The sequence below is a fragment of the Hevea brasiliensis genome, chromosome 18, assembly GCF_030052815.1.
Source record: "Hevea brasiliensis isolate MT/VB/25A 57/8 chromosome 18, ASM3005281v1, whole genome shotgun sequence".
Lineage (NCBI taxonomy): Eukaryota > Viridiplantae > Streptophyta > Magnoliopsida > Malpighiales > Euphorbiaceae > Hevea > Hevea brasiliensis.
Window position 1 is genome coordinate 27,054,883 of NC_079510.1, and position 72,089 is coordinate 27,126,971.

Below are 72,089 nucleotides of genomic sequence, written 5' to 3' on the forward strand. Positions count from 1 at the left end.
CTACATCTGAACCCTTCGCGTCCAAAGCATCTCGCCCTGAATAGGGAAGAGGGAGCCGTGGTGATGGAATTGAAAAATCAAGCGGCTAGGGAGAAGTTTTCTTGTTTGGATGCAGTGACGGCCGAACTGCATCATTGGACGATGCAGCTGATCACTGGTTAAGATTGGGGGCTTCAACTCTCTAACCTCGGCATCAGTATTTTCTTCATCTCAGATCTCAGGACCTTAGCGATCTCACTGACCTCTCTTTTGTGCAGGTATGGCAAGAGACGAAGCCTCCAAGGAGAAACGGAAGCGAAAGAGGGAGATCTCCCAAAAAGTACAGGAGATGAAGCAAGCCGAGGAAATGCAGACACCCAGGCATGAGCCCGTGGAAATACAAGAAGGCCCACCTCAACCTTCGGGACCGCCGATCGTAGAAGCTGTCCGATCTCCTCCTCGCCGAGAAAAGCCGCCTCCCCCACCTCCAGTTGCTCCAAGCACAGAAGGGGTTCCTTCTCAACCTTCTGTGAGGCCCCTTTCTCGTGGCGCTCAAGTGTTGGTCACTTCACTGGAGAAGAGCTGGACGGTTCGAGAAAATCCAGACTTTGCTAAGGCCTTGGGGTCATCCATCTGCCTTTGGGAAGACCGGGATAGGCTGTCTCCGGATACTCTTGATAACATCTTGACCAGATCCATGAGCCTGAACGTGGAGTGCTCGGTGAATCAACACATAGTTCGGGAAAAGGCTTATCGCCTGGGTAAGGAGGTCGAGAAGAAGAGTCAAGAAGTGGCTTCCCCTCGATCCCAACTTTTATCCGCTCAGAACTATATATCCGACATCGAGGGGCAGATGAAACTTTATGAGGATAAGCTAGCCAAGCAGACTCATGTTCTGGCTGAGCGAACTCATATTCTGGAAGAAGTTCAGGCGCTTCGGGCTGATGAAGCTGCTCAACTCGCTCACCTTGCTGAGGAGCTCAAAGCGAAAGAGGAAGAGATGGTGACTGGAGTGGCCGGCGCTTATGTGAATGCCCACAGAGATCTCCTGGCGGAGCTTAAGAAGCGTTACCCTGAGGAAGACTTCTCCTGGATGGCCAACCTGGCTCCCAAGGATGAAGATGAGGAGAGTGAGGAGGAGGCTGAGGGTGAGAGGGGGAACGGACAAAATGTAGATCAGGCTGGGGGTGAGAGGGGAACGGACAAAATGTAGATCAGGCTGGGGGTGATCCTCCAGCTAAATAACTTGTACAAATTTTTGAAATGAAATGAAATGGAATGCCTCTTTTGTTCGATGAATGGTTGTGATCGGAACACTTGATTGTCTGAGTATATTGAAATAACTGAAAGTGATTATTAACCCAAGTGTGAGAGATCGGAAAACACAATGAGCATGAGATCGGTAGAGAACCAACGCTAAACAGGACTTAATTAAAATTGAAAATTTGGCTTGAACATTTAAGATCGGGATCATCATTAAACCGAAACGGAACCTTTGATTGTTCTTAAACTTTTGAAAGGGAGATCGGCAATAAAACTGGTAACAAAGATTTAGTGTCAGTTCAATTTCATTTGTCAAAAGAGATCAGGAACATACTTGACTGGTCAGGAGATTCGACAATGGGTTTGAGAGATCGGTGAGTGATTTAATAGACCCATAAGGCTTCATTGGATACGAGGGCTTAGCATTGACTCAACTCTCTCTGTGAGGAGAGATCGGAAATGTGGTTAAATGGCAAGGTGAGACTTAGTGCTGGAGATTGGTTTCGAAGTTTATTAATTCTGGGAATCGGCCATAATATGGTGTCGACAGCTGCCCCTCTTTACATAATTTCTATTAAAGGGAAAAATTTCCCGTGTAGGAATTATGTAAAGATTCAGACTCATATTTTGGACGATTAGGTATTCGAAGTTAGGGAACTAAAGCACACCTAAGTTAGTGACCTAGAAATTGGCAACAGAAGTTAAATTAAAATCAACTTGGATCAAGGAACTAGAGGTTGATAACAGGAAATGTAAATTAAAATCAACTTAGATCAAGGAACCAGAGGTTGATAACAGGAAATTTAAATTGCAGGAAATTAAAATCAACTTAGATCGAGGAACCAGAGGTTGATAACAGGAAATGTAAATTGCAGGAAATTAAAATCAACTAAGATCAAGGAACCAGAGGTTGATAACAGGAAATGTAAATTGCAGGAAATTAAAATCAACTTAGATCAAGGAACCAGAGGTTGATAACAGGAAATTTAAATTGCAGGAAATTAAAATCAACTTAGATCAAGGAACCAGAGGTTGATAACAGGAAATTTAAATTGCAGGAAATTAAAATCAACTTAGATTGAGGATCCAGAGGTTGATAACAGGAAATTTAAATTGCAGGAAATTAAAATCAACTTAGATCGAGGACCCAGAGGTTGATAACAGAAAATTTAAATTGCAGGAAATTAAAATCAACTTAGATCGAGGACCCAGAGGTTGATAACAGGAAATTTAAATTGCAAGAAATTAAAATCAACTTAGATTAAGGAACCAGAGGTTGATAACAGGAAATGTAAATTGCAGGAAATCAAAATCAACTTAGATCAAGGAACCAGAGGTTGATAACAGGAAATTTAAATTGCAGGAAATTAAAATCAACTTAGATCAAGGAACCAGAGGTTGATAACAGGAAATGTAAATTGCAGGAAATTAAAATCAACTTAGATCGATGAACCAGAGGTTGATAACAGGAAATTTAAATTGCAGGAAATTAAAATCAACTTAGATCGAGGAACCAGAGGTTGATAACAGGAAATTTAAATTGCAGGAAATTAAAATCAACTTAGATCGAGGAACCAGAGGTTGATAATAGGAAATGTAAATTGCACTTACAAAGCAATCCTAATCCGGACACAAGTAGTTCTTCCCCAATGAAGTGTACTTAACAGAATCCCGAAGGCCATTGATTAATGGAGGATGAGTTGCAAGACTTGACTTATGACCCCATTTTTCGAATGCCCCTCTTTTGTTTTTCGACTTTCTCCCGAGATGCGCCCTTACGGGTTTTCACTTCTCCTTTGTCTATATGACTAGAAGCGCCCTTCTGGGTTTTCACCTCCAGTTTTTTTTTTTTTTTTTTTTTTTTGAGGCCCTTTCGGGTTTTCACCCCTTTTCCTGGTTATTCCCTGCAAATCTCATAGTAAAGTACGTGAGGTTATCAATTGTTAAATCCTAATCTTATGGCAAAATTTTAATTGATTAATAGCGCATTAAATAACAAGATTGCAGAAGGATAATGTTAAAGTATGAATATAAATGATAAAGGCATTGGGAATGAAGTATGACTTTATTACGGTTTTAATAAGAGCAAAGATAGAGTTTCAAAGAAATGGGTACAAGGTTAGACCTCACACATTCCTTGTGGTTAGCTTTGAAGTTCCTTTACTGCCATCATTTCAAGTACTCTGAAGTCTCATGCCATGACGGTTTATTTCCCTTCTCGGTTTCATGCTTCTTTCCTTATTTCTCCCTTTTGGTTTCTGGGATGCCCTTTCGGGTTTTCACCCCTATATTTTTTCTTTTTCTTTTTTTTTTCTTTTTTTTTTCTTTTTTTTTTTGCTCTTTCAGGACGCCCTTTCGGGTTTTCATTCCTCACTCATTTTACAGAAAGCGCCCCTTCAGGGTTTTCGCCTTCTTTCACACATTTTGCTAGGAGCGCCCTTTCGGGTTTTCACCCCTACTCCTTTTTTCTTTTTTTTTTTTTTTTTCTTTTTTAGGCATAGTATCTCTTGACATTGTCAGCATTCACCGGTTTTGGAAATTCTTCTCCATCCATGTGGGTCAAGATTAAGGCTCCTCCAGAAAATGCCTTTTTAACCACATAGGGTCCCTCATAGGTTGGTGACCATTTGCCTCGGGGATCGTTTTGATTTGGCAGCACTATCTCTAGGCATACTCCTTGAAACTTTCCCTGTCTTTCTGCACCAGGTTCTGGAGGTCCCTCCTCGTGGGGGCCACATCACAGTTGAATTTGTACTGCTTTAAGAAGGCGTCAGCTAAATCCTTCCAGGAGCGCAGTTTGCTCCTGTCCAACTGAATGCACCACCTCAGGGCTGCCCCGGAGAGGCTCTCATGAAAGAAGTGGACTAGCAGTCTGTCATCATCTGTCAGGGCAGACATCTTGGCGATATAGATAGCCAAGTGAATGCGAGGGTCTGAATTCCCAATGTACTTGTCGAAATCAGGGACCTTGAACTTAAGCGGCACCGCCACATCAGGAACCAATCTAAGCGATGCCACATCGACTGAACCATACATATTCAGTCCTTCGATTGCTCTCAATCTCTCCTCTAGAGCAGATAGTTTCTCGCTTTCTTTCGTCGTATTTTCCCCTCCCACTGCATGGAATACTGCCCCAGTTGGGAGATGAGGGGCGGAGTGTACTGGTGGTATTAGGATTGAAGGGTATGGGTCGGTGTTTGAAACAGCTGGGTAATGAGAGTAAGGTAAGTCATTATTCATGGTAGCCAGATTGACAGTGATTGTCGGGTCCGGAATAGGTGACTGAAAGGTAAAAGAAGTTGAAGCTTGATGGGGATCCATTGTTGTAGGTGGTGGAGGAGGTAGTGGTAGGCTAGGCTCTGAAGTGGGTTTATTCTGGGACATTTCCCTCATTAGTCTCATAAGTTCTGAGACCTGATCCTTCAATTCGGAAACCTGCCCTTGTAGGTTCTGTACTTGTTCCTGATCTTCCATTATCTTCTTTGTTCGAGATCTTGTTAAGTACACTCGCTTGGGTTGAACCGTGTGCTTGGTCGGACTTGCCTTGTTTGAAGCAATGTTGATTTCCTGTAGGGAGTAAAAAAAAGTTTTTAATGAATTTTGAATTTTGCAAAAACTAAAAAGTCCTGGTCCGGACGAAGGATACAGTGGCATTTGGGAGCCAGAATGAAATCTGCGGAAGGATGATTGCATCAACTTTATCATGGCATCGTTCGATAGTCTGACCGTGAATGACTGGATTGAATGCGCATTTATGATACCTGTCCATATAGCGCACTCAATTTTTCACATAACCCTAGCGAGGGAGTTCCTACGGGAGTCATATTATTCATTCACAAATTTACTAAACAAAGGTCCAAAAATCATTTCATTAACTGAGTAATTTGTACACCGTATTCTTTACATCGGTCTAGGCTCTGGGAGATTCTTTATAATGAGATGACATTTTCTGAGATACTCATATAGCCTTTCTTCTGGCTTGGTAGGGTCGAATGCTTTCAGAGCATATTCGGATTCAGGTAATAGTTCTTGTTTTCCCTGTGCTATCGTTCTCTCCAGCTGGTTAACATTCTCTTTCAGTTCTTGATAGAGAGCAGCTTGCTTTTCTTTCTCTTTCCTTTCCTTAGAACACTCTTTCAAGATATCGTTGATGAGTAGTGCCTGTTCTTTCAATTCGAGCTTCTTCTTTTTGTTTTCTTGTTTACACTCCTCAACGAGTATTTCTTGGTATTTTATTTTTTCCTTAAGCTTACTATTCTGTACTTCTACTTCTTTCACCACAGCTTGGAGAGAGTCTTTTTCCTTTTCCCACCGTTCCTCTTGTCCTTCGAACCCCATCTTTTTGGCCCTTGCCTCTTCCCTGAGTCTTCTCACCTTTCTTTTGAGGTTCTGCCGTTGGTCCTCCAACTGTTTTATTTGTTCTTGCAGTTGTGAGTTTTCGGTATTTGCCTTTTGTAGTGAGTCAGCCAGACGATTATCAGCTTCTTTTAATAGGATGTTTCGGCGAGGGTCGCTATCTTTGAATTTTGTAGTTGAGTGTTCTCGGTCCCTGTCAGCCCTCCATTCAAGATAATCGCGTGTGGCACTTGGACCTTTAGGCGACCTTTCCATCAGAGAGATGTTTTACCAGGATCTGCGAGCCACTTTCAACCCTTCCTCTTCCTTGAGCTCATGGTAGAAATGACCTTGGTGGTATTTTTCAATGTTGACTCTGGACTGTGTTGAGCCAAACTGCCTCATTACCAATGCCGGAGTGTAACTTGTGTATCCGATTACTCCGATTAGGGATACCGACTGATTACCTCCCGTGCTGATCAAAACAGATTGGCCTGACGTCCACAGTTTCCTCCAACAGTAATCATGGCTATTGAAACTCAAAATCCGTTCCCGCCATTGCTGTTCATTCTTCGGACTGATTGCTAACCAGGTCATCTTCTCGATGGGAGGCTGGTCAAGGTACCAAGTCAATCCCTTTGTCTCCACAGGGCACATGTGACTGATAATCCAGAGGTATAACAATTGAGAACAACACTTAATGGACCCTTTGCCCTGTTGTCTACAGTAGGTAAGGGTTAATAAGGTCTCCGCAAGAATTGCCAGTATCGGATTGACCTCCTGCCTTTCTACACGCCTGCAATACTTCCACCGTCTTTGCAGGTTATGATTCCCAATGGTCCAGGGAACAAAATCAGGCCATAGATTCCCAAGGCGAGTGCCACTGAAGCTCGATTCCATTATTTCTCTTGGATGTATTGATCCAGCCACTTCTCAAGGTAGGTCCAATATCATCCATGCATGTTCCCTTTGACAGTTTCTTTTGACTTTGCTTCCTCCGAAGGAATACCCAACAAATGTGTTAATCGTTTCCAGGTCTGCCTATGCTCAAGATGTAGGTAGATCCGATTCTGCGTTGAGTAAGGAATCTCTAGTAATGCCTGATATTCTTCCATAGTGGGAACTGTATCAATATCATTGAAAGAGAATACCCCGTACTCAGGACTCCGAACTGACAGCATGGCCTTTAATGCTGGGATTTGGACCTTGACTCACATTAAGGTTGCAATCCTCCCGTACTTCTCTTCAAATCGTGCCTTGACCTGATCGGGAAGCGACCTCCAACCATTAGATGCACTCGAGGTCGTTTCATTCTGACCTCAATTTTATTCAGATCCAACGAAGGTAGCAAGCTAGCATGTGCCTTAGGAACATCATTTTGCAGGGGTACTGGACTATGAGCTGATTTGGACCAAAGTTTAGCATTCTGAACCTCTTCTGCCGACTGACTCGAGGATGCCATGATAAAAATGATGCCTATCCTTTTTACAGACTCTTGGTTTGGTGATGCCTACGGAAAAACTCGTTAGCAAGATAGATTTGGGTAATTTCGAATTATACTGTTGACACGGTGACACATACACATTTATCAAAGTAGGAAAATGTGTAGGTGTTTCAGTAGAATTCAAGATTACCCTCATAAAAATGAACAAAAGGAAATTAAGGCAGAATAGAGTAAGAGTAAGTATGCCCCTTTTGTCCTAGAATAGGTAGACTCCTGATACCGGATGAGTGCTACCTAATTGGATAGTTCTATCTTGTAAGGTAGCTTACTATGGCTTTTGGCTATTGTGATAGTTTAACTCAGGATCTAATTTTATAAAAGCCACAGGTTCCCAAATTGCCCCTACTGTAAACAGTAGAGCCCCATTCTATAACTATGATATTATAGGGAAAATTTCACGGGTATCACGGTGAATAGAACGAGTTTCAATTTGAGCAGAAGCCTTCACGGATACTAACGGGAGAGAACCCATGGGTACCGCTACATGACCCCTTCCTACTTTCCTAAAAGGGTAAGAAAGCCCGGGTATAGGGCCGAAGTGTGTGAGGACATCGTGTGAGTGTTCAGTGTGTGAAGGGACACTTTTACCTCTTCCCAGTATGGGGGAATTTTCTCTTTTTTCCTTTCCCTTTTTTTTTAAAACAAAGAGCGCTGCGAAAAATAAAACAAACAAGACAAATAAAACGGTTAGCAGGAATAACAATAATTAACATATAAAACATTGCCGAGTGAGCCCACCTAACTATGATTTGATCAAAAAAATTAAATCTACTGTTGGACCTCTAGACCGGGGTTAAGTCGAATGTAATTTCCCCAGTGGAGTCGCCAAGCTGTCGCAACGTGTTTTGCGGTCGCCTGGACGATCACTCACCGAAGTGGGAAAGAGTGAGGAGTCGCCACTTTAGTTTTGAGGGAAACTAAAGGAAACCATTTGTGAAGATAAATTGAAATGAGACCACTTCAAGACAGAGATTCTAGGTTCGGGGTCCGTAAACGGGTGGGGAAGGTGTTAGGCACCCCACCTCGTCCCTTAATAAGGGTAAGTAGATTTAACTTCGCATTCTTTATAAATTAGTTAGAAGGGCTTGAATGGAAATGTTAATCCTTTTAACAAAAGGAATATTTGATTTTTCACTAAATTCGGATTACCCAGATACATAAGTAAATGAGACAACCTTAGTGAGTTACTGTTGTATGTTAATTTTGTTTGGAGGGGCTTTTGGTTAAAATTCAATTTGAGAATCGGATGAGAACTTTCCTCCGATCTCCTTTCTAAATATTTATTTTAAATTTTAGATTGAGAACCGGATAAGAACTCTCCTCCGATCTCTTTTTAAATTATTTGTTATAATTTTAGGCGAGGATTTGATAAGAACTCTCTGATTTCTTTTAAATTATTTGTTAAAAATTTTGTTTGAGAAACGGATAAGAACCCTCCTCCGATCTCCTTTCCAAATATTTATTAAAATTTTTCGTTTGAGAACCGGATAAGAACTCTCCTCCGATCTCCTTTGAGTATTTATTTTAAATTTTAGATTGAGAACCGGATAAGAACTCTCCTCCGATCTCCTTTTAAATTATTTGGTGTAATTTTAGGTGGGGATCGGATAAGAACTCTCTTCCGATCTCTTCGAAATTTGACCACAGCTATATATCATAAGAGTCTAAGTTTAAGAGTTCTAGTATTCAAAGATGCCAAGGGTCGTAATAAGACTTCTTTTAACTCATTGGTACTTTGTGACTAAATAAGGGATGCCGGACTGAATTTTACCGACCTCCCATATGGTCGCCTTACCAGTATCCTATCGGTTCCATTTTACTTATCTGAGATTTGATTTTTATTCCGCCTTATGGCATTATGCCGGATCGCCTTCTACGTCAGCCTAGTGATTCAATTTTGCTACTTCCCTGACGTGTTATTTAGACCCTCTTTTCAAAGAGACCATAAAAATACAGTTACCTACATTTTGTTCAGTTACTTCTACGCTATTCGGGACAAGAACTCCTGTGTTAGGAAGTAATAAAGATTAACCAAAGAATGGACTGATTAACAAAGAAGTAAACTAGAGAATGACCATCTTCGTGTTTAAAATACAGTATAAACTTGGTGAAAATTACAAACATAAAAAGAATAAATGAAATACGTAAATAAAGAAGAACATTTGATAAAATAGCGATATAAGCACTCACCTGTAGGGAGTCGAATCTACTAAACTAACTATGGAATCACAGAATGTAATAGGACTGCAGGTTGATAGCTGGAGGACTAAGGTTCGCCTTGAAATGAAGGATTCTTTGCTAAAATGTAATCGGGTCAAAATAACCAAGCTTGAATGGAGTTGAACTTGGACAATATGAATGGAAATAGGAGATAACAAAGACAGAAAGTGAGAGTGCCACAGGATAATGAACGGACTGAAAATGAAGAATTTCAGTATTCAAGAATCCCTTTTCAAGAAAACACTTCAGAAAACTGGTTTCCAAAGTTTTTCTTATGAAAGCTAAAAAAAATAGTAGAGTAACGAACTGAATTAAGTTTCAGAGTTCTTCCACTATAGTCACTGCCTTTTTGTCTATTTTTTCTGTCCCCCTTGAACAGTTTTCATGCAGGTATTTATAGAAACCGGATGCTTTCCATGAAGGGTCAAGATCTATTTTGGGGGAGATGGAGGGTTAGGATTTCAAAGGACATGATCGGATGCTTGAGAATTAAAGCGAATCAAAATGAACGGCCGAGATCATTCTCAGAATACTTGTCCTTTTCTTCTTCTAATTTGACGGTCCAAAACTTCGTTGACCTGGGCGATCCAAGGGCTAGGAATAAAAGGCGCCAGTCTTGTCGTCTTCCTCTTTGATCCAAAGGCTCTGGACTCGTCCTTGCAAATGAGACCAACGGTGGAGATTGGGATGTACAGGACTGTCATGACATACTCTGGCACCTGTCAGCATTGTGGGAGATTCTCAGGCGTGCGGTGGAGATTTTGTCTGCAACACTTTAACTACCTTGGCTCTGATTATGACGACGGTTATTGGGATTTGTCTTATTCTCTTTGCCTTCCGATCTCCCCTCTTCCTGATCTTCTTGACACGCGCCCCTTTCGATCTTTCATACCGGTCTCCCCTCTTCCGATCTCTATCATTCCGATCCTTTCTTTAGTCAGGCCCGGTCCGGTCAAAGCATTAATTTCCCCCGATTCTCGAAGCGCTTTCCCCTCGATTCTCAAAGTGCTTTCCCCTCGATTCTCGAAGTGCTTTCCCCTCGATTCTCGAAGCGCCCGCTTCGTTTTCTGCTTAGCAATAAATGCCTGACTTTCCCCTATATATACCCCTGACAGAAGAAGCTTTCCTCATTCGATTTTCCTCTCTCCCTTCTCCCTTTCCTGTTCTAGCTGCTCCGGCGATAGTTCCGGCTACGACTGTGGCTTTTGATCCCTTTCCGATGGACTTCTTTATTCCCCGACTGAAAATTTACGATCCCGGTGACCGAATGATCGTGATAACCTTATCTGATGATGGTGAGAGAATTGCTAAAGTTCCGCCGACCCTTGGCGGTTGCTCTTCCAAATTTATTCGGCTTTTCATCACATTGAGTGTTCCGACAGCGGCTTTCCTCCACATTGGGTGTTCCGACAGCGGCTCGGTCCGGGTCGGTGACACCCCTTTGGATCAGTCACAATGTTGGCTGTGACATAGACCCCCTTTAGATAGGATGTTCTGCCGATCTTTAGAGGTCGACCTTTTGATGTAATCAGATTTTTAATGTAAACCGATCTTGAGATCGCCCAAATGATGTAATCTGATCTTTTGGAAATAAAAATCTTATTTTGTCAATTATCATTTTATTGATTATTTTCCGATCTTTGATGTGTTCGTCCGATCTGGTTCCTAACTGAACGACCCTTAACTGATCCTTTATTCAAAATATTCATCTTAATATGCCGATCTCCAGTTAACCGATCTCTTTATGTAATTTGGAATGTTCGAGAGATGTGTTAGAACAGCTGGCGAATCCCGCTAACCGATGCATTGCTTGGGATCAGAACACCCTTTATCGTAGCAACTCAGTACATTCTATCGTCTTGGATCGTGTCGGTCCGGACAGCTAGAACGTCTGGAAAAATATTTAAACTAAAGTGAGGAACCATAATTAACTCAAATATTAATAAGAAAAATTTAGTAAAAAAATTTAGAAATAAAATACAACCAAGTTAAATGAGCCGGTGCCCAAGCGAAGGGTAACCAGAGGGAAGTTGCGGTTCTCGCAACGAGGAGCCCTAGACCCGGGGAAAAATTCATAAAATAAATTTTGGGACTCCAGAGAAGGGTCATTGAGGTTCCTATGGCATTAGAATGCCAAGAAAATATTTAGAAAAATTTTTCAATCGGTACAGACAATTTTGAGCCGTTAAGCCAAACGGAGGGCATTTTGGTCATTTTGCCTTCAGAGGTGATTTTTGCCGACTTGTCTAGTTAAGTAAATAATTAATATGACATAAAATATGAATAAATATTACTAAAAATGAAATTGGAAATGAGTAGTGGATAAAAGAAAAGGAAAATGAAATAAAAGCAATTTATGACATCTTGATGATGTCATTTAAGAGCCATAACCAATCACAATTAAGTAACCATTTGACTAATTAATAAAAGAGATAAATAAAGACCAAGGAAGACCAAAAACAAGCAGCCATCTTCTTCTTCAAAACGTGATCCTCTCCTCCATAACCCTCCATGGAAGTTTTCTTTAATTACTTCCATTTTCCCATGAATTTGCACTATAAAACCCTAAGTCCCTTCACTAAAAACTTGTCTCTACCTCTTGGGAAGTGTTTGGCAGCCTAGAAAAGGAAGGAAAGTGAAGTTTTAGCTTAGAGAAATCTGCCCTACAAGAGGTTAAAGTGAGGTTAGTGCCTATTATGCATACATCTTTCTCTTTCCATGATTAGAGACCTAAAATAAGCAAGAATTTGTGAATTAAATGAATGGAATTTATGTGTATGTATACAATGAATTTTGGCAGCCCTAGGGAGGAACAAGATTAAGTGTTTTTGATGGACTTAGAGTGGACTAAAGATGATGTTTAAGGTATATATATATATGTATGATGAATTGGTGTGCTAACTAAGGTAATTGGTGTAATCCTTGAAAATGAGCTAGGGTTTGGGAGTGAAACTTGGATTTAGCTTGGGAAATTATTAGAGAACATTTTAATGGTCAATTAGTGACCATTTTAGGTAAGTTGGCCATAAATTGGACTGAAATGTAGCATGGCAAAGTGAAGGAGCATGCTGCCTTGTGAGTGCAGCAGGGTGACTGAAATTTCAGTCCACTTGGACTGCCATAGCTTGGGCTGTGTTGGTCCAATTGGTGTTTGGCCAATTGGAAATGCAACTAGGCTTATAATGGCACATTTTTGCTGAAGAAACCATGCCCAAAAGACCAAAGCAAGAGGACCAAAAGTTGGCCCCAATCCGGATACCCTGTAAACAGCCCCTGCAGAATGACCAAATGAATAGTAACTGTTCATTTGGCCATAATTCACTGTAGAAATGGTCAATTGATCTGAAATTTTTACATCAACAAGTTAAGACATAGAAAAACAACTTTCATGAAGAAACCTACCCCAAATTATGACCATAACCTAATCAAATCATTGAGCAAAGTGAAGTTTACTGTACTGAGATTTCTAGAATTTTCATTTGAGCAGTAATGTTTGGATGGCTATAACTCTCTCTAGAAAACTCGGATTTAGGCGATTCTTGAACCGATGAAAACCTAAGGCATAGTAGAACATTTCATATGAAGAAAGTTAGGCCAAATTATGAACTTAACTTGATCAAATTACTGACCAAAGTTGGACCAAAATTTGCCAAAACCCAAAAGTGCAGCATGAACAGTGCATGTGAACAGTAAACTTATTTTGGCCATAACTTGAGCTACAAAACTCCAAATGGAGTGATTCAAAAAAGGAAATTCAACTAGACAGAATAAGGAACAACTTTCATGTTTACCATTTCTTCAAATTCCCACTGTAAAAATAACAAATGGAACAGTAAAGATGAAGCACCAAATCTGAAAATTTTGTTCAATTAGCATTAAGCTTAGAAATGGTATTGGCAACCAATACCAACAAGTTTTAAATACAAAATGTGGTATGTTTGGGGTGTTAAAACCAATACACCTATTTTCTATCCAAAAGTCAACATTTTTGTTGACCATTGAGGTGAATAGTGACACCAAAACCAAAAATTGGCAATTTTACCAAAATGACCTAAGCTTTGAGAAAGTGATTAAAACCAACAAGTTTTGAATGCAAAATGTGGTATGTTGGGAGTGTCAAAACCAATGTACCTATTGTTTATGCAAAAGTCAACATTTTAGTTGGCTAATGAAATGAATAGTGACATGAAAACTTGAAATTCAAAAATTGTGAAACTTAAAAGTGCAAAATGCCCTAGTAGGCCTAATGTGATTGGTTTGGATAGATTGGCATGCCAATAGGGTATTGTTTTAGCAGTACTGCGAAAGGCTTTATGCCCGTATTTAAGGCTTTATGCCTGTATTCATGGCTTTATGCCCGTATTCATGGCTTTATGCCAACATTCATGGCTTTTATGCCCGATTATGTGTTATCATGGCTTTTTAGCCATACTGACTGCATATGTGGTTGACGTTCTGCGTCCCATGGTATGACGGCCCGAGGCACCGCGTTGTCCAGTGCCAACGACCCGTTATCCAGTTTAGTCAGCCTGTCGTAGGTTACTTGGGCAGTGTAATTTATTGAGATAAGTTAAGAATATTAACAATTTAAAATATTAGAAATTAAATAAAATAAATGAGTAAGATGACCTAAAATAAATTAGAATAGTTATTTATTAGAAAGAATCGAAATGAACTGGACAGATATTAAAGTTTACTTATTATGAGATAATCTGAGACAACCTAGCAAGTATTGGGAAAATGCTAAAAGATTAGCAAAGAAAATTATAAAATAAATTAATATTGCAAATGAGACTTATATAATAATATAAGCATAAATTTATTATTTTCAGATCATTTTTTTTTCTTGTACATTATTACTGTACATTGGCGAAATAAACGCTTCCAAAGAAGACTAAATTAGGATAAAACATATTAAATTTTAGAAACCGCATGTGAAGTATAAATAGATCTTAATTATTTGAATGATGTTTTATTTCTATCTTTATTTGTATATTATTTCCTTGTTATATTATTGCACCACTAAGCAGCAATGCTTAGCGCGATGGAATTGTTTCCTCGCGCAGTATCAAGCTAGAACCCACGGACGCTTGATCGAAATTTTGAGAGTTCAGATCTGCAGAGTGTCAAAGGTTGTCACCTCCTCAGCAATGCATGTAGATAGGGCTCACATTAAGCATATCATGTATTTTGTGTATGTTAATTATTTCTTATATTGTAATATAAATTAGCAAATTGTAATTAATTTGTATATCATGTAAATTATGAAATTTTGTAATTATTTTGTAAATTATGTAAATTAAGGAAATTTGAAAATTTTACTTATGTAAATTGAGAATGTTTACATATGAATTGAGTACGAATGGAAATTTATGGAAATGATTATGAAATTGAGTTATATGAATGAGATGTGAATTAAGAGAAAATTATGAGAATGATTGATGAGATAATTATGATTAGCATGGATAAGATTTTATTTTAGAAATATTATTGAAATTTTCAAACAGGTAAATAGTAAAATACGTCAACTGGTAATAAAATAGGGGAAACTCTGCTGGTTTATCCGTCGAAGAATAATTAATATTAAAATATAACGAGATCAAAATATGAAAGGAATAAAGTAAGATAAGATAGGGTGCTCCGGCACCGAATGTAGCACACTTTGCTCGGCTACACTGTAGTCGGGTGAGGGGTGTTACAGGGACATCGTGAGCATTAAATGCTCGGACGAGTATAAATAGGGGTGGGGGTTAGCCAGTTTCTCACTTATGCCATTTTCTGTCTCTCGCAAACAATTCCAAAATTCTCTCGATTTTCAAGCTCTTCCGACTCCGATCAAGCTCTGGTAAGGGTTTTGATCCTTCTTTTACTTTTGAGTTCTTTATTTCTTTTGAAAATGAGCGGCGCCGAAGGTCAGAGAGCGGCAAGCCCACTTTCCGTCCATGTTTCATGGTCGTCCGACGAAGCGGAGGTGGTCGGACCAAGCGCGCAACCTGAACCTCCTAGGGCTTCTATTCCAGTTCAGGAGCGAGTAGAACCTTCAAGGCATGTACATTCTTCAGGGAGGGAAAGTCTTCCTATAGACGAGCTACCGTCGATCCTTCAAGAAACCGACCTCCAATCGTTTAGCCAAGAATACAACATTCGGCCTGATTTGTACGAGCTAATTAAGTGCCATGGTGATCTTCGTGCCGATCACTTCTTCGAAGAGAATGATATGATCATGGTCTACGAAGAAGAATTAAAAGCCGGTCTGCGGTTCCCTCTAGATGATTTCTTCAAAGAGGTCTTAAAATTTCACCAAGTGTGCATCGCCCAAGTTCACCCGAACTCATGGCGGATCCTGGTGGCTTTCAGGGGGCTCTGCCGTGCCAAGGGACTCTATCCTACAGCCAAAGTATTTGCCGAACTACATAGACTGACCCACCGAAAGGACGACGAGTACTGGTTCTTTCAAGCGAAGCCTCATTGTGGGCTCTTTACCGATCTGCCCTCCTCCCTGAAGAATTGGAAGAACCGCTTCTTTATTCTGAGGAGCAAAATTCCAAACGGCTTCGAGGGCTTCCCTCGAAGCTGGCTACATCTGAACCCTTCGCGTCCAAAGCATCTTGCCCTGAATATGGAAGAGGGAGCCGTGGTGATGGAATTGAAAGATCAAGCGGCTAGGGAGAAGTTTTCTTGTTTGGATGCAGTGACGGCCGAACTGCATCATTGGATGATGCAGCTGATCACTGGTCAAGATTGGGGGCTTCAACTCTCTGACCTCGGCATCGGTATTTTCTTCATCTCAGATCTCAGGACCTTAGCGATCTCACTGACCTCTCTTTTGTGCAGGTATGGCAAGAGACGAAGCCTCCAAGGAGAAACGGAAGCGAAAGAGGGAGATCTCCCGAAAAGTACGGGAGATGAAGCAAGTCGAGGAAATGCAGACACCCAAGCATGAGCTTGGGGAAATACAAGAAGGCCCACCTCAACCTTCGGGATCGCCGATCGTAGAAGCTGTCCGATCTCCTCCTCGTCGAGAAGAGCTGCCTCCCCCACCTCCAGTTGCTCCAAGCACAGAAGGGGGTCCTTCTCAACCTTCTGTGAGGCCCCTTTCTCGTGGCGCTCAAGTGTTGGTCACTTCACAGGAGAAGAGCCGGACGGTTCGAGAAAATCCAGACTTTGCTAAGGTCTTGGGGTCATCCATCTGCCTTTGGGAAGACCGGGATAGGCTGTCTCCGGATACTCTTGATGACATCTTGACCAGATCCATGAGCCTGAACGTGGAGTGCTTGGTGAATCAGCACATAGTTCGGGAAAAGGCTTATCACTTGGGTTAAGAGGTCGAGAAGAAGAGTCAGGAAGTGGCTTCCCTTCGATCCCAACTTTTATCCGCTCAGAACTATATATCCGACATCAAGGGGCAGATGAAACTTTATGAGGATAAGCTAGCCGAGCAGACTCATGTTCTGGCTGAGCGAACTCGTATTCTGGAAGAAGTTCAGGAGCTACGGGCTTATGAAGCTGCTCAACTCGCTCACCTTGCTGAGGAGCTCAAAGTGAAAGAGGAAGAGATGGTGACTGGAGTGCCGGCGCTTATGTGAATGCCCACAGAGATCTCCTTGCGGAGCTTAAGAAGCGTTACCCTGAGGAAGACTTCTCCTGGATAGCCAACCTGGCTCCCGAGGATGAAGATGAGGAGAGTGAGGAGGAGGCTGAGGGTGAGAGGGGGAACAGACAAAATGTATATCAGGCTGGGGGTGAGAGGGGGAACGGACAAAATGTAGATCAGGCTGGGGGTGATCCTCCAGCTGAATAACTTGTACAAATTTTTGAAATGAAATGAAATGGAATGCCTCTTTTGTTCGATGAATGGTTGTGATCGGAACACTTGATTGTCTGAGTATGTTGAAATAACTGAAAGTGATTATTAACCCAAGTGTGAGAGATCGGAAAACACAATGAGCATGAGATCGGTAGAGAACCAACGCTAAACAGGACTTAATTAAAATTGAAAATTTGGCTTGAACATTTAAGATCGGGATCATCATTAAACCGAAACGGAACCTTTGATTGTTCTTAAACTTTTGAAAGGGAGATCGGCAATAAAACTGGTAACAAAGATTTAGTGTCAGTTCAATTTCATTTGTCAAAAGAGATCAGGAACATACTTGACTGGTTAGGAGATTCGACAATGGATTTGAGAGATCGGTGAGTGATTTAATAGACCGATAAGGCTTCATTGGATACGAGGGCTTAGCATTGACTCAACTCTCTCTGTGAGGAGAGATCGGAAATGTGGTTAAATGTCAAGGTGAGACTTAGTGCTGGAGATTGGTTTCGAAGTTTATTAATTCTGGGAATCGGCCATAATATGGTGTCGACAGCTACCCCTCTTTACATAATTTCTATTAAAGGGAAAAATTTCCCGTGTAGGAATTATGTAAAGATTCAGACTCATATTTTGGACGATTAGGTATTCGAAGTTAGGGAACTAAAGCACACCTAAGTTAGTGACCTAGAAATTGGCAACAGAAGTTAAATTAAAATCAACTTGGATCAAGGAACCAGAGGTTGATAACAGGAAATGTAAATTAAAATCAACTTAGATCGAGGAACCAGAGGTTGATAACAGGAAATTTAAATTGCAGGAAATTAAAATCAACTTAGATCGAGGAACCAGGGGTTGATAACAGGAAATGTAAATTGCAGGAAATTAAAATCAACTAAGATCAAGGAACCAGAGGTTGATAACAGGAAATGTAAATTGCAGGAAATTAAAATCAACTTAGATCAAGGAACCAGAGGTTGATAACAGGAAATTTAAATTGCAGGAAATTAAAATCAACTTAGATCAAGGAACCAGAGGTTGATAATAGGAAATTTAAATTGCAGGAAATTAAAATCAACTTAGATTGAGAACCCAGAGGTTGATAACAGGAAATGTAAATTGCAGGAAATTAAAATCAACTTAGATCGAGGACTCAGAGGTTGATAACAGGAAATGTAAATTGCAGGAAATCAAAATCAACTTAGATCGAGGAACCAGAGGTTGATAACAGGAAATTTAAATTGCAGAAAATTAAAATCAACTTAGATCAAGGAACCAGAGGTTGATAACAGGAAATGTAAATTGCAGGAAATTAAAATAAACTTAGATCGAGGAACCAGAGGTTGATAACAGGAAATTTAAATTGCAGGAAATTAAAATCAACTTAGATCGAGGAACCAGAGATTGATAACAGGAAATTTAAATTGCAGGAAATTAAAATCAACTTAGATCGAGAAATCAGAGGTTGATAACAGGAAAATGTAAATTGCACTTACAAAGAAATCCTAATCCAGACACAAGTAGTTCTTCCCCAATGAAGTGTACTTAACAGAATCCCGATGGCCATTGATTAATGGAGGACGAGTTGCAAGACTTGACCTATGACCCCATTTTTCGAATGCCCCTCTTTTGTTTTTTGACTTTCTCCCGAGATGCGCACTTACGGGTTTTCACTTCTCCTTTGTCTATATGACTAGAAGCGCCCTTTTGGGTTTTCACCTCCAGTTTTTTTTTTTTTGAGGCCCTTTCGGGTTTTCACCCCTTTTCCTGGTTATTCCCTGCAAATCTCATAGTAAAGTACGTGAGGTTATCAATTGTTAAATCCTAATCTTATGGCAAAATTTTAATTGATTAATAGCGCATTAAATAACAAGATTGCAGAAGGATAATGTTAAAGAATGAATATAAATGATAAAGGCATTGGGAATGAAGTATGACTTTATTACGGTTTTAATAAGAGCAAAGATAGAGTTTCAAAGAAATGGGTACAAGGTTAGACCTCACACATTCCTTGTGGTTAGCTTTGAAGTTCCTTTACTGCCATCATTTCAAGTACTCTGAAGTCTCATGCCATGACGGTTTATTTCCCTTCTCGGTTTCATGCTTCTTTCCTTATTTCTCCCTTTTGGTTTCTGGGATGCCCTTTCGGGTTTTCACCCCTATATTATTTTTTTCATTTTTTTTTCTTTTTTTTTTCTTTTTTTTTTCGCTCTTTCAGGACGCCCTTTCGGGTTTTCATTCCTCACTCATTTTACAGAAAGCGCCCCTTCGGGGTTTTCGCCTTCTTTCACACATTTTGCTAGGAGCGCCCTTTCGGGTTTTCACCCCTACTCCTTTTTCCTTTTTTTTTTTTTTTTCTTTTTTAGGCATAGTATCTCTTGACAGTGTCAGCATTCACCGGTCTTGGAAATTCTTCTCTATCCATGTGGGTCAAGATCAAGGCTCCTCTAGAAAATGCCTTTTTAACCACATAGGGTCCCTCGTAGGTTGGTGACCATTTGCCCCGGGGATCATTTTGATTTGGCAGCACTTTCTTCAGAACTAGGTTCCCAGTTGGAACTCGCGTGGGCGAACGTTTTTGTCAAATGCCTTAGCCATTCTCCTCTGATATAACTGCCCATGACATGCTGCTGCTAGCCTTTTCTCGTCCAGCAAGTTTAATTGATCCAACCTCGATTGGATCCATTCTGACTCAACAATCCCTGATTCTTTCAGAATCCTTAGGGAAGGAATTTCAACTTCAATGGGTAATACTGCTTCCATCCCGTAGACCAGTGAGTATGGAGTTGCCCCGGTTGAGGTTCTTACAGAAGTCCGGTATGCGTGAAGAGCGTAGGGAAGCATATCATGCCAATCCCTATATCTGACTGTCATTTTCCGGATTATCCTCTTGAGATTTTTGTTCGCAGCTTCCACCGCTCCATTCATCTGGGGACGGCATGGGGAGGAATTGAGATGTCAGATTTTGTATCGATCGCACAATTTTTGAATCTTTGGACCATTGAGATTCTTAGCGTTGTCAGTGACGATTTCATTGGGGAGACCATGCCGGCAGATGATGTTGCTTCTGAGGAATTTGAGAAACGTGTTCCGTGTAATATGGGCGTATGATGGGACCAATCACATCGATACCCCACATTGCGAAAGGCCACGGTGAGACGAGGTTGAACAACTTGTGAGGTGGCACATTTATCGGATCGGCATAAATCTGACACTTATGACACTTTCGGAAATACTCGATGCAATCCTTTTCCATTGTGGTCCAAAAATACCCACGTCGCATAATTTGCTTAGCCATCATGTGCCCATTGGCATGGGTTGCACAATTTCCCTCATGAGTCTCAAAAAGGATTCTCTTCGCCTCTTTTGCATCCACACATCTCAACAATTCGCCGTTGGAGCTCCTCTTGTATAGGACTTCTCCACTGGGAAAGTATCCCAGTGCTAATCTCCGAATCATCCTCTTTTCGTTTTTGTTTGCCCCCGAAGGGAATTCTCTGGTTCTGCAGTAGATCAGGATGTCATGATACCAAGGCTTACCATCGAGCTCTTCTTCAATCATGAAGCAATAAGCTGGCTCATTCCTTGCCTTAATTTTCAACATCTGAGTCATCTGCCCTTCTTCCATTTGGGCCATAACAGCTAGAGTAGCTAAGGCATCAGCAAATTGATTCTTGTCTCTACTAAGGTGAGTGAAAGAGATTTCTTCGAATTTCTTAATCAGCTCCAGTAAGTACTTCTGATATGGGATTAGCTTCGGATCCTTGGTTTGCCATTCCCCTTTGACTTGATAAATAATCAGGGCTGAGTCTCCATATACCTCCAACTTCCTGATTTTCATTTTGATGGCAACCTGTAGACCCATCACACAAGCTTCGTATTCTGCGACGTTGTTGGTGCAGTCAAATCTCAACTTAATGGCTATCGGAAAGTGTTTTCCATCCGGGGATATCAATACAGCTCCAATTCCATTACCGGACAAATTGATAGCTCCGTCGAAATACATTTCCCATACATCAGCTGGCCCCTCTTCTTCGTAGTCTACTTCATTAATATGCTCATCAGGGAACTCAAAATCCAGAGCTTCATAATCCTGGATAGGATTTTCTGCTAGGAGGTCAGCGATCACGCTACCTTTCACTGCCTTCCGGGTCATATAGACTATGTCATATTGGGAGAGTATGACCTGCCATTTGGCTATCCTTCCTGGCACAAATGGGCTTTCGAATACATATTTGATAGGATCCATCCTTGAGATGAGCCATGTCTTGTGATTCAACATGTAGTGTCTGAGGCGGTTTGCTGTCCAAGCTAACGCACAGCAAGTCTTTTCTAAGAAAGAGTATCTTGACTCACAATCATTGAACTTTTTGCTCAGGTAATAAATAGCCCTCTCCTTTCGGCCGGTATCATCATGTTGTCCCAAAACACATCCCATCGAGTTCACTGGATCGCCATATACAGATCGAGGCACCCGCCACGGGTGGAACCAATACTGGTGGGCTTGACAGATACTGCTTGATTGTCTCGAAAGCCTCTTGACAAAATGAATCCCATTGAGCAGAGTTGTTCTTCCAGAGTAATCTGAAAATAGGCTCAGCTTTGGTCGTGAGATTAGAAATAAATCTCGAAATGTAGTTCAACTTTCCCAGAAAACTGCGCACCTCCCTCTCTGTTTTTGGGGATGGCATTTCTTGAATAGCTCGAACTTTGTCTGGGTTAACTTCTATTCCTCTCTCGCTTACTATAAATCCCAACAACTTTCCAGATCTGGCCCCGAATATGCATTTGGCAGGGTTTAGTTTCAACTGATATTTCCGGAGTCTCTCGAATGCTTTTCTCAGCACCTGCACATGGCTCTCTTTTCCCCGGGATTTAATGATCATATCATCCACGTACACCTCCACTTCTTTATGCATCATATCATGGAATAATGTGACCATAGCGCGTTGGTAAGTGGAGCCAGCATTCTTTAATCCGAAAGGCATGACCCGATAGCAAAATATTCCCCATTGAGTGATAAAAGTTGTCTTCTCCTTGTCTTCCCCATCCATTGGGATTTGATTGTAACCCGATGCCCCATCAATACATGAACACCTACCTAATCCCGCAGCATTGTCTACTAACACATCAATGTGGGGGAGAGGGAAATCATCTTTCAAGCTTGCTTTATTGAGATCCCTGTAATCGACACACACCCTAACTCTCCTGTCCTTCTTCATTACCGGGACGACGTTAGCTACCCATTGGGGATATTTGACTACTTCCAAGAACCCAGCATCATACTGTTTCTTGACTTCATCCCGAACTTTGAGCAGTGTGTCAGGATTCATTCTCCTTAATTTTTGCTTCACCGGGATCATTCCTGGAATTAGGGGAATTTTGTGCGTCACTATCTGGGGGTCCAAACCAACCATATCATCATAGCTCCAGGAAAATACGTCCCGGAATTCTTTAAGCAAACTGATCATATCTCCCAATTCTTCACTCTCCACTACCTTAAGTTCCCTTTTTACTTCTTCAGTACCCAAGTTTATGGTGCACATTTTGTCTTCACATGGCACTAGGGTAGGTTCATCCCTTTCATCGCTTCCTTCTGTGAGCTCTTCTTCAGAATCACTTGAAGTAATGGCAGTTATGGGGATTTCAAAATTAACCAGAGGAATTTCTGAGCCTATTGAATTATTAGGTATTAATTGATGAATGGTCCTGAATGAATGAAAATAGAACATATTATCAAGGTGGAATTCAAAAGGAAAGAAAGAGAGAATTGGATTTAAAATGCACTATTAATTCATTAATGTTTATGCCATAAGAAAAAGGTCCATTTACAGAGTTACACTTGTCACCATGGACAAAATGATCAAGTGTAGATAACCAAAGGTACTTTACTCGAAATTGAGTACAGGGATGTCCTCTGCCGTCCAGTTGTCTAGTTCCTGCCCCTCAGCTATTGGCGAGACCAGAGCTCCATACAAGGAATCCAGGTAGATGACATCGATGGATGGTTCATCAGGTGATTCTTCCACATCTGCCGGATTTTCAATGACCGGTTTAGTGAAGACTTCTGTGATTCTCGGGACTACTTTCATCTTTCCCATTTTCTGGTCGAACCTTTGATCCCAAAGCATTTTCCTCATCCAGAATCGCCCATCCATAAGGGCATCTTCCTCATAACCCAAACCACAATGGCCTACCTTTTGGATAGCCGATATAGGTTCAACGATTCCTTGTAACGCGGCCCCTAGGCCTTTGCCCTCTTCATACCCATTTCTTGACATTACTTTGGCCACCATAGCCATAGCCCCCTCATTTCCGGTTTCTTGTAATTCGAGGGTCTGGAAAGAACTTTCCAACGACTCCTCCGCAGCTTCCACGTAAGGACGTGATTGTGGCTTGGTGACTAATATGGCTTCTTCCCCTCTTACCGTGATGATCTTACTGTCCATGATGTACTTTATCTTCTGGTGCAGAGTTGAGGGAACGACATTTGCGGAATGGATCCACGGCCTCCCCAGCAACATAGTGTAGGCCGGTTCAATATTCATCACTTGAAATGCGACGTTGAAGGTGCATGCACCAATTTGAAGTGGCAAGTCAATATCTCCTAATACTTCTCTTCTGGTACCATCAAAGGCTCTAGCACTTTGACGTATATCTGATTGGTCAACTGGCAACCTGGCCAAGGTAGCACTAGGGAGTACATTGAGAGCTGATCCGTTATCAATAAGTACCTTGGCTACTATACAACCCTTACATTTCATTGTTACCTGCAGAGCTTTAGTGTGCCTTAAACCTGCTGGGTCTATCTCGTCTTCTGAGAAAGTAACAAAACTGGATGCCTGGATTTGTCCCACTATCTTCTCAAACTGCCCCGGAGTGATGTCGGGGTTTACGAAGGCCTGATCCAGGATCCTCTGCAAGGCTTGTCGGTGTACTTCTGAGCTCAGGATCAGCGATAACAGTGAAATTCGGGCAGGTGTCTTCCTCAACTGCTCCACCACGTCATACTCACTCTGTTTCATTATTTGGAGCAGCAGTTCCTCCTCTTCTTTATGTCCGGCAGGCTCTACTTCCTCTGTCTTCTCAACCTCCTCTTCAGTATTTTTCAGTGACTCTCCCATCTTTACTTTTCCTTTCCTCTTTTCTTTCTCTTCGTTCCCGTAACAGCTCCCACTTCGAGTTATGAACTTGACTTCTTGCTCAAGCGAGGAGGATTTTGTGGCAGCAACGGGCTGAAGATTAACCTGGGGAGTAGCACTGGTGGTGGGTCCAGCATAAGTCATCTTAAAGTGTTCATGAGGAGTAAAGCATGGTTTAGGAGGTGCCGGAGGTGAAGCAAGGTTAGGAGCTGATGTGCTACTCGACGCTCCCTGAGTGAAGACTTGAAAATTATAGTTCCAAGGTACAGCGTGAGTATTGGTGAGAGGGAGCTGAGGAGGAGTTCGGATAACCGTTACTGGCGGTGAGGCTACTGGGGGTGAGAAGGTGATTCTGGGTTTGGAGGTAGAAGCATTCTGGCTGTATCTAGTTGTATTTACTCCCACTTCTGTCTTCGACCTTGTCTGGTATCTCAGAACTTTGAGAGATAACAAGTTTCGAACCTCTTGCTTGAATCCCTCACAGTCCCGCAGCTCATGATCAGCTGCCCCTCCATGGTAAGGACACCCCGTACCTTCTTCCGATCCCGTTATCTGAGGGCAAAGTTAGCCTTCCCTCATTGTCACAGCAAAAATTTCCTCAAAGTGAGGAATCAGTGCATCTACCTCCGGTGTCAGCCTTTCTCCATCCGGCTCTATCATATTTACACCACTGCCCGCATTATGGTTGGGCAGTGGGTTTGAGGTAACATTGGGGAGGGAACCATTTCCCTCAATTTTTAGCCACCTGTTCAGGATTAAAGCGTGCACTCTTCCCCTGAGTGCTCCGCAGTTGTCAGTTGAGTGCCCTTGTGCCCCTCCATGATACTCAGTGGCATCATACCACCTGGGATATGGAGGCTGAATTGGGTCTAGGGGAACTGGTACTATCTGGTTTATATCGACAAGATATCGGTATATTTCACTGAGCGGGAGGGGAAGAGGTGGATCAGGGTTTCTTGGGGGCCTTGGGTTGTTTTGTGGTGGTCTTGGTTGAGCAGGAGGAGGAGGTGGTCTAGGTTGGTAATTTGTTAGTGGGGGATACTGCGGGCACGGGTGTGGATAATTTGGAAAAGGAGGTGGGATGTTTGCAATGGTTTGGCCATGAGGGGAAGGATATGGTCGGTAGTTATTTTGGGGAAGTGGGGAGTAATTATTTTGTCGGGTGATGGAATGCACATCACCGTCCTTTTTCTTGCCAAAATTAGCAGCTTTCTTTGCAGGTTCTCAGCCAACTCCTGCAGTCGTCCCATTCTTAAATTAGCTTCAATTCTCTCACCAGCTTGGATGATGTCTGAGAAGCTGTTGGAAGTGTTTCCAATCATCAAGTTGAAGTAAGGAGCTTTCAAAGTCTCGATGAACAGAGAGCATAGCTCATTGTCGGTCACCGGGGGGTGCACTTCTGCCGCCTTTTCTCTCCATCTCTGGGCATACTCCTTGAAACTTTCCCTGTCTTTCTGCACCAGGTTCTGGAGGTCCCTCCTCGTGGGGGCCAACCTGGCTCCCGAGGATGAAGATGAGGAGAGTGAGGAGGAGGCTGAGGGTGAGCGGGGGAACGGACAAAATGTAGATCAGGCTGGGGGTGAGAGGGGGAGCGGACAAAATGTAGATCAGGCTGGGGGTGATCCTCCAGCTGAATAACTTGTACAAATTTTTGAAATGAAATGAAATGAAATGGAATGCCTCTTTTCTTCGATGAATGGTTGTGATCAGAACACTTGATTGTCTGAGTATGTTGAAATAACTGAAAGTGATTATTAACCCAAGTGTGAGAGATCGGAAAACACAATTAGCATGAGATCGGTAGAGAACCAACGCTAAATAGGACTTAATTAAAATTGAAAATTTGGCTTGAACATTTAAGATCGGGATCATCATTAAACCGAAACGGAACCTTTGATTGTTCTTAAACTTTTGAAAGGGAGATCGACAATAAAACTGGTAACAAAGATTTAGTGTCAGTTCAATTTCATTTATCAAAAGAGATCAGGAACATACTTGACTGGCCAGGAGATTCGACAATGGGTTTGAGAGATCGGTGAGTGATTTAATAGACCGATAAGGCTTCATTGGATACGAGGGCTTAGCATTGACTCAACTCTCTCTGTGAGGAGAGATCAGAAATGTGGTTAAATGGCAAGGTGAGACTTAGTGCTGGAGATTGGTTTCGAAGTTTATTAATTCTGGGAATCGGCCATAATATGGTGTCGACAGCTACCCCTCTTTACATAATTTCTATTAAAGGGAAAAATTTCCCGTGTAGGAATTATGCAAAGATTCAGACTCATATTTTGGACGATTAGGTATTCGAAGTTAGGGAACTAAAGCACACCTAAGTTAGTGACCTAGAAATTGGCAATAGAAGTTAAATTAAAATCAACTTGGATCAAGGAACCAGAGGTTGATAAAAGGAAATATAAATTAAAATCAACTTAGATCGAGGAACCAGAGGTTGATAACAGGAAATGTAAATTGCAGGAAATTAAAATCAACTAAGATCAAGGAACCAGAGGTTGATAACAGGAAATGTAAATTGCAGGAAATTAAAATCAACTTTGATCAAGGAACCAGAGGTTGATAACAGGAAATTTAAATTGCAGGAAATTAAAATCAACTTAGATCAAGGAACCAGAGGTTAATAACAGGAAATTTAAATTACAGGAATTTAAAATCAACTTAGATTGAGGACCAAGAGGTTGATAACAGGAAATTTAAATTGCAGGAAATTAAAATCAACTTAGATCGAGGACCCAGAGGTTGATAACAGGAAATTTAAATTGCAGGAAATTAAAATCAACTTAGATCGAGGAACCAGAGGTTGATAACAGGAAATGTAAATTGCAGGAAATCAAAATCAACTTAGATCAAGGAACCAAAGGTTGATAACAGGAAATGTAAATTGCAGGAAATTAAAATCAACTTAGATCGAGGAACCAGAGGTTGATAACAGGAAATTTAAATTGCAGGAAATTAAAATCAACTTAGATCGAGGAACCAGAGGTTGATAACAGGAAATTTAAATTGCAGGAAATTAAAATCAACTTAGATCGAGGAACCAGAGGTTGATAACAGGAAATGTAAATTGCACTTACAAAGCAATCCTAATCCGGACACAAGTAGTTCTTCCCCAATGAAGTGTACTTAACAGAATCCCGAAGGCCATTGATTAATGGAGGACGAGTTGCAAGACTTGACCTATGACCCCATTTTTCGAATGCCCCTCTTTTGTTTTTCGACTTTCTCCCCAGATGCGCCCTTACGGGTTTTCCCTTCTCCTTTGTCTATATGACTAAAAGCGCCCTTCTGGGTTTTCACCTCCAGTTTTTTTTTTTTTTTTTTGAGGCCCTTTCGGGTTTTCACCCCTTTTCCTGGTTATTCCCTGCAAATCTCATAGTAAAGTACGTGAGGTTATCAATTGTTAAATCCTAATCTTATGGCAAAATTTTAATTGATTAATAGCGCATTAAATAACAAGATTGCAGAAGGATAATGTTAAAGAATGAATATAAATGATAAAGGCATTGGGAATGAAGTATGACTTTATTACGGTTTTAATAAGAGCAAAGATAGAGTTTCAAAGAAATGGGTACAAGGTTAGACCTCACACATTCCTTGTGGTTAGCTTTGAAGTTCCTTTACTGCCATCATTTCAAGTACTCTGAAGTCTCATGCCATGACGGTTTATTTCCCTTCTCGGTTTCATGCTTCTTTCCTTATTTCTCCCTTTTGGTTTCTGGGATGCCCTTTCGGGTTTTCACCCCTATATTTTTTTTCTTTTTTTTTTCTTTTTTTTTTCGCTCTTTCAGGACGCCCTTTCGGGTTTTCATTCCTCACTCATTTTACAGAAAGCGCCCCTTCGGGGTTTTCGCCTTCTTTCACACATTTTGCTAGGAGCGCCCTTTCGGGTTTTCACCCCTACTCCTTTTTTCTTTTTTTTTTCTTTTTTAGGCATAGTATCTCTTGACAGTGTCAGCATTCACCGGTCTTGGAAATTCTTCTCCATCCATGTGGGTCAAGATCAAGGCTCCTCTAGAAAATGCCTTTTTAACCACATAGGGTCCCTCGTAGGTTGGTGACCATTTGCCCCGGGGATCATTTTGATTTGGCAGCACTTTCTTCAGAACTAGGTTCCTGGTTGGAACTCGCGTGGGCGAACGTTTTTGTCAAATGCCTTAGCCATTCTCCTCTGATATAACTGCCCATGACATGCTGCTACTAGCCTTTTCTCGTCCAGCAAGTTTAATTGATCCAATCTCGATTGGATCCATTCTGACTTAACAATCCCTGATTCTTTCAGAATCCTTAGGGAAGGAATTTCAACTTCAATGGGTAATACTGCTTCCATCCCGTAGACCAGTGAGTATGGAGTTGCCCCGGTTGAGGTTCTTACAGAAGTCTGGTATGCGTGAAGAGCGTAGGGAAGCATATCATGCAAATCCCTATATGTGACTGTCATTTTCCGGATTATCCTCTTGAGATTTTTGTTCGCAGCTTCCACCGCTCCATTCATCTGGGGATGGTATGGGGAGGAATTGAGATGTCGGATTTTGTATCGATCGCACAATTTTTGAATCTTTGGACCATTGAGATTCTTAGCGTTGTCGATGTGATTTCATTGGGAGACCATCTTTGGCGGATGATGTTATACGAGGAATTTGAGAAATGTGTTATGTGTAATATGGGCGTATGACGTGGCTTCGACCCATTTAGAAAAATAGTCGATTGCTACTAGGATAAATCTGTGCCCATTGGATGCCTTGGGGTTGATGGGACCAATCACATCGATACCCCACATTGCGAAAGGCCACGGTGAGACGAGGTTGAACAACTTGTGAGGTGGCACATTTATCAGATCGGCATAAATCTGACTCTTATGACACTTTCGGAAATACTCGATGCAATCCTTTTCCATTGTGGTCCAAAAATACCCACGTCGCATAATTTGCTTAGCCATCATGTGCCCATTGGCATGGGTTGCACAATTTCCCTCATGAGTCTTAAAAAGGATTCTCTTCGCCTCTTTTGCATCCACACATCTCAACAATTCGCCGTTGGAGCTCCTCTTGTATAGGACTTCTCCACTGGGAAAGTATCCCAGTGCTAATCTCCGAATCATCCTCTTTTCGTTTTTGTTTGCCCAGAAGAATTCTCTGTTCTGCAGTAGATCAGGATGTCATGATACCAAGGCTTACCATCGGGCTCTTCTTCAATCATGAAGCAATAAGCTGGCTCATCCCTTGCCTTAATTTTCAACATCTGAGTCATCTGCCCTTCTTCCATTTGGGCCATAACAGCTAGAGTAGCTAAGGCATCAGCAAATTGATTCTTGTCTCTACTAAGGTGAGTGAAAGAGATTTCTTCGAATTTCTTAATCAGCTCCAGTAAGTACTTCTGATATGGGATTAGCTTCGGATCCTTGGTTTGCCATTCCCCTTTGACTTGATAAATAATCGTAATGAGTCTCCATATACCTCCAACTTCGATTTTCATTTTGATGGCAACTCAGAGACCCATCACACAAGCTTCGTGATTCGCGGCGTTGTTGGTGCGATCAAATCTCAACTTAATGGCTATCGGAAAGTGTTTTCCATCCGGGGATATCAATACAGCTCCAATTCCATTACCGGACAAATTGATAGCTCCGTCGAAATACATTTCCCATACATCAGCTGGCCCCTCTTCTTCGTAGTCTACTTCATTAATATGCTCATCAGGGAACTCAAAATCCAAAGCTTCATAATCCTGGATAGGATTTTCTGCTAGGAGGTCAGCGATCACGCTACCTTTCACTGCCTTCTGGGTCATATAGACTATGTCATATTGGGAGAGTATGACCTGCCATTTGGCTATCCTTCCTGGCACAAATGGGCTTTCGAATACATATTTGATAGGATCCATCCTTGAGATGAGCCATGTCTTGTGATTCAACATGTAGTGTCTGAGGCGGTTTGCTGTCCAAGCTAACGCACAGCAAGTCTTTTCTAAGAAAGAGTATCTTGACTCACAATCATTGAACTTTTTGCTCAGGTAATAAATAGCCCTCTCCTTTCGGCCGGTATCATCATGTTGTCCCAAAACACATCCCATCGAGTTCTGCTGGACTGCCATATACAGGATCAGAGGCCTGCCCGCCACGGGTGGAACCAATACTGGTGGGCTTGACAGATACTGCTTGATTGTCTCGAAAGCCTCTTGACAAAATGAATCCCATTGAGCAGAGTTGTTCTTCCGGAGTAATCTAAAAATAGGCTCAGCTTTGGCCGTAAGATTAGAAATAAATCTTGAAATGTAGTTCAACTTTCCCAAAAAACTGCGCACCTCCCTCTCTGTTTTTGGGGATGGCATTTCTTGAATAGCTCGAACTTTGTCTGGGTCAACTTCTATTCCTCTCTCGCTTACTATGAATCCCAACAACTTTCCAGATCTGGCCCCGAATATGCATTTGGCAGGGTTTAGTTTCAACTGATATTTCTGGAGTCTCTCGAATACTTTTCTCAGCCCCTGCACATGGCTCTCTTTTCCCCGGGATTTAATGATCATATCATCCATGTACACCTCCACTTCTTTATGCATCATATCGTGGTATAATGTGATCATAGCGCGTTGGTAAGTGGCGCCAGCATTCTTTAATCCGAAAGGCATGACCCGATAGCAAAATATTCCCCATTGAGTGATAAAAGCTGTCTTCTCCTTGTCTTCCCCATCCATTGGGATTTGATTGTAACCCGATGCCCCATCAATACATGAACACCTACCTAATCCCGCAGCATTGTCTACTAACACATCAATGTGGGGGAGAGGGAAATCATCTTTCAAGCTTGCTTTATTGAGATCCCTGTAATCGACACACACCCTAACTCTCCCGTCCTTCTTCATTACCGGGACGACGTTAGCTACCCATTGGGGATATTTGACTACTTCCAAGAACCCAGCATCATACTGTTTCTTGACTTCATCCCGAACTTTGAGCAGTGTGTCAGGATTCATTCTCCTTAATTTCTGCTTCACCGGGATCGTTTTTGGAATTAGGGGAATTTTGTGCGTCACTATCTGGGGGTCTAAACCAACCATATCATCATAGCTCCAGGAAAATACGTCCATGAATTCTTTAAGCAAACTGATCATATCTCCCAATTCTTCACTCTCCACTACCTTAAGTTCCCTTTTTACTTCTTCAGTACCCAAGTTTATGGTGCACGTTTTGTCTTCACATGGCACTAGGGTAGGTTCATCCCTTTCATCGCTTCCTTCTATGAGCTCTTATTCAGAATCACTTGAAGTAATGGCAGTTATGGGGATTTCAAAATTAACCAGAGGAATTTCTGAGTCTATTGAATTATTAGGTATTAATTGATGAATGGTTCTGAATGAATGAAAATAGAACATATTATCAAGGTGGAATTCAAAAGGAAAGAAAGAGAGAATTGGATTTAAAATGCGCTATTAATTCATTAATGTTTATGCCATAAGAAAAAGGTCCATTTACAGAGTTACACTTGTCACCATGGACAAAATGATCAAGTGTAGATAACCAAAGGTACTTTACTCGAAATTGAGTACAGGGATGTCCTCTGCCGTCCAGTTGTCTAGTTCCTGCCCCTCAGCTATTGGCGAGACCAGAGCTCCATACAAGGAATCCAGGTAGATGACATCGATGGATGGTTCATCAGGTGATTCTTCCACATCTGCCGGATTTTCAATGACCGGTTTAGTGAAAACTTCTGTGATTCTCAGGACTACTTTCATCTTTCCCATTTTCTGGTCGAACCTTTGATCCCAAAGCATTTTCCTCATCCAGAATCGCCCATCCATAAGGGCATCTTCCTCATAACCCAAACCACAATGGCCTACCTTTTGGATAGCCGATATAGGTTCAACGATTCCTTGTAACGCGGCCCCTAGGCCTTTGCCCTCTTTATACCCATTTATTGACATTACTTTGGCCACCATAGCCATAGCCCCCTCATTTCCAGTTTCTTGTAATTCGAGGGTCTGGAAAGAACTTTCCAACGACTCCTTCGCAGCTTCCACGTAAGGACGTGATTGTTGCTTGGTGACTAATATGGCTTCTTCCCCTCTTACCGTGATGATCTTGCCGTCCATGATGTACTTTATCTTCTGGTGCAGAGTTGAGGGAACAGCATTTGCGGAATGGATCCACGGCCTCCCCAGCAACATAGTGTAGGCCGGTTCAATATTCATCACTTGAAATGCGACGTTGAAGGTGCATGCGCCAATTTGAAGTGGCAAGTCAATATCTCCCAATACTTCTCTTCTGGTACCATCAAAGGCTCTTACCACCATAGCACTTTGACGTATATCTGATTGGTCAACTGGCAACCTGGCCAAGGTAGCACTAGGGAGTACATTGAGAGCTGATCCGTTATCAATAAGTACCTTGGCTACTATACAACCCTTACATTTCATTGTTATATGCAGAGCTTTAGTGTGCCTTAAACCTGCTGGGTTTATCTCGTCTTCCGAGAAAGTAACAAAACTGGATGCCTGGATTTGTCCCACTATCTTCTCAAACTGCCCCAGAGTGATGTCGGGGTTTACGAAGGCCTGATCCAGGATCCTCTGCAAGGCTTGTCGGTGTACTTCGAGCTCGGGATCGAGATACGTGAAATTCGGGCAGGTGTCTTCCTCAACTGCTCCACCACGTCATACTCACTCTGTTTCATTATTTGGAGCAGCAGTTCCTCCTCTTCTTTATGTCCGGCAGGCTCTACTTCCTCTGTCTTCTCAACCTCCTCTTCAGTATTTTTCAGTGACTCTCCCATCTTTACTTTTCCTTTCCTCTTTTCTTTTTTTTCGTTCCCGTAACAGCTCCCACTTCGAGTTATGAACTCGACTTCTTGCTCAAGCGAGGAGGATTTTGTGGCAGCAATGGGTTGAAGATTAACCTGGGGAGTAGCACTGGTGGTGGGTCCAGCATAAGTCATCTTAAAGTGTTCATGAGGAGTAAAGCATGGTTTAGGAGATTCCGGAGGTGAAGCAAGGTTAGGAGCTGATGTGCTACTCGACGCTCCCTGAGTGAAGACTTGAAAATTATAGTTCCAAGGTACAGCGTGAGTATTGGTGAGAGGGAGCTGAGGAGGAGTTCGGATAACCGTTACTGGCGGTGAGGCTACTGGGGGTGAGAAGGTGATTCTGGGTTTAGAGGTAGAAGCATTCTGGCTGTATCTAGTTGTGTTTACTCCCACTTCTGTCTTCGACCTTGTCTGGTATCTCAGAACTTTGAGAGATAACAAGTTCTGAACCTCTTGCTTGAATCCCTCACAGTCCCGCAGCTCATGATCAGCTGCCCCTCCATGGTAAGGACACCCCGTACCTTCTTCCGATCCCGTTATCTGAGGGCAAAGGTAGCCTTCCCTCATTGTCACAGCAAAAATTTCCTCAAAATGAGGAATCAGCGCGTCTACCTCCGGTGTCGGCCTTTCTCCATCCGGCTCTATCATATTTACACCACTGCCCGCATTATGGTTGGGCAGTGGGTTTGAGGTAACATTGGGGAGGGAATCATTTCCCTCAATTTTTAGCCACCTATTCCGGATTAAAGCGTGCACTCTTCCCCTGAGTGCTCCGCAGTTGTCAGTTGAGTGCCCTTGTGCCCCTCCATGATACTCGCAACGGGCATTGGCATCACACCACCTAGAATATGGAGGCTGAATTGGGTCTAGGGGAACTGGTACTATCTGGTTTATATCGACAAGATATCGGTATATTTCACTGAGTGGGAGGGGAAGAGGTGGATCAGGGTTTCTTGGGGGCCTTGGGTTGTTTTGTGGTGGTCTTGGTTGAGCAAGAGGAGGAGGTGGTCTAGGTTGGTAATTTGTTGGTGGGGGATACTGCGGGCGCGGGTGTGGATAATTTGGAAAAGGAGGTGGGATGCTTGCAATGGTTTGGCCATGAGGGGAAGGATATGGCCGGTAGTTATTTTGGGGAAGTGGGGAGTAATTATTCTGCCGGGTGATGGAATGCACATCACCCTCCTTTTTCTTGCCAAAATTGGCAGCTTTCTTTGCAGGGTTCTCAGCCAACTCCTGCAGTCGTCCCATTCTTAAATTAGCTTCAATTCTCTCACTAGCTTGGATGATGTCTGAGAAGCTGTTGGAAGTGTTTCCAATCATCAAGTTGAAGTAAGGAGCTTTCAAAGTCTCGATGAACAGAGAGCATAGCTCATTATCGGTCACCGGGGGGTGCACTTCTGCCGCCTTTTCTCTCCATCTCTGGGCATACTCCTTGAAACTTTCCCTGTCTTTCTGCACCAGGTTCTGGAGGTCCCTCCTGGTGGGGGCCACATCACAGTTGAATTTGTACTGCTTTAAGAAGGCGTCAGCTAAATCCTTCCAGGAGTGCAGTTTGCTCCTGTCCAACTGAATGCACCACCTCAGGGCTGCCCCGGAGAGGCTCTCATGAAAGAAGTGGACTAGCAGTCTGTCATCATCTGTCAGGGCGGACATCTTGGCGATATAGGTAGCCAAGTGAATGCGAGGGTCTGAATTCCCAGTGTACTTGTCGAAATCAGGGACCTTGAACTTAGGCGGCACCGCCACATCAGGAACCAATCTAAGCGATGCCACATCGACTGAACCATACATATTCAGTCCTTCGATTGCTCTCAATCTCTCCTCTAGAGCAGATAGTTTCTCACTTTCTTTTCTCTTATTTTCCCCTCCCACTGCATGGAATACTCCCCCAGTTGGGAGATGAGGGGCGGAGTGTACTGGTGGTATTAGGATTGAAGGGTATGGGTCGGTGTTTGAAACAGCTGGATAATGAGAGTAAGGTAAGTCATTATTCATGGTAGCCAGATTGATAGTGATTGTCGGGTCCGGAATAGGTGACTGAAAGGTAAAAGAAGTTGAAGCTTGATGGGGATCCATTGTTGTAGGTGGTGGAGGAGGTAGTGGTAGGCTAGGCTCTAAAGTGGGTTTATTCTAGGACATTTCCCTCATTAGTCTCATAGTTCTGAGACCTGATCCTTCAATTCGGAAACCTGCCCTTGTAGGTTCTGTACTTGTTCCTGATCTTCCATTATCTTCTTTGTTTGAGATCTTGTTAAGTACACTCGCTTGGGTTGAACCGTGTGCTTGGTCGGACTTGCCTTGTTTGAAGCAATGTTGATTTCCTGTAGGGAGTAAAAAAAAGTTTTTAATGAATTTCGAATTTTGCAAAAACTAAAAAGTCCTGGTCCGGACGAAGGATACAGTGGCATTTGGGAGCCAGAATGAAATCTGCAGAAGGATGATTGCATCAACTTTATCATGGCATCGTTCGATAGTCTGACCGTGAATGACTGGATTGAATGCGCATTTATGATACCTGTCCATATAGCGCACTCAATTTTTCACATAACCCTAGCGAGGGAGTTCCTACGGGAGTCATATTATTCAGTCACAAATTTACTAAACAAAGGTCCAAAAATCATTTCATTAACTGAGTAATTTGTACACCGTATTCTTTACATCGGTCTAGGCTCTGGGAGATTCTTTATAATGAGATGACATTTTCTGAGATACTCATATAGCCTTTCTTCTTACTTGGCAGGGTCGAATGCTTTCAGAGCATATTCGGATTTAGGTAATAGTTATTGTTTTCCCTATGCTATCGTTCTCTCCAGCTGGTTAACATTCTCTTTCAGTTCTTGATAGAGAGCAGCTTGCTTTTCTTTCTCTTTCATTTCCTTAGCACACTCTTTCAAGATATCGTTGATGAGTAGTGCCTGTTCTTTCAATTCGAGCTTCTTCTTTTTGTTTTCTTGTTTATACTCCTTAACGAGTATTTCTTGGTATTTCATTTTTTCCTGAAGCTTACTATTCTGTACTTCTACTTCTTTCACCACAGCTTGGAGAGAGTCTTTTTCCTTTTCCCACCGTTCCTCTTATCCTTCGAACCCCATCTTTTCGGCCCTTGCCTCTTCCCTGAGTCTTCTCACCTTTCTTTTGAGGTTCTGCCATTGGTCCTCCAACTGTTTTATTTGTTCTTACAGTTGTGAGTTTTCGGTATTTGCCTTTTGTAGTGAGTCAGCCAGACGATTATCAGCTTCTTTTAATAGGATGTTTCGGCGAGGGTCGCTATCTTTGAATTTTGTAGTTGAGTGTTCACGGTCCCTGTCAGCTCTCCATTCAAGATAATCGCGTGTGGCACTTGGACCTTTAGGCGACCTTTCCATCAGAGAGATGTTTTCCCAGGATCTGCGAGCCACTTTCAACCCTTCCTCTTCCTTGAGCTCATGGTAGAAATGACCTTGGTGGTATTTTTCAATGTTGACTCTGGACTGTGTTGAGCCAAACTGCCTCATTACCAATGCCGGAGTGCAACTTGTGTATCCGGTTACTTCGATTAGGGATACCGACTGATTACCTCCCGTGCTGATCAAAACGGATTGGCCTGACGTCCACAGTTTCCTCCAACAGTAATCATGGCTATTGAAACTCAAAATCCGTTCCCGCCACTGCTATTCATTCTTCGGACTGATTGCTAACCAGGTCATCTTCTCGATGGGAGGCTGGTCAAGGTACCAAGTCAATCCCTTTGTCTCCACAGGGCACATGTGACTGATAATCCAGAGGTATAACAATTGAGAACAACACTTAATGGACCCTTTGCCCTGTTGTCTGCAGTAGGTAAGAGTTAATAAGGTCTCCGCAAGAATTGCCAGTATCGGATTAACCTCCTGCCTTTCTACTGCCCATAATACTTCCACCGTGCTGCAGTTTATGATTCCCAATGGTCCAGGGAACAAAATCAGGCCATAGATTCCCAAGGCGAGTGCCACTGAAGCTCGATTCCATTATTTCTCTTGGATGTATTGATCCAGCCACTTCTCAAGGTAGGTCCAATACCATCCATGCGTTCTTTTGACTTTGCTTCCTCCGAAGGAATACCCAACAAATGTGTTAATCGTTTCCAGGTCTGCCTATGCTCAAGATGTAGGTAGATCCGATTCTGCGTTGAGTAAGGAATCTCTAGTAATGCCTGATATTCTTCCATAGTGGGAACTGTATCAATATCATTGAAAGAGAATACCCCGTACTCAGGACTCCAAACTGACAGCATGGCCTTTAATGCCGGGATTTGGACCTTGACTGGCATTAAGGTTGCAATCCTCCCGTACTTCTCTTCAAATTGTGCCTCGACCTGATCGGGAAGCGACCTCCAACCATTAGACAGACCCTCGAGGCTGTTCATTCTGACCTCAATTTTATTCAGATCCAACGAAGGTAGCAAGCTAGCATGTGCCTTGGGAACATCATTTTGTGGGGGTACTGGACTATGAGCTGATTTGGACCAAAGTTTAGCATTCTGAACCTCTTCTGCCGACTGACTCGAGGATGCCATGATAAAAATGATGCCTATCCTTTTTACAGACTCTTGGTTTGGTGATGCCTGCGGAAAAACTCGTTAGCAAGATAGATTTGGGTAATTTCGAATTATACTATTGACAGGGTGACACATACACATTTATCAAAGTAGGAAAATGTGTAGGTGTTTCAGTAGAATTCAAGATTACCCTCATAAAAACGAACAAAAGGAAATTAAGACAGAATAGAGTAAGAGTAAGTATGCCCCTTTTGTCCTAGAATAGGGAGACTCCTGATACCGGATGAGTGCTACCTAATTGGATAGTTCTATCTTGTAAGGTAGCTTACTACGGCTTTTGGCTATTGTGATAGTTTAGCTCAGGATCTAATTTTCTAAAAGCCACAGGTTCCCAAATTGCCCCTACTGTAAACAGTAGAGCCCCATTCTATAACCATGATATTATTGGGAAAATTCCACGGGTATCACGGTGAATATAATGAATTTCAGTTTAAGCAGAAGCCTTCACGGATACTAACAGGAGAGAACCCACGGGTACCGCTACATGACCCCCTCCTACTTTCCTAAAAGGGTAAGAAAGCCCGGGTATAGGGCCGAAGTGTGTGAGGACATCGTGTGAGTGTTCAGTGTGTGAAGGGACACCTTTACCTCTTCCCAGTATGGGGGAATTTTCTCTTTTTTCCTTTCCCTTTTTTTTTTAAAACAAAGAGCGCTGCGAAAAATAAAACAAACAAGACAAACAAAACGGTTAGCAGGAATAACAATAATTAACATATAAAACATTGCCGAGTGAGCCCACCTAACTATGATTTGATCAAAAAAATTAAATCTACTGTTGGACCTCTAGACTGGGGTTAAGTCGAATGTAATTTCCCAGTAGTCGCCAGTCATCATAGCGTGTTTTGCGGTCGCCTGGACGATCACTCACCGAAGTGGGAAAGAGTGAGGAGTCGCCACTTTAGTTTTAAGGGAAACTAAAGGAAACCATTTGTGAAGATAAATTGAAATGAGACCACTTCAAAACAGAGATTCTAGGTTCGGGGTCCGTAAATGGGTGGGGAAGGTGTTAGGCACCCCACCTCGTCCCTTAATAAGGGTAAGTAGATTTAACTTCGCATTCTTTATAAATTAGTTAGAAGGGCTTGAATGGAAATGTTAATCCTTTTAAAAAAAGGAATATTTGATTTTTCACTAAATTCGGATTACCCAGATACATAAGTAAATGAGACAACCTTAGTGAGTTACTGTTGTATGTTAATTTTGTTTGGAGGGGCTTTTGGTTAAAATTCAATTTGAGAATCGGATGAGAACTTTCCTCCGATCTCCTTTCTAAATATTTATTTTAAATTTTAGATTGAGAATCGGATAAGAACTCTCCTCCGATCTCTTTTTAAATTATTTGTTATAATTTTAGGCGAGGATCGGATAAGAACTCTCCGATTTCTTTTAAATTATTTGTTAAAAATTTTGTTTGAGAAACGGATAAGAACCCTCCTCCGATCTCCTTTCCAAATATTTATTAAAATTTTTAGTTTGAGAACCGGATAAGAACTCTCCTCCGATCTCCTTTGAGTATTTATTTTAAATTTTAGATTGAGAACCGGATAAGAACTCTCCTCCGATCTCCTTTTAAATTATTTGGTGTAATTTTAGGTGGGGATCGGATAAGAACTCTCTTCCGATCTCTTCGAAATTTGACCACAGCTATATATCATAAGAGTCTAAGTTTAAGAGTTCTAGTATTCAAAGATGCCAAGGGTCGTAATAAGACTTCTTTTAACTCATTGGTACTTTATGACTAAATAAGGGATGCCGGACTGAAATTTACCGACCTCCCATATGGTCGCCTTACCAGTATCCTATCGGTTCCATTTTACTTATCTGAGATTTGATTTTTATTTTGCCTTATGGCATTATGCTGGATCGCCTTCTACGTCAGCCTAGTGATTCAATTTTGCTACTTCCCTGACGTGTTATTTAGACCCTCTTTTCAAAGAGACCATAAAAATACAGTTACCTACATTTTGTTCAGTTACTTCTATGCTATTCGGGACCAGAACTCCTGTGTTAGGAAGTAATAAAGATTAACCAAAGAATGGACTGATTAACAAAGAAGTAAACTCGAGAATGACCGTCTTCGTGTTTAAAATACAGTATAAACTTGGTGAAAATTACAAACATAAAAAGAATAAATGAAATACGTAAATAAAGAAGAACATTTGATAAAATAGCGATATAAGCACTCACCTGTAGGGAGTCGAATCTACTAAACTAACTATGGAATCACAGAATGTAATAGGACTGCAGGTTGATAGCTGGAGGACTAAGGTTCGCCTTGAAATGAAGGATTCTTTGATAAAATGTAATCGGGTTAAAATAACCAAGCTTGAATGGAGTTGAACTTGGACAATATGAATGGAAATAGGAGATAACAAAGACAGAAAGTGAGAGTGCCACAGGATAATGAACGGACTGAAAATGAAGAATTTCAGTATTCAAGAATCCCTTTTCAAGAAAACACTTCAGAAAACTGGTTTCCAAAGTTTTTCTTATGAAAGCTAAAAAAAATAGCAGAGTAACGAACTGAATTAAGTTTTAGAGTTCTTCCACTATAGTCACTGCCTTTTTGTTTATTTTTTTCGTCCCCCTTGAACAATTTTCATGCAGGTATTTATAGGAACCGGGTGCTTTCCATGAAGGGTCAAGATCTATTTTGGGGGAGATGGAGGGTTAGGATTTCAAAGGACATGATCGGATGCTTGAGAATTAAAGCGAATCAAAATGAACGGCCGAGATCATTCTCAGAATACTTGTCCTTTTCTTCTTCTAATCTGACGGTCCAAAACTTCGTTGACCTGGGCGATCCAAGGGCTGGGAATAAAAGGCGCCGGTCTTGTCGTCTTCCTCTTTGATCCAAAGGCTCTGGACTCGTTCTTGCAAGTGAGACCAACGGTGGAGATTGGGATGTACAGGACTGTCATGACATACTCTGGCACCTGTCAGCATTGTGGGCGATTCTCAGGCGTGCGGTGGAGATTTCGTCTGCAACGCTTTAACTACCTTGGCTCTGATTCTGACGACGGTTATTGGGATTTGTCTTATTCTCTTTGCCTTCCGATCTCCCCTCTTCCTGATCTTCTTGACACGCGCCCCTTTCGGTCTTTCATACCGGTCTCCCCTCTTTCGTTCTCTATCATTCCGATCCTTTCTTTAGTCAGGCCCGGTCCGGTCAAAGCATTAATTTCCCCCGATTCTCGAAGCGCTTTCCCTCGATTCTCAAAGTGCTTTCCCCTCGATTCTCGAAGTGCTTTCCCCTCGATTCTCGAAGCGCCCACTTCGTTTTCTGCTTAGCAATAAATGCCTGACTTTCCCCTATATATACCCCTGACAGAAGAAGCTTTCCTCATTCGATTTTCCTCTCTCCCTTCTCCCTTTCCTGTTCTAGCTGCTCTGGCGATAGTTCCGGCTACAATTGTGGCTTTTGATCCCTTTCCGATGGACTTCTTTATTCCCCGACTGAAAATTTACGATCCCGGTGACCGAATGATCGTGATAACCTTATCTGATGATGGTGAGAGAATTGATAAAGTTCCGCCGACCCTTGGCGGTTGCTCTTCCAAATTTATTCGGTTTTTCATCACATTGAGTGTTCCGACAGCGGCTTTCCTCCACATTGGGTGTTCCGATAGCGGCTCGGTCCGGGTCGGTGACACCCCTTTGGATCAGTCACAATGTTGGCTGTGACATAGACCCCCTTTAGATAGGATGTTCTGCCTATCTTTAGAGGTCGACCTTTTGATGTAATCAGATTCTTAATGTAAACCGATCTTGAGATCGCCCAAATGATGTAATCTGATCTTTTGGAAATAAAAATCTTATTTTGTCAATTATCATTTTATTGATTATTTTCCGATCTTTGATGTGTTCGTCCGATCTGGTTCCTAACTGAACGACCCTTAACTGATCCTTTATTCAAAATATTCATCTTAATATGCCGATCTCCAGTTAACCGATCTCTTTATGTAATTTGGAATGTTCGAGAGACGTGTCAGAACAGCTGGCGAATCCCGCTAACCGATGCATTGCCTGGGACATCGTGAGCATTAAATGCTCGGACGAGTATAAATAGGGGTGGGGGTTAGCCAGTTTCTCACTTATGCCATTTTCTGTCTCTCGCAAACAATTCCAAAATTCTCCCGATTTTCAAGCTCTTCCGACTCCGATCAAGCTCCGGTAAGGGTTTTGATCCTTCTTTTACTTTTGAGTTCTTTGTTTCTTTTGAAAATGAGCGGCGCCGAAGGTCAGAGAGCGGCAAGCCCACTTTCCGTCCATGTTTCATGGTTGTCCGACGAAGCGGAGGTGGTCGGACCAAGCGCGCAACCTGAACCTCCTAGGGCCTCTGTTCCAGTTCGAAAGCGAGCAGAACCTTCAAGGCATGTACATTCTTCAGGGAGGGAAAGTCTTCCTATAGACGAGCTACCGTCGATCCTTCAAGAAATCGACCTCCAATCGTTTAGCCAAGAATACAACATTCGGCCTGATTCGTACGAGCTAATTAAGTGCCACGGTGATCTTCATGCCGATCACTTCTTCGAAGAGAATGATATGATCATGGTCTACGAAGAACAATTAAAAGCCGGTCTGCGGTTCCCTCTAGACGATTTCTTCAAAGAGGTCTTAAAATTTCACCAAGTGTGCATCGCCCAAGTTCACCCGAACTCGTGGCGGATCCTGGTGGCTTTCAGGGGGCTCTGCCGATCTACCCTCCTCCCTGAAGAATTGGAAGAACCGCTTCTTTATTCTGAGGAGCAAAATTCCGAACGGCTTCGAGGGCTTCCCTCAAAGCTGGCTACATCTGAACCCTTCGCGTCCAAAGCATCTCGCCCTGAATAGGGAAGAGGGAGCTTTGGTGATGGAATTAAAAGATCAAGCGGCTAGGGAGAAGTTTTCTTGTTTGGATGCAGTGACGGCCGAACTGCATCATTGGACGATGCAGCTGATCACTGGTCAAGATCGGGGGCTTCAACTCTCTGACCTCGGCATCGGTATTTTCTTCATCTCAGATCTCAGGACCTTAGCGATCTCACTGACCTCTCTTTTGTGCAGGTATGGCAAGAGACGAAGCCTCCAAGGAGAAACGGAAGCGAAAGAGGGAGATCTCCCGGAAAGTATGGGAGATGAAGCAAGCCGAGGAAATGCAGACACCCAGGCATGAGCCCGGGGAAATACAAGAAGGCCTACCTCAACCTTCGGGACCGCCGATCGTAGAAGCTGTCCGATCTCCTCCTCGCCGAGAAGAGCCGCCTCCCCCACCTCCAGTTGCTCCAAGCACAGAAGGGGGTCCTTCTCAACCTTCTGTGTGGCCCGTTTCTCGTGGCGCTCAAGTGTTGGTCACTTCACTGGAGAAGAGCTGGACGGTTCGAGAAAATCCAGACTTTGCTAAGGTCTTGGGGTCATCCATCTGCCTTTGGGAAGACCGGGATAGGCTGTCTCCGGATACTCTTGATGACATCTTGACCAGATCCATGAGCCTGAACGTGGAGTGCTTGGTGAATCAGCACATAGTTTGGGAAAAGGCTTATCGCCTGGGTAAGGAGGTCGAGAAGAAGAGTCAGGAAGTGGCTTCCCTTCGATCCCAACTTTTATCCGCTCAGAACTATATATCCGACATCGAGGGGCAGATGAAACTTTATGAGGATAAGCTAGCCAAGCAGACTCATGTTCTGGCTGAGCGAACTCATATTCTGGAAGAAGTTCAGGCGCTTCGGGCTGATGAAGCTGCTCAACTCGCTCACCTTGCTGAGGAGCTCAAAGCGAAAGTGGAAGAGATGGTGACTGGAGTGGCCGGCGCTTATGTGAATGCCCACAGAGATCTCCTGGCGGTGCTTAAGAAGCGTTACCCTGAGGAAGACTTCTCCTGGATGGCCAACCTGGCTCCCGAGGATGAAGATGAGGAGAGTGAGGAGGAGGCTGAAGGTGAGAGGGGGAACGGATAAAATGTAGATCAGGCTGGGGGTGAGAGGGGGAACGGACAAAATGTAGATCAGGCTGGGGGTGATCCTCCAGCTGAATAACTTGTACAAATTTTTGAAATGAAATGAAATGGAATGCCTCTTTTGTTCGATGAATGGTTGTGATCGAAACACTTGATTGTCTGAGTATGTTGAAATAACTGAAAGTGATTATTAACCCAAGTGTGAGAGATCGGAAAACACAATGAGCATGAGATCGGTAGAGAACCAACGCTAAACAGGACTTAATTAAAATTGAAAATTTGGCTTGAACATTTAAGATCGGGATCATCATTAAACCGAAACGGAACCTTTGATTGTTCTTAAACTTTTGAAAGGGAAATTGGCAATAAAACTGGTAACAAAGATTTAGTGTCAGTTCAATTTCATTTGTCAAAAGAGATCAGGAACATACTTGACTGGTCAGGAGATTCGACAATAGGTTTGAGAGATCAGTGAGTGATTTAATAGACCGATAAGGCTTCATTGGATACGAGGGCTTAGCATTGACTCAACTCTCTCTGTGAGGAGAGATCGGAAATGTGGTTAAATGGCAAGGTGAGACTTAGTGCTGGAGATTGGTTTCGAAGTTTATTAATTCTGGGAATCGGCCAAAATATGGTGTCGACAACTAATATAATTAAAACTTAAATTTTGGATAATTATGGTCTTCCATAAGACTGAAAACATAAAAGAAAAGAAAAGAAAAGAAAAAAAAAAGGAAAAACCCTCATCTCTTCTTCCTTACCGCCCTCACTCTCTTTCACCCTCTCCCTCTCAAAATTTCCATTAAAGCTCATTTTGAGCTTGAAGAACACAAACCTTAGCTATAAAAATTGCAAATCCCTTAATTAAACTTGGTCTTTTAGTCTTGAAAAGAAGTTTGAGCAAGAAAGAAAGAAGAAAGGAAGGAGTTGAAGAGGAAAAAAATTCTGCATTTCAAGGTTAGTGAGTTCACTTTAAGTTTTTAGTTTAATTTAAGTATTTATAGCATGAAGAACTTGGAAATATGCTTAAATTGAAAAGAAATTAATTGTTGGAGGATTAGAGAAAAATTCAGTCAGCTAGGGTTTTGATGTGTGTGCATGAATTTGATGGAATTCAAAGTGAAGGTAAGCTTGCATGAGTATAGAAGTAATGTTAGTGTGCTTGAAATTAGTTAAATGCATCAAATAGGTGAACTAGGGTTTTGGCATCTAGGGTTTTGGAGACAAAAATGTGAGAAGGTGTTAAATGGTGTGTTGGACTTGGTTTGAGGTGAGAAATGGTCATTTGTGACCAATTAGAATATGTTAGAAGTGTTGGAACCAATTGCAAATTCGGATTGTTTAAGGTCATGCTGCAGGCAGCAGGACCAAGGTCCCTTTGAGGGACCAAAACTGAAAATTTACAAGTCCAATTGGGAATGAAAATAGACACACAATGACACAATTTTCATTTAGGAATCATGCCCAAAAAGTGACCAAAACCTAGTGAACAAATTGACCAAATCAGGATTTTTGCAGTCTGACCTGTACAAAAATGACCAAATGAACAGTGTTTGTTCATTTGGCCATAACTTGGGCTAGCCAAGTCTAAATGACCTGAAACTTTACTAGTGGGCAGTTGAGATATAGACCAACAACTTTCATGAAGAACACCAATCCAAATTATGCTCTTAACCAAGTCATTTAGCCACCCAAAGTTGGTGACCTAAAACTGCTAGAACCAGAATTCGCCCAGAAATCTGGGTTAAGTCCAATTCGGCAGCCATGATTCAAATAGCTATAACTTGAGCTACAAAACTCCAATTGAAGTGATTCAAAAAGGAGAATAAAGTTAAGACAATAGGAAACATTTTCTATGAAGAAATTTTTGCCAAATTCTAATAGCAAAATGACCAATGAAACAGTGCAACCTAAGACACCAAAACTGAAAATTTGCAATTTTGCTTAAAAGACCTAAGTTTTGAGAAAATGACCAAAACCAACAAGTTTGGTAACCAAAGTGTGGTATGTGGGTGAAGTTGGAGTTCCCATACCTATTAAGCCTTAGAAAGTCAACAAATTGACTTGAATAGTACCATGAATAGTAACCTCAACATGAAATTTGCAAGAATGTAAGTTTAAACATATTGGAATTAATTATTGGAATTGTTATGAAGTAAAGATACTGAGACACTATAAATTTTATGTTTCAGCTGAAAGAGACTTGGAAGGTCTGAGAGACTGAGTCAAGGCCTAGAGGCGACTCACGTCAGGTTTGTGCATAATAAACCTTATTTAAGCATTTTATCCTTGAAAAATTGATTCAGTACGCATTATGAGTTTAAGAACTTTTGTGTTGCCACTTTGTGATGAAATTGTAACTTTGGAAATTATTTTGATTTTTGTATGCAATATTTGAATAAAATGTTTGAAATGGATTTTCGATTCACACTTAGCATGACAGTGCCTTATTATTCCTCCCCCAATTATGGGGTTGAGATCGATTATTTTCCTCCCTCTCTAGGTTACCAGTTGAAGTTGTAGATCGGATGAGTACTCATTAGCTAGCTAGCCACCTCCCTCATTGATTTTGATTAGTGGGGTTGTAGATTACTTTGTCGTGGTGTACAACACGGCATTGATCGAAAATTTTATGTCATGGCTTAAGTTGTGTATGAATTGGCAACACTGTGTTTATTAAATTATTTGACCCAAAAATTTTGCTATAATGAGTTTTGATAATTGGTGAAATGTAATTGTGCAACATTTAAATTGTGTTTTGTCAATGAATGATTTATGTATTGTATTTTAAATTTTTATTGTGCACCACTGAGTATTTTTATACTCAGCGATAGCTTGTTTTGCTGTCGCAGATAAGGGCAAGGAAAAAGCAATAGAGTGAGCTGCTGGATTGGCAAGAACTTCTTGATCACTTTTGTACGGGTATTTATTTATACCCTTGTAATTATTTGATGTAAACCTTTTAATGTTGTATGTATCAATGTAAAGTTGAGCAGTTGTATAATAAATTATAATAATATTATTTTTTTATATTTAATATCTGTAAATTAAACTTGTGAATGTAAATTAGCTTTATTGAATGAAATGATGAAATGTTTTGAGATGACAAACTTGGATTAAATTGTGGAATTATTTTAAAGTTTAATTGACTTAAGTTATGTTGAATTGAGATTATTTGGAGTTTGGGAGTTGTGGAAAAATTTATTGGAAGTGTTTTTATAGGTTTTTGAAGAACTGTTTTCTCCAAATACAGACGGCACTTTGCCAAAATTTTTATAAAATTTGCAGAAGAATAAAATGGACAAAAATTTTTACTAATTTTGAGACTTCAATTAAATGTTTTTAATTCCTACCAAAACACTCACCACTTCCAAAATATAAGAAAATGGTTTTAAATTCCTTGTAGTGTACTTAATGAATTATCGATAGGTGAAGTTCGGTAGTTCATTAGGTATTCTACGGGATCATGTTATGCCTTACAGAGGGGTAAGGTGTGACATTTATCATCAGTAAAGGTAATAAAGTAATGAAAACTGCCTCTAGCCATTTCCTTAAATGGACCACATACATCACTATGTATTAACTCCAAAATATTTTCAGCCCTTAGCCCTTGTCCAACAAATGGTGATCTAGTCATTTTGCCCTGAAGGCAAGATTCACAAGTTGGAGTAGGCTCAGAGCCCAATGAGGAAAGAATCCCCATTTTCTCCAATTTTGCAATCCTATCTTCTACAACATGGCATAACCTTAAGTGCTAAATATATTTTGAACTTGAGTTGATTTTCACCATGGCATTGCATTCATTCAGATCACTTACATTCATTTTGTGTTTGTCATTATTATCCAAATAATAAAGACCATCATTCATATAACCCGAACCAACATATTTATTTCCAAAATAAATATTGCAAACATCATCTGTGAACTAAAATTCATAGCCATTTCTAGTCAAACTAGATATAGAAATGATGTTCTTAAAAGAATTAGGTACATATAAAATATTATCCAAACACAAAACATGTCCTGACATGTAAAAAGATTTAGAACCTATGGCTAAAGCTTCAATAGTTGAGCCATTGCCAATCCGGACTCTAACATCTCGAGAACGCAAGCTGTTACTATTTGCTAGTTCCTGCATATCATAAAAAAAGTGAGAACTGGCACCAGTATCTAAAACCCAAGCTGTAGATGAACTATGAGTATCATCAGAATCTAAATAACAAGATATGGACATAACTTCTGAAGGTCTATCCTTCTTGTCCTTCAGATAAGTAAGATACTCTGGGTAGTTCCTCTTCCAGTGCTCATCCTTCTGGCAGTGGAAACACTTTCCTTTGCCTCCATCAGCTTTAGTCTTCCCTTTCTATTTAGCTATTTTCTTGGAAGGACCAGGAATTTGAGGTTTCTTTTTCTTATTGCCCTTCTTCTTGTTGGACTTTCCAGCAGAAGAAGATGCAATCAAAGCTACCTCTTTTCCTTTATTGCTTGGCATATTCTTTTGGGCAATAACTAGCATGTTGAGTAAACCAGCCAAGGTGCATTCTTGTTTAGTCATATGGAAATTTGTCACAACATTACCAAAAGACTTAGGAAGGGACTGAAGGATCACATCCGTCTGCAGTTGGAAATCCTTGTTAAAGTTAAGATGTTCCAGTTGCTCAATTAGCCGAATCATCTTGTGGACATGATCCCCAACATTCTATCCCTTAGACATCCTCATGCGGAACAACTGCCTAGATATCTCATACCTAGCATTCCTGCTGTGTTCACCATATAACTCTTGTAGGTGAAGGAGGATCTCACTCGCACTCTGCATGTTCTCTTGCTGCTTCTGTAACTCATTACTCATGGAAGCAAGCATGTAACACTTAGCTCTCATATCATGCTCCTTCCACTTGTCCAAAGTTTCATGTTCCTCTTCGGTGGCCTCTGGAGGTAAGGGACCAGGAACATTTGAGTCTAGAACATATCCTATATGTTCAAGGTTCAGGATAAGTTTCAAATTTCTTAGCCAATCAGACAGATTAGGTCCTGTCAACCTATTGCGATCAAGTATGCTAGCAAGGATATTGGATGGTGGTGGTTGTTCTGTGCTCATTATTATCAAAAAATTAACTGCAGAAAATAACCAGATTAATTAGTAAATGTACCATGTAATTAACCAAAATGATTATGGTCTTTTAATCAAATTGGTCCTCCCACTAACTTAACGAATCCTACACTTCCAAAGTAGAAAACGGAAATCCTAGTTGGATAGATTTCTAGTGGGTGATTGAATTCTTATAATTCTATTGATTATCTCAGGTACATCCATTATTAGAATTACAATAAACTATAAGTGAGTAACTCCTTGCCCATCACATCTCATGTGAGGTTCAATCCTTTACCTAGCCTCTAATGCTCAAAATCTCAGGTACATCCATTATTGACTTATCTTGCATTAGTTAAGTTGATCCCATTGAGCCAGTAATTATGCAAATAATTTTAATGTCCTCAGGTAAATCCAATATTAGCCACCAAACATATTCACAACATCTCATGCTTAACAATTATTCTTAAGAATATCTCTTAAATTAATTGCATCATATGCAACTATTTAAAATTTCTTAAAATAATTGCTCCAATGGAGGGACCATGTTATAATTACTTTAATTATAGCATTTCCAACTTAATCATTTGTTTGGAAGATTTTATGGTCATCCTAATTACTATTAAGGTCTCATTTTGCACATTATCCATTTAGCATGCATATATCATATACTTGCATACATTCCCATACATCTCATGCATTCATGGATAAACAGTAAATATGGTATGATCATGGACTTTCTAAGGGATTCAATTCTGAGCCACCAAGAATTGAATCAGGGCATTCCTAGGTGCATTTCATTCATTCATTTTACATGAGTTGCTGAAGGAGTGCATAATCAACACTTGAAGCAATACCTCCCACTAGTCCCACCAATGCTCTTGATCTCCTTGATCTTCTTGCAATCCAATTACATAGTAATCCTTGGCATACCAAGGCGAATTTACAAGAACTTAAATAAATAAAATTACAACCCAAAATTATTACAACCTTAATAATACATGCCTAAAATAATAAATTAAAATTGTAACACCCTAAACCTCCGAGTTATGAATAGTACCATTTTTGGTCTGTGACTAGTACTATTCAAAGACACCTTGAGGATAAAAAATAAATAGAAAATTAATTGAGATAGACACAATAAAAATTCAAGTGACCAAAAAATATAAGGACTCACCGGGTATATTGTAAAAAATGTATTATGACCCGATAAGGGGCATTTTGGTCAATTCACTTTAAGAGTTGATTTTTGACCAAAATGTCAATTTAATTAAATGAAAATAAAATATTGAATTATGAAGAAATATTGAGGGAAAAATTAGAGTAAAAGTGAAAGGAAAATAAAAGAGGTAAAAATCTAGAATTTTAAATTACATTTTTGACCTAATAAAAAAGTTAAGGGACCAATGGGCTTTTGACAATTAAACTTAATTAACTAATTAAAAGAAATAAAATGGGTATGAAAAAAGACAAACCCCTCCCTTTTATTCTCTATGTGCCACCACCCATCTTCCCTCTCCCTCTCTTTTCTTTTCTCTTCTTCTCCAATCTTCTTCCACCATTGTTTTCCCTTCTAAGTCTTAATTCACTTCAATTCCCTTCATAAATTCCATAGCCAACTAAAAGAAAACATCAAAGAGATCTTTGATTGAGAGAATAAAAATAAGAAGAGCAAGATTTGGAAGAGATTGGAAGTGGGAAAAATCATCAAGTAAGGTAAGCTCTCTCTTTCATGCTTGATTAACCATATATGCTTTGAATCAAGTTTGGGTATGATGAATTTATATGAGAAAGAATGAAATTTCATAAGAAAATGAAAGAAAACATGTATGGAATCTAAACTAGGGTTTTGGCCAAAATTGGAGAAAAGTTAGGGTTTGATGTCTTTGAATGAAATTTATGATAAGATAAAGCTTAGTTGAAGTAGTATACATGATTGTGGCAAAGAAATTGCATGAAATATGTATAAATTTAATTAAGGGAGATTAGCGTTCATGGAAAAATTAGGTTTTGGTGCTAGAGAGTGAAATTAGTGTGTGTAGTGTTAAATTATGATCATTTGATATTTATTTAGTTTGAATTGACATTGGGTTGATGAATAAAAGTAATGAAATGGTAAGATTAGGGAAAATTGCAAACTTTGGTGTTTGAAAATTGTGGAGTTTGTGCTAGGAAGTGCCATTGATGTGTCAATGCTAAATTATAGTCATTTTGGGTGAATTAAATGTGAATTGAGGTTGGTTAGAGGGAATAATTGAAGAAATGAAAATTTAAAACCTAGGGCAGAATTTGCACACTAAGTTTAGTGTGTTTGACAGCCCATAAATTGAGCTGCACAACTCCAATTGGTGTGAAACCAATTGGAAATGAAACTTAAGACATAGGGCTAGAATTTTCATGAAGAGACCCACCCGAAATCGCCTTAAATTGCCTAAACCTTGGCTTGAACTTAGAGACACAATTCTGGAACCTGCAGAATTTGACCATATGAACAGTAAACTTTGCATGGCCATAACTCTCTCTAGAAAACTCCGATTTAGGCAATTCTTGAACCAATGGAAACCTGAGACATAGTAGAACATTTCATATGAAGAACTTGAGGCCAAATTATGGACTTAACCCAATCAAATTGTTGAGCAAATTTGAATCACCGAATCTGTAGAATTGAATATTTATCATATGAACAGTAAACTTTGCATGGCCATAACTCTCTCTAGAAAACTCTGATTTAGGCGATTCTTGAACAGATGGAAACCTAAGACATAGTAGAACATTTCGTATGAAGGACATTAGACCAAATTATGGACTTAACTTGATCAAATTGCTGAACGAAGTTGGATTGATAAATCTGCCAGAACTGAATCTGCAGCATGAACAGTGACGTGAATAGTAATCTTGTTTTGGGCATAACTTGAGCCACATAGCTCCGAATTAGGCGATTCAAAAAGAAAATAAAGTTAAGACCTAGATGAACAATTTTCATGAAGAACACCTCACCAAATTATGATTGAAACTAGGTAAAAATTGGGTTCAAATATTGGGCTACCAAGCTGTCCCAAAACCAAAATATTCTAAAATTTGCATAGCTAACTTGGGATGCATTAGACATGCATGTAATGAGTTCTTGGCAGCAATTGAGATTGGTATTGAGGTATTTTATTTGTGTATTTTCAGTAGAAAAAGAAATTGGAACGGACAAGGAGAAGTAGTTAACAAGGAAGGAGAATTATTGAAGGTTTGTGCACAACTAACCTTTTCTTCATTTTTAAACTTGTAAATTGCTTGGAATGTGTTTATTTGAATGAGTTTGCTTTAAAAAAGTTTACTTTGACTGAAATATGGTTTTTCTCTTGTATTTATGAAATTTGGGTGTTGCCACCTTTATATGGATATTATGATGAATTTAAATGTGTTTATTGGTTTATAAATGTGATTGTTGAGTGGAAAATTTTTGGAAACTGTTTTGAAACCACAGTTAGCATGATAGTCCCTTTCGGAACTCCCCAGTAGTAACGGCTACTTGGGGTTGATAATTGATATTGATTATGTCTCCCATTAATAATGGTTAGTGGGGTAAGACTACATGAGTACTCATTAGCTAGCTAGCCCTTCCCTCATTAATAACGGTTAGTGAGGTTGAGATTGCTTTGTCCTGGTGTACAACACGGCACTGATCGTGAAATTTTGTGTCATGGCCTAAACTGTGTGTTGATGTTGGCAACACTAATGCTTTGTGAATTGTGATTTATGAAGTATGATTACTTATTTGAAATGTTATTCCAATAAATGGCTTTTATGAACTTAGAACTATTATGGAGTTTTCATGCTTAAGAAAAATGTGATTTATTATGCTTTGATAAATTGTGTTTTACCTTAATTTTTAAAGTTATTAGTTGTGCACCACTGAGTGATATACTTAGCGATAGCTTCTTTATGCTGTCGCAGGTAAGGGAAAGGAGAAGGCTGCCGAGTGAGAGACTTGAAAGCAGCATTTTAGTATTGTTTGTGGGTATATATTGTAGGTATACCCCTGTAATTTCCTTTTGATGTATTTTGTACATATATGTATGGATGTATGGACATTGAGCAGTTTGTATTTAAAAGCATTGCATTGCTATCACATTTTGAGTTTGTAACTATTTTGTATTTTACTTTGAGACTTATGAAAATGTAACTCTTGCAATATTTAGTCTATCATTATTTCTAATGAATGGTTACATGAAATTTTAACTATTCTCATGCAGTTTTCCACAAAAGAATTGATAAGATAAGAAAATATGATTTGTTTTAAAATCCTTTGCAGCATAACTAATGGGTTATCGGTAGGTGGAGTTCGGTAATTTATTAGGTATGCTACGGGAGCATGTCATGTCTTACCAGGGATAAGGTGTGACAAAAATAAATTAATTAATTTACAACCCAAAGAAAAACATAAAAGAAATAAATCCAATCACATTGGCCTTTTATAGTCCATGATCATCCATCCTGCATATCACTATTTAACAATTAAATAAAACATACATACTTAAATTAAATTGAATATCTTATATTCAACTTAAAAATACAGATTTGAATATAATTCAAACAACTTTAAAAATTCATATTTAAATCACATTCAAACAAATTTAAAAATTCAGATTTGAATCACATTCAAACAACCTTAAAAATTCAGATTTGAATCACATTTAAATAATTTTTAAAAATTAGATTTGAATCACATTCAAACAATTTTTAAAAAATTCAGATTAGAATATCATTCAAACAACCTTAAAAATTCAGATTTGAATCACATTCAAACAATTTTTAAAAATTCATATTTGAATCACATTCAAATAACCTTAAAAATTCAGATTTGAATCACATTCAAACAATTTTTAAAATTCTGATTTGAATCAAAATTTAATTGTGTGATTAAAACACTAATTAAACAATTTAATTAGACATAGGATGATCTTTTAGATCATACAATAATTGCAAATTAAAAAGCCAAACCTTGCGCACACCATGGGAGAAGCCAAACCATGCGCACCCATGGTACACTCCACCATGCCGCCACCTTTCATTGCAACCAGCAATGGATCTATCATCTCATGATCATACCATACAATTAAATTATATAATCAACAATCTAAATGGCAAATATAGTGGCTCTGATACCAATTGAAGGAGTGGAAGCATGAAAAACACAAGTTTATACAATTGAATTCAAAAAACTTTTCACCTAGGGTCACATGCATCATGTAAGATTTATTTTTATCTATTTGATTTCAATGATAAACAACATATTAAAACTCTTTTAATATATTTTTGGATCTGCATTTGCCATTTAAGATTTTAGAATTAATCGAATTAATTTTAAAATCCTAGATTAAATCAAGAACAAATACACTAACCTCTTGATGCGCTGCAGCGTATTTGTACCTTTGGGATGAGTCTTTAGGACACCAGATGTTGTCCCTCTAGCTTGTCTACACCAAGTTCACCTATGGCAGCCGTTGAACAGGTTCTAAAGCTTTTTCTATGAATTAGAAAATCAAATTTTGCCTTTTGAGAGATTAAAGATGTAAACAGAACACTAGAAACGATTTCTAGTATTTTTAATTCAAGAGATTGTTTGCTAATCTCTTGGAATTGATGAGAGATGAAGAAGAAGAGAAGGGAGAGGTCTCCAAGGTGGCGGCACAAAGAGAAAGGCAGCAACTTATTATGTTTTTCTTTTCATAACAACACTTATATAGCTAGGTCACCACTTAAAACCCTTGCCACATGTCACCTTCTGATTGGCTCCAAGTGTCAAACCTATATTTAATCTTAATTTTAATCATCTTACATGATTAAAAGACATTTGGCAAGCTTATGTGTAGTGCCATGTGTCACCATCTCATGGTACCACGTGTCACCCTGTGAAATGACCAAAATGCCCTTATGTCTTAATTTTGAGTTCTCAACCCAAAATAATTATTTCTCTTCTTCTAATAAATTTATATCAAATATAAATCAATTAATTAATCTTTATTAATTAATTTCTCATTAATTAAATTCATATTTAAACACCTTAAATGTAAATTTAACTTATACTCTACATCCAATAATCTAGATTTGGTTTCAAGTCATGCTAGGGACTTTGCAATCTAATTGCAAACCAAACCTATTTAATTAATCAATTAAACTCTTTAATTAATTAATTAAATCATATTTAATTTGGTGATTACTTGTGTATGTATGTGACTTACTAGGCTCATCACTAATTGGCAATGGGATATGATATCAACTCTTAATATCATCAGAATTCTTTCTTACCATAAATGATTTCTCTAAACCATTTTATGCACCTCATAGACCATGGTTAACACCTAGCATAGCATGCCATGGCCACCCAATCAATAATAAGGTTTACTTTAAATGAACCTATAATCATATGTTACCATGCACTAGAATCTCTCTGTTATAAAATCCCAACTCGAGCTGGAGTCATGGTTTATGTCAAACCCCATTTGCTATGAATATTATATTCTCTTTTAATTCCACTTCTTGATTAAAAGATTTTCTCATCAGAAACTCTTTTGTAATTAAATCTATCTATCCTGGCCAGGAACTTGAAATATTAAGAACAATTAAATGAACATAGGATTTTATCCCAATTTACTTAGAGGAACAGATTCCATCTTGATCAACACCTACCTCCATATATAACTAGTAGGAGCCAACACATGCCCATATACCCATACACAGTACAAGTATGAAAGCAGTATCAAACTCAAACCACCTATATACAAGATAACTGTGCTATCTCAGGTCTAAAGATTATATGCACTTGAAGGAACGGAAGCGTGAAAAACACAAGTTTATACCATTGAATTAAAAAATTTTCACCTAGGGTCACATGCATCATGCAAGATTTATTTTTCTCTATTTGATTTCAATGATAAACAACATATTAAAACTCTTTTAATATGTTTTTGGATCTGTATTTGCTATTTAAGATTTTAAAATTAATCAGATTAATTTTAGAACCCTAGATTAAATCAAGAACGATTACACTAACCTCTTGATGCACTGCAGCGTGTCTGCGCCTTTGAGATTCGTCTTTAGGACACCAGATGTTGTCCCTCTAGCTTGTCCACACCAAGAACACCTATGGCAGCCCTTGAATAGCTTCTAAAGCTTTTTCTATTAATTAGAAAATCAAGTTCTGCCTTTTAAGAGATTAAAGATGTAAACAGGACACTAGAAACAATTTCTAGTGTTCTTAATTCAAGAGATTGATGGCTAATCTCTTTGAATTGATAAGAGATGAAGAAGAAGAGATAAAAACCCTCAAAGTGGCGTGACAAAGGAGTGTGGCTTCTGGTTGTCTTTTATTTTCTCATAACAACACTTAAATAGCTAGGTTAACACATTAAACCCTTGCCACATGTCACCCTTTGATTAGCTCTAGGTTCAAGTGACCCAATCACATTGTGCCAAGTGTAAAACCTATATTTAATCTTGATTTTAATCATCTTACATGATTAAAAAACATTTGGCAAGCTTATGTGTTATGCCATGTGTCACCATCTCATGGTGCCACGTGTCACACTGCAAAATGACCAAAATGCCCCTGTGTCTTAATTTTGAGTTCTCAACCCAAAATAATTATTTTTCTTCTTCTAATTAATTTATATCAAATATAAATTAATTAATTAATCTCTATTAATTAATTTATCATTAATTAAATTCATATTTAAACACTTTAAATATAAATTTAACTTATATTATACATCCAATAATCTAGATTTGGTTTCAAGTCATGCTAGGGACTTTGCAATCTAATTGCAAACCAAACCTATTTAATTAATCAATTAAACTTTTTAATTAATTAATTAAATCTATTTAAATAGGTGATAACTTGTGTATGTGTGTGACTTACTAGGCTCATCACTAATTGGCAATGAGACATGATATCAACTCTTAATATCATCAGAACTCTTTCTTACCATAAATGATTTCTCTAAATCATTTTATGAACCTCATAGACCATGGTTAACACCTAGCATAGCATGCCATGGCCACCCAATTAGTAATAAGGTTTACCTTAAATGAACCTATAATCATATGTTACCATGCACTAGAATCTCTCTGTTACAAAATCCCAACTCAAGCTGGAGTCATGGTTTATGTCAAACTCCATTTGCTATGAATATTATGTTCTCTTTGAATTCCAATTCTTGATTAAAAAGATTTTCTCATCAGAAACTCTTTTCTGAATAAATCTATCTATCCTAGCTAGGAACTTGAAGCATCAAGAACAATTAAATGAACATAGGATTTTATCTCTATTTACTTAGAGGAACAGATTCCATCTTGATCAACACCTACCTCCATATATAACTAGTAGGAGCCAACACATGCCCATATACCCATACACAGTACAAGTATGAAAGCAGTATCAAACTCAAACTACCTATATACAAGATAACTGTGCTATCTCAGGTCTAAAGATTATATGCACTGATATGATTTATGACAAAACATTGACAAGAGTAAACTCCATGTGCTTGTCATAAGTGTCACTGGTTCGGCCTACTTATCATTTATAAGTGCCTATCATGTTTGTCATATGGCATGAGACTCACCATTCCATCTTATTTATATCTCATATAAATAACTTGGGAACAAACATGAATACAATCTTTCTGGATAAGTCATGTCCTTGTTATGAAGTATCCTCGATTGTGAACCTATTTATGATACTTTGTGCTAGAAATATTGCCACTCATATTCTTAACAACTTAAGAATAATATTTCTAACAAAATATCAATGGACCTTTTCTATTACACATAAATATATTATGTAAACGGAAAAGTGGAAATGCCTTTTATTAATAAAAATATATACAAGATACATACTAAATGATATGCTCTAGGGCATACTACTAACAGCACTGATATGATTTATGACAATACATTGACAAGAGTAAACTCCATGTGCTTGTCATAAATGTCACTGGTTCGACCTACTAATCATGTATAAGTGCCTATAATGTTTGTCATATGGCATGAGACTCACCATTCCTTCTTATTTATATCTCATATAAATAACTTGGGAACAAATATGAATACAATCTTTCTGGATAAGTCATGTCCTTATTGTGAAGTATCCTTAATTGTGAACCTATTTATGATACTTTGTACTAGAAATACTATCACTTATATTCTTAACAACTTAAGAATAGAATTTCTAACAAAATATCAATGGACCTTTTCTATTAGACATAAATATATTATGTAAATGGAAAAGTGGAAATGCCTTTTATTAATAAAAACATGTACAAGATACATGCTAAATGATATGCTCTAGGGCATAGTACTAATAGAGATTGCTTTATCGTGGTGTATAACACGACATTGATCGTGAAAGTTTGTATCATGGTCTAAACTGTGTAGTGATATTGGTAACACTTATGCTTTGTAAATTGTGATTTGTGAAGTATGATTTCTCATTTGAAAGGTATTTTCAATAAATGGTTCTTATGGACTTAGAGTTATTGTGATGTTTTCATAGTTAAGGAAAATATGATTTATTATGCTTTGACAAGTTGTACTTTATTTTAAGTTTTAAAATTATTAGTTATGCACCACTGAGTGATGTACTCAGCGATAGCTTATTTATGCTATCGCAGGTAAGGGAAAGGAGAAGGCTACCGAGTGAGAGACTTGGAAGCAGCATTTTGTATTGACATGGGTATATATAGTAGGTATACCCCTATAATTTCCTTTTGATGTATTTTGTACCTATATGTATGGATGTACGGACATTGAGTAGTTTGTATTAAAAAGCATTACATTGCTATAGCATTTTGAGTTATACATATTTACACTTCATTTTGAGACTTATGCAAAATGTAACTTTTGTAATATTAAGTTTATTTCCTTTAATGAATGTCTACTTGAAATATAATTGAATTCATTATGCTTATGAAACGGATTGAAGAAAATCTTTGACTTGACTTATATTATGCTTTCAACAGGTTATTTATTTGGGTTTTGCTAAAGTTTTAACTATCACCATGTAGTTTTTCACAAAATAAAAATAAGATAAAAAGCTATGATTTATTGAAAATCCCTTGTAGCATATTTAATGGGTTATCGGTAGGTGTAGTTCGGTAATTCATTAAGTATGCTACGGGAATATATCATGCCTTACAAGAGATAAGGTGTGACATGTTCTAGTGGTACCAGAGCTTTGGTTTTCATACAAGTTTTGAATTGCATATTTGAAATATTTTGACAAGTATAATTGCTCAATTGTCATTAATTGATACATATAGTGCATTACATTATGAATATGGACTAATGGAGGGAAATCTCCTTGTGCTAGTTGTCTAGGGAGTAGAATTCTTTGTGATTCATTGTAACGCCCTCACTTTAGGTAGTCCGTGCATCCTACTGTTCCGATGACTAATTTTCTATTCAGACAGTTTGAATGTCTAGAACTACATTCAAACTAGAGTGAGGAAACATAAATTGATTGAATATAGACTAACTAAAATTAAAGAAGAGTAAAAGAAATGAAGTGCAACTCGGTTAAACGAGCCAGGGTCACAGCGATGGGTGACCGTATGGGAAAGTATCGGTAAAGACAGTTATCGACTTCAGACACGTGAGGAATCCTGAGAGATAATTTTTGGGACTTAATTTAAGGGTTAATGAGGTATAAATGACATTAAAAATGTCAAAGAAAATCTAGGAAAATTTATTTATCGGTACAGACAAAAATAACCCGACAAGCATAGCGAAGGGCATTTTGGTCATTTTAACCATGTCACACCCTACCCCTCTGTAAGGCATAACATGATCCCGTAGTATACCTAATGAATTACCAACTTCATCTACTGGTAACCCATTAAATACACTAAAAGGGATTTTAAAACTTTTCTTACTTTTTTTTTTACAGTGGTGAGCACTATTTACAAGTGTTAAAAACCTTTTTGAACTGAAGTGAAACAGCTAACACATTTGAATTATTAGTAATTTCTGTAAAAATTTTGGCGGAGTGCCATCTGTATTTTGAATCAAACAGTTCTTCAAAAAAACTGTAAAAAGAACTTCAAATATATTTCTCAATCTCAACTCCAATATTTGATCAACTCAATATGTTTCTCAACTCAAATCCACAGTAATTTTTCAGTATTTTCAAAGCTGAGATAAAAGAAATATAGTACAAATTTTACAAGCCAAAATAACTCACAATTCATTTTACAACTTCAAGGTACAATTTTAAATTTATAACTGCTCAAAACCAAGAACATTATATACATACAGTGAACATACATTACAATACAAAATGTAAACTATGGTATACTCAATATACCCGATGATCTCTCAGTGTTGTACTAGCAGCCTAGTCTGCTGCCCTGTCAGTCTGTCTACCTACGACAGCAATGAAAAGCTGTCACTGAGTAAAATTTACTCAGTGGTGCACAATAACAATTTGAAATGAGATACATAAATCTTTTATTGACAATTCACAAATCAAATAGTTCACAATTCCATTTCACAATTTACAAAGTTCATATATCATAAATTTAATCAAATAACTGAATAATACAGTTTTGCCAATCAATAACACCATTTAATCAAATAACTGAATAATACAGTTTTGCCAATCAATAACACAATTTAAATGCTGCACAATTACATTTCACAAATTATCAAAGCTCATTATAAAAAAAATTTTGAGTCAAATAATTTAATAAACACAGTGTTACCAATTCATACACAACTTAAGCCTTGACACAAAATTTCCGATCAATGCCGTGTTGTACACCACGACAAAGCAATCTACAACCCCACTAATCGAAATCAATGAGGGAGGTGGCTAGCTAGCTAATGAGTACTCATCCGATCTACAACCTCAACTGGTAAACTAGAAAGGGAGGAAAATAATCACACTCACCCCAGACTAATAAGTCAAAGAGGGAGGAATATAATCACACTCACCGCATAAATGGAGGAGGAACATAGTAACAGTGTCATGCCAAGTGTGAATCAAAATAATTCCAAACCACAATATTTAAATATTTCATACAAACCACAAATCATATTTTATATCAAAATTTCTATTTGCAAAGTAGGCAACACAATAAATTCCAAATAAGATTCTCAAAGCCAAAACAATAAAAAATTATTCATAACTCATTTCTCCAAATAAATTTGCTAGTAAAAGCAGTGAATATAAAAGTATTATGCACAAACACAATTTAAAAATATAATGTTCAAATAAATTTTTAAGTATAAAATAAGAAATCAAAATTATTGTGCATAAACACAATTTAAAACAATAACATACAATTAATCATAATTTATTTCAATTAAAAAATTCAAAAGAAATAACTGTTGTGCACAAACCTCTAATAACTGTCTCTTGGCTCTGACTCAGTGTTTCCTTCCCTTTCCCTGAGTCCTTGCTAACTGAGAAACACAATTTGAAGTATTTCAGTACTCATTTAAACTGTCTCTAATGATAATGCTTGATAATTAATTCACTGAATTCTATTATTTGCTTAGTCAACCTAATATGTCGACCCTCGATGCGTTCTAGGTGAATTAGGTTTTAATGTTACCAATATGTCACATTTGTAGTCTTTTAGGGTTGGTACATGTTACCCAATTCATTTCCATGTATATTGCGTTTTATTGCAATTTGCTGGATTCCGGGATACTAGTTTGACCTAGCCAGATGACCTAGTTCCCTCAGTTTTCGGGTTTCGGTCAAAACTAAAAACTTATAGATCTATGTCTTATTGCACGTGGGGCAAAATTTCAGGTCATTCTGAGTTTACTAGACCAAGTTATGGTCATTTTACTATTGCTGGTCAAAATGCATCAAAATTGGTCATTTTAGGTCATTTTAGGTTCGGCCAGTTTTTGGACCCGAACATGTGCAAGCTGTTTGACTTGCTTATGGTCATTTCTGGGCTTTGGTGTCTTCATAAGACTTGTAGATATATGTCTTACCTATTCATGGTCAAAATTTCAGGTCAATTGGACCTGTTTTGAGTGAGTTATGGTCTAAACACTAACTGCTGCCCAAATGGTAAATTTTCAGGCCTTAATTGCACTAATCCAGATTTGGTCATTTTTCAAGTTACCTTACAAGCAGAATTTTGGTAAGCTTCCTTCATGAAAGTTGGCACTTTTTGTGCCTAGTTTCACCTCCAATTGGTCTCATACCAATTGGAGCTACACACTTAAGGTTCTAGGCCCATAACATAAACTGCCCTATTGCATTTTATTCATTACTCATCAAGGACACTTTTAACACTTACCAAACTACACATTCATGCCAATTATGGTTTGTACCATAACCTAAACACATTTCACAACATATTGTTGGTCATTTTGACAGCTTATAATCACACTCAATATGCACCATAATGTACAAATTTTTCAAGCTCAAATTACAACAATTCAATCACCTAACCTAGCTCATTTACATGTCCAACCTCACACCATCATACATATACACAAGCTACCATAACAAGTACCACAATTCAACATTAATATTCCATAAACCAAACATGAAATAACATTTTTATGGTTCACCATTCAAGCTGCCGATTCATACACCTCTCTCCATTAATGTCCAAGCTTCCAAATTTAAGTGTACATTCACAATATACTTACTATACATCACCCAATTTATTCCTATACATATAAACACATAATCAACCCTTTAATCTACCATTTACAAGCAATAATAAACTGTCCTTAAGGAGTTTCCATGGCTGCCAAAAATACACCTCTCCCTTTAAACATCAAACCTCAAAAATCTCTCCATAATTCAAGTACCCATAACATTCTTACTAACTTTAATGAAGCAATAACCAAAAACACAAACTTACTACTTTGGAAACTCTTCAAAACCTCTCCAAAACTTGGTCTTCTTGTTGCCTATCTACTGCCTAAGGTGTATGGACAATCTTTAATGAAGGAAAGTGCTAAGAAAGGAGCTTGAATCTCACATGCATGGAGTTTCCAAGTCATGCGGCAATGGAGGTTTGTTGGGAGCAAATTTCGGCTGAATTTGAGAGCTTGAAGATGAAGTTGAATCTGCTGTCCAAATTGATGAATAAGTGGTCCACTTTGGTGGGTGAGTGGAGCACTAAGGGTTGTTTAATATTAGTTTAATCTAAGATTTCATTTTCCCACATTAAGCTTCCCATTTTTGCTATTTATATTAGGTACCACTAATTTAATTTTTCATGACATTTTCCAAGTGTAATATCATATATTTTTAATGAACATTTAGGTCAAAAGACAACTCGAGGTGTCAAATGACCATAATGCCCCTGTTTGGGCTGCATTCCCTATTTTTCGGTAACACCGGGTTTTGTCCGTTTTTCGATTTCTCACTTTTCTTTGTACTAATTAATTAAATTTTCTTTGATATTTCTAATGGTATTTATACTTCAATAGGTGTTTATCTAAGTCCTAAAAATATTTTTCAGGGTTCCCCGGGGTCCAGGGCTAGTCAACGGTCCACGCCGTGACTTCTCGGTGCGGTCACCCATCGCTAGGGTTCTCGGCTCGCTTAACTTGGATACATTTCTTTGCTATTATTTTTCCTTTGTTTTTCTTGTATTTCCTTTTCTTGTATTTCATTATTTTATGTCTCCTCACTCATATCGAAGTGTAGTTCTAGGCATCCTAGTTGTCCGGACAATACTGGTCAGAGGAACAGTAGAACGCACTACCGAACATAGGGGTGTTACAAACCCAGAGTTAAAATTTGACCTAAATGTCAATTAAAATAAAATAGATTAAAAATACCAAAAAATAAATTTAAATTATGAATTTTGTAAAAGGAAAATAAGAAATGAAAAGAAAAGAAAAGGAATAAAGTAATTATTTTATTTATGATGTCATATAACATCATTTAAAAATTTTGAACCAATAGGAAATTAACAAATTTACAAGAAGGGATAAGAAGGCTTAAAAGAGGACAAAAATAATTAAATTGGCCATCATCTTCTTCCTTCCACTCCCATGGCCGAGACACCCCAGCCCAAGCTCCACCATTTTCATTTTTTTTAAGCTCTTTCTCCTTACCTTTTTCACCTCAAAACCCTAAGTTGTCTTCACAAAAATTACTCACCACATCATAAGGAAGTTATTCATAGTCATAAGAAGAGGTAGAAGTAAAGTTTATCAAGTGACCAAAGAGGTTAGTGCACTAATTCATTTCTATTTCTTTTCTAAGCATGACAAGCTTGCTAAATTAAGTTAGATTGATATAAAATTAAAAGAAATTATAGGGATAGGAAATTACTAAATTTCAGCAGCCATTATAAGAGTTGTGGTTTGATGGTTTGATGAAATTATTTGTGTTTATTAGTGATATTGATGAGTAATTGTGATGAGCAAATTGATTGTCATGTGTTTACATGAATTGAGGAATGTGAGTTAGGGTTTTTGACCTAACTTTGAGGAAATTGATGTGTGTCTTGAAATGGATGATGTTGAGATGATTTATTGACCATTAGAAGTGCTATATATGTCAAATGAAGTTTGTGGAGTTGGGAGAATTGAATTTGGGAGTGTTGATTCTTATGCAGGAAAATCGGACCTTTGAGTCCAGTGCATTGTTTGAGTTATAACTAGAGTTGTGTTGCTCCAATTGGTGTGAGGCCAATTGGAGATGAAACCTAGGACAAAATTCCCCATTTTTCATGAAGAAACCATGCCTAAATTCTGTCTATAAGTTGACCAATTTATTGTCCCAATCCGGATGTCTAGATCTTGAACCCAGAAAATTGACCAAATGAATAGTACATGTTCATTTGGCCATAACTTCTTCTAGAGAAGTCTAAATGACCTGAATTTTAACCATTGGAAAGATCAGACCTAGGACTAAAACTTTCATTAAGAACACCAAGCCCAGAAATGCCTCTAACCAAATGAAATTGTTGACTCAAGTTAGGACTTTAAACTAACCTGCACCATTCTGCCCAGAATTTTCTGGACTAAAGCTCACCCGAACAGTTTTGGCAAGATGGCCATAACTTGGTCTATAAAAATTGAAATGCAATGAAACCAATGGCAAAAGTTTTATAAGACATAGATATACAATATTGGTCTTTTAACCAAAACATAGAAACCTAGGGAACTAGGTCAATTGACTAGGTTAAATTAACATATAAATTCTGGAAATTTTCAAAAGAACCATTTGACCTTAGAACACTCATTTAGCTATATCTCCTACTAGAAAATTCCAATTAGGTTGAGCCATCCTGATTTGGAACCCTAAGAAATAGGGCTCCAACTTTGTTTTAGACTTGGTCCTCAAATTATGAACATAAGAACCCTAAAATGGGAGTCAAATTTTCTAATCTGAACATGAGCCCTGGTAGAATAGGGTATATGAGTCCAGGCCAGTGATTTGGCCATAATTAATTTTACAAAACTTGAAAAATTGTAATAAAACTTTCTGAGTGACTATAAGACATAGAGAAACAAATTCTATGAAGGGAGTGTGGCCAAACAGTGGCCACATCCTAGTCAATATGCTATGTAAAGACAGTGCACCAAATCTGGACCTAAAGAAAAGTCTATAAAACAATTAGGCATATGAGATGAAATGAATTAGAATAAATTGTTAAGCATAAAAATGACATGAATTAATGAAATTATAAATATTTAATAATATTATTCTGCCCAAAGTACACCTAGACTCATTTACATAGCTTGGATTGATTGGTATACCAATTAGGAACTACATATTGCAGTACTGCCCACAGGGATAATCATTAACAGACAACATATGTCTAAGATGATTGTTCTACTGGCTTTATGCCTGCCCGATGGCCATAGTGCTAATTTTTATTATTTCTGGCTTATGCCTGCCCGCTGGCCTTGTGCCTGATATGACCGTTGTATATTTGATAGACATACGGCTGTCTAACTTGTATACTCCCTTGTATCCAGTCTTTGTAGTCTGTCATTGGTTACTTGGGCACAGAAATGAGTAGAAATCATTAATTGAAATAAATACATGAGAAGATTGTTAAGGTGAACTTCATTGAATTAAACATAAGATACATGATAAAAAGATTTCGATTAATTTATTTTGTCCAAAGTTCTATAAACATGTAAAAGACCTAGAAATTCATAAATTTTATATTTCCTTATAAGAATATAAGTAGAATAATTAATTCAGTTATTTGTTTATTTTTATTTCAATATATGCACCACTAAGCATTATGCTTAGCGCGTTGGTTTTTACCACGCGTAGGTACAGGAGAGCCACAGCAGCAGCAGCAGTAGAGCCTAGACAGGACTTGAGCAGATCTGCTATAGTGTAGATTGTCACCTCACCAGTTTATTTTGGTAGGGCTCATGTATAGTTAGATTTTGTATTTTGGTTATTGTATGTAATAAATCAGATTGAGATATGTAACTAAATTTTGGATTGTATATAAAATTGTATATTATTGTGAGTAATGTTATATGAATAAAATGCAAGTTTATTTTCTTTGAAAATTTTATGAGTAATGGTATGATATGGTACATGAACAATTGATATGAGAAATAATGTGATGGAATGGGATAAAAAAAAAATTTCTACACGTAATACAATATAATTGAATTATTATTGTACATGACAAGACAAAATAGCACCGAATGTAGCACACTTTGCTCGGCTACACTGTAAGCCGTGTAGGGGTGTTACATTCATTATTGAAGAGGAGAATTACATAGTAGAGCAATCAGTAGTAGTTGGGGTACAGGGGGAGGCCCCAGCTCCCCAGAATGCCAGTGGGTCAGCTGCACCAATTCCGTCCATGCAGTTTCCTGTTCAGTTTGCTCAGCAGATGGCTACACTATTTCAATAAATGGCAGTGTGGGGTAAGGGGGGCGTGAGGCGAAATATCATCCATTAGAATTATATAAAATGCACCAGGTAATGCCCAGGAAAGATGGTGGAGTCACAATGGTCTCACTTAAGTACCACCTCCTTAGACAGCATTTCCTAGACATGCACTTCATACAATCCTAATAGAATCAAACCACTGGTAAATACCGTCTTCCCATAACACTACCACAGTACTAAGGATTTATGCCACGAAGGCATAGATAGACAGGAGTCGCTACCCGGTTAATAACCGGGACATATTCAGTGTTTCTTCCGAGGGTCATGGATGGCAACTTACTCCTTGCAGAGTTTCCACAACCGTCATTACCATAGCCCAATGTCTAGGTTCGGGATAGTGGGTACGTAAGGGGAAGGTGTTAGGTACCCCTTACGCCTAGTCTAACCTCGTTAATTCGAGTGCCAGTCCTCTACTAATATTTCTAGAAGTCTTGTTTATTATTCCTTTATTAAACTTTATCCTAAAAATGTAATTCTAATCCTACACACGCAAGTAATTCACAAAAGGGTTGTTGTTTACACACAATTTTCATGCACAAGTAATTCCTATCTATGGGGTTGCTAATTATTTAAATGATATTTACCAGATGACTAAAATTAATTTATTATTGAGAATTTAATTTACAAACAAATTCAATTTCAAATAACCCTACGTTTCTATTTAACCTAATTAATTAATTTTCACCAAGTTACCCTAAGGATAATTGAACTAAGTTAATTATGTACATGTATAATTTATTCTAATATCACATAAGTCCCAAACAATCACAACCTAATAAAGATTTCTAACATGCAAATTTATTTTACAATTACCAAGTATTAAATTAAATTTATTTACATGTCAATGTTAGTTTAATTTACAAACAAGATTAATTTTAATTTACAAAGTATTTATTTAAATTAATTACATGCAAAAGTTAGTTAAATTAAAAACAAAGTTAATTTTAATTTACCAGATAAAAGTTCTATTATTACTACAATTTCATGCCAATGGTTATTCGATAAGTTTAGAGTTACTTACCTGTTGGTAAATGCAGTTGCCATTGGGGCAAGCTACCCTTAAAAAAGGGTCTTCTCTTCTAGTATGGCAATGATATCCATGGCTTATTCTCGTTTAGCTCTATATAAGCTCCATGCAAATGCCCTCTTTGGTACTTACCTTAGGGCTACTTACCAATTTTGTTTGTAATAAAAAAAATAAAGAAACTAAAGAAAATAAAAGAAATAAAGAAAATATTAATAACAATTTACATTGGATTCTAACTCTAGTCTCCTAAAGGGTTAAGATTCCTAATTAGTTACAACTACCTAATGGTCTAAGTCTTCTAACATGATCCAAACACTTTATAACACTTCTTGAATTAAACGAATACAGAAAATAGATCAAATATCAATTAAAACCTAAGAAAATACAAGAACATGCACAAATATACAATTTTCAAATTCTGGCAGATTAATAGTAGCAAGAAATTTGATTTTTTAAAAATAGTTAAACATGCCTAAAAATCATAAAAAAATTACAGGAGACAGCCTACATATCATACAATAACATAAAATTTAAAAATCAAACAAAACCCTAGCCGAATGATCTACATAAATCGTAACTCTTCTAAGTGACAAAATCATACTACTTTTTTGTAAAACTCATAACTCATTAACCACAAAAGATATGAATGCAAAACCAATTGGAAAAGATTCATAAGATTTTGAAGTTAATTTTAGACAATAGATTTGCTTAAAAATATTAAGGAACAAGGGAGATATGGGCTCTACAAGTCGGATATCTTGCAAATCAGATTTTACAGGAACCCTAACTTCAAACAGCTATAACTTACAAAATATTAAAGCTTTTTTAGTGATTCTTGAGCCTAAAATTAATGGAATTTCGTGTAGAATATGAATATAATTTTTACAAATTTTTTACAAATTTTTTACAGATTCAGAAAATAAAGAAAAATAATAAAAATACGAGAGACAGAAACTAAACATGTGCAGAGTTGTGTATCCCCTCAAATTAAACATGATTACATGATCTATATGAACATATAAAATAAATTGAAGACAAAGAGCATAGAATTAAAATATTGTGTGGCATAGATCTTGAAAAGAAAACAATAAAAACTGACCTTCCAGAAATCTTGTATGAAAATCTTCTTGAAGAAAAGAAAAAATAAGGAAGAACTCAAAGAGTCTTGAATATCTCTAAATTTCCTATAGCTCTGAATTTTCTCTTCCTCTTTCCTCTTATCATCCCTTTTTTATTTTTTATCAGTGGGGTATTTATAGGGTTTTGGGAGAGAGGTGTGATAGGGTTTGGAGTCTTAGGGTGATAAAGTCAGATAACTTAAACAACTAGGATTGCAGAATTTGGGTGAGACTGAGATATGGATGAGGTGTTTCAACTAATAGGAAGAGAGGAAAAAATGGAAGGCACCAATAAGGAGTGAGAAAGAGGTGTGGTAGGGTTTGGAGTCCTAGTGTGATAAAGTTTAGATGACTTAAACAACTACGATTGCAGAATTCGAATAAGACTGGGATATGGATGAGATGTTTCAACCAATAAGAAGACATGAAAAAATGGAAGGCACCAATAGGGAGTGAGGAAGAGAGTGGGGTCAAGAAGGAGAGAGATATTTTGTTATTTTAATTTTTAGAAAATAATTAAATGGGTCCCATTTAAAATTCCTAACTAGGCTTTCTTAGGCCCATAGAGCCCAATTAAACTTAATTAGATCCATTTAAGAACTGCCCATATTAAATTTAAACAAAATAAAATTTTATTTAAATTTAATTAAATTAATTTCCCCAAAACTTTATTATTATTTTTATTTTTTTCAAGGTCATGCCACGAAATTAATAATTCAACTCCATGCCTCCAATTACATCTTACAGTCATATAATTTTTCATCATCGGGTTTCCCACGGCCTCAATGCACATACTCATCACAAAATAAGGGTCTATAGTTTGCCCCCCACTTTGGCGAAAGTTGAAATCAATGCGAAAGCATTGCTCAAGTTTCGTCAAAGTGAAGCTCAAATTTCTAATAACTATGAAACATTGGCTATGAGGATCAAATATATCTTGCTCGGTCAACATACTCTATGTTATGAGACTAGCTACGGTCTCATAACAGTAATAACCGTGTCATGTGAAAAATGAGTGTATCTTGCTCTGTCGATACACTCTCCGTTATGAGACTAGCTATGGTCTCATAACAGTGATAACTGTGTCATGTGAAAATTGAGTGCATCTTGCTCTGTCGATACACTCTGTGTCATTAGACTAGCTATGGTCTCATGACAATGGCAACTATGTGATTTGAAATGTTGTGGATTCGTATTTAGGACCGCAGTCCTAAACTACCTACGTATCCCCCTCATTTTCCTGAGGAAGAATCAGACCCACTCGTAGTTCGACAATTGAAACTGTGGTGATGCATGTTATTCTACGCCTTACACACCCACAGGTGACATGTTGATGCATGTTCTTCTATGCCTTACACAACTATGTCATGCACCCTAAACAACGTCTAAGGACTTACCAAAAAAATATCTATCATGAAATGTTGTAGGTTCGTATTTAGGACCGCGGTCCTAAACTACCTACGTATCCCCCTCGCTATCCTAAGGAAGAATCAGACCCCCTCGTAGTTCGATAATTGAAACTGTGGTGATGCATGTTATTCTACGACTTACACACCCACAGGTGACATGTTGATGTGTGTTCTTCTACGCCTTACACAACTATGCCATGTGCCCTAAACAATGTCTAAGGACTTACCAAAAAACATTTGTCATGAAATGTTGTGGGTTCGTATTTAGGACCGCAGTCCTAAACTACCTACGTATCCCCCTCGCTATCCTGAGGAAGAATCAGACCCCCTCGTAGTTTGACACTCGAAACTATGGTGATGCATGTTATGCTATGCCTTACACACCTACAGGTGACATGTTGATGCATGTTCTTCTATGCCTTACACAACTATGTCATGCGCCCTAAACAACGTCTAAGGACTTACCAAAAAATATCTAATTCATGACTTGAAAAAATTGGGATGACTAGGTCTCAAAATTCTCTCTGATTTTTATGTTTCCTGTATGCTACTTCCTATCATGGGCATGCTGATTTTGCTAGAGATTCTAAAAAAAAAAACTTAGTCCTCTGAGGGACCTCTTTTTGCAAAAACTTTCTTTTAGCCTCAAAATTTTTGAGGAAAATTATTCACCGAAAAGACTTCCTTAAGGTCACAATACAATTGCCCTCTGATTTTTTTTCTTTTCTCCCCCTATGGTTTCTGCCTTGACTCATTTCTCTTCCATGAACTCTATTCTCTGTGCCCCAACTTTTGCCTGAAATGTCCTTTTGGATTTTCATCTCAGCGGGCTTGCTCTAACTTTTTCCTAAGCGGCCCTTTTGGGTTTTCCACCTAGCGAGCTCTTTTTTTTTTTTGAAATTGGACAATTGCCAGGGCATTCATATCAAGCACCTGTCTTGTCATACTCAGAAGACATAGATTAAATAAAAACAATGCAATTCAAGTACTTAATCATTTGATGTATCTCTCAAGACACAAACATGCTCAATCATAATTAAATAAAATCCATTCCTAGTTAATGCAATAAAAACTTCTTTATTTATTCAGGTACACCATTACTCCCTCTTACATTTAGTTTTGCTAAATTTTCAACCTTCCAAAGTTAGAAATAAGTTTTATAACCTGCTGAATGGCCTTTCCAGGTTTTCCATCCAAATCTTCTCTCACTCTCCTTTTGCCTAGACCACATTTTGCAGGTTTTCAATCTAGCATTTTTTTCTTTTTTTTTTTTCTTTTTTTTTCATTGACCCTTACTTTTGCCTAAACCGCCTTTTGTAGGTTTTCGGCCTAGCGAGCCTGTCTCACACAAAGTACCATTTGAGCCTGTCTAAATTGACTGGTTCTTGAAATTCATTCCCATCCAGGTCTGATATTCTTACTGTAGTAAGATCTTGTTAACTATGTGTGGACCATCCTAGCTTGGGTTAAGCTTTCCTCTTAAATCAAAAGGGATGGGCCGAGCTTATTTCAAAACCATGTCTCCCTCTTTGATCTTTCTTGGCTTCACCTTCTTATTAAAGGCTCTAACTATATTACTCTGATAAGCTTGCATATGATACAAGGCTCACATCCTCTTTTCATCAATCAAAGCTAATTCTTCATATCTCTTCTAAGCCCACTCATTTTTTTAGGATCTTAGCTTTTAGCATCACTCTTAAGGATCTGAGCTCTCGCTTAATGGATAGCATTGCTTTAGTCCCATACACTAAAGAGAATGGAGTTGCCCCCGTGGATGTCCTTGCAGTACTACGATAACCTTAAAGAACATAAGGGAGTTTTTCAGGCTTATCCTTATATGTTTTGAACATTTTTTCCCAACTAGAACCTTTCCATTCATATGGGGACCACACATTCCTGCATGTACTTCTTTCATTATTTGCTTAGCCTATTTTTCTATCACACATAAGAGT